Source organism: Phascolarctos cinereus, unplaced genomic scaffold (genome assembly GCF_003287225.1).
Source record: "Phascolarctos cinereus isolate Bilbo 61053 unplaced genomic scaffold, phaCin_HiC Scaffold_3;HRSCAF=262, whole genome shotgun sequence".
NCBI lineage: Eukaryota > Metazoa > Chordata > Mammalia > Diprotodontia > Phascolarctidae > Phascolarctos > Phascolarctos cinereus.
In genome coordinates this window covers 228,068,697-228,140,785 of record NW_027555736.1, presented here as the reverse complement: position 1 = coordinate 228,140,785, position 72,089 = coordinate 228,068,697, and the positions used below count along the sequence as shown (strand labels likewise).

The following is a 72,089-nucleotide window of genomic DNA, read 5'->3' as shown; positions in this document are numbered from 1 at the left end:
CTGGAATCATAGTATCTCAAAGTTGGAAGGGATGAATCGTAAAACGGGAGGACAGGGACTGTTTCCCATTTTTTTTTTGTCTTTGCATCGCTAGCTCCTAGCATAGTCCTTTGCATATGGTAGGTACTCAATGTATGTTCAATTGTATTGACAGGAAAGGTCAACTCATGAAACCTATATCTAAGAAGAAACTCCCCTCCGCAACATTTTTTTTTTTTTTAGGCAATTGGGGTTAAGCGACTTGCCCAGGGCCACACAGCTAGTAAGTGTTAAGTGTTTGGTCTGAGGCCGGATTTGAAACTCAGGTCCTCCTGACTTCAGGGCTGGTGCTCTATCCACTGCCCCCTCTGCAACATTCCTGACAAAGAGCTGAAATCGGCTGACAAGGTCAAATGTCCATTAGCCATCATGGTACAGCTGTACTACCTCTGGAGTGAGAAGGTCTCAGTTCGAATTCTACCCCTGATGCTTACTACAGATGTGACTTTGAACAAACCACTAAAACTCACTGGGCTGTATTTTCCTTTTCAGTCAACTGAGGGACGTAGCTTCTGAAGCCTTTTCTAGCTCAAAATCTCTTTGATTTTCAAAAAAGGAAGGAGTTTCCTAATTTTTGGCTGGTAAGCTCCAGTTACTAGAAAAATCTAAAAGACGTAATTTGTCACCCCTTAGAAAAGGAAGCCCCGATCCCTGAGAGCCCATATGGCTTTATCAAGATTAGTCTGGCCATTCCAGCCTCATCTCATTTCCTATTTCACAGGTTACTAGATTGGTGGACCAGGGGGATGTCATAGATACAGGCACTTAGATACAGGCAAGGCATTTGACAAAGTCTCTCCTGCCATCTTTGTGGACAAGATGGAGGGACACGCACCAGATCACCGTTCAGTTAGGGAATGTCTGAAGAGCTTGAATGTCTAGACCCCAGTAGTGATGAATAGTACAATGTCAAGTCACACAAGCTGTGAGACCTTGGGCAAATCACTTAACCTCTACCTGCCTCAGTTTCCTCAACTCTAAAATAGGATAATAACAATAGCTACTTCCCAGGATGTTGTTAGGATCAAACTAGATATTCGTAAAGTGCTTTGCACAGTACCTGGCACATAGTAGGTCCTATGTGCCTCCCTCTCCTTTTCCCTCCCCCATCCCTTCTACAATGTCAAGTTAGAGAGATTCCTCATGGAGTATCCCAGCAATCTTTCGTCGACCCTGTTTCATTCAATCTTTTTTTTTTTTTAATCAATGACATGAACATAAGCATAAGTGTCACCAGCTTTCCAGAGGATGCGAAGCTGGGAGGTATCGTTAACACAACAAATGGCTGTCAGGATCCAAAAAACTCCCAGTAGGCTGGAATGTTGGGCTTTGATCCAATAACACTGAATTTAAGAGGGCCCAACTGTAAGGTTCTGTGCTTGAGTTGAAAAGAAACCACCTACATGAGCACAGAATGGTGGCAGCACCTCAAGACAACAGAACAGGTGAAGAAGACCCTGGGATGTTGGTGGAGTACAAGGTCAATATGTAATATTGCATGGCAGAGAAAAAAAATTGAAAACAATCTACTACATTGAGGGTCCAGAATGGAAGAGGACAGTCCCAATGTACTTTTCCTTAACCACACTGCATTTGCACACCTCAGTTTGAGGCACCATATTGTAGGAAAGATATTGGCAAGCATTGTCAAGGACATGGACATTGAGGATGGGGCCAACATCTAGGACATGGACATCCAGGATGGGTCCACCAGAACTGTGAAGGGTCTTGCACTCATGCCATATAAGGATCTATTAAAAAGTATAGTAGAGTGGCAGCTGGGTGATGCAGTGGATAGAGCACTGGCCCTGGAGTCAGGAGGACCCAAGTTCAAATCCAGCCTCAGACACATAATACTCACTTTGGGCAAGTCACAACCCCAATTGCCTCACCAAAACCCCCCAATAAACAAGTACAGAGGAAAAAGCACTAGATTTGGAGTTAGGACCTGGGTTCAGATCCTGATTCTGCTACCTATACATACATTCCAGTCTAACCTCATTTCCTATTTTACAGGTTACTAGATTGGTGGACCAGAGGATAGCCTGGTAGCAGGCCATAGCAGGAGATAGCAAGGATGGCCTTGCACCAGTCATTAACCTCTCTGGGGCCTGGTTCCTCTGTAAAATAAGGGTGTTGGACTAGATGGCATCTGAAGATCTTGTCAAACTCTAAATCTGTTCCAGGGTATGCTGGAGTTGACTCAAACATATTCTCAGGATTATTAAACTTTCAGCGTGAGCATTGCCACCCCCAAAATCATGGCTGGATTTATTGTTTTGCTGATTGTCTAGACTTGGGAATTCGGTCATATTCAGTCATGTCTGACTCTTCTTGGCCCCATCTGGGGTTTTCTTGACGGAGATACTAGAGTGGTTTGCCATTTTCTTCTCCAGCTCATTTTACAGTTGAGGAAATTGAGGCCAACAGGGTTAAATGACACTGCCCAGGGTCACCCAGCTAGCAAGTGTCTGAGGCTGGATTTGAATTCAGGAAGAGGAGTCTTCTTGACTCCAGGCCTGGCATTCTATCCACTGTGCCACCTAGCTGCCCAGACTCAAGAAAGTGATGAATGAAACTTAAAAGGATGTCATGTGTACATTTATTTTTCCTGGAGAGCTGGTTGTTAAACATTTACTGGCATATCCCTCTCTATGATCCTATGAACTGAGAATGTTTAGCCTGGAGAAAAGGGTTGGGAGTGGGGTAAAGGAGTGAAGGCAAGATGGCAGGCTTCAAGTATTTGTAGTGCCATCCCATCAAAGAAGATTTAGACTTATTCTCCTTGACCCTAGAGGGAGAAGTACTAGGTTCAATGAGTAGAAGTTTCAGAGGCAGATTTCATCTTGATAGAAAGGTAGAATGGCCCGTCCTATGAGGTGCTGGGTTCCCTTTCCTTGAGGCAACTAGATGGAGCAATGGCTCCAGGGGCCTGGAGCTAGAAAGACCAGATTCAGGAACTTACAAGCTATGTGACCTTGGGCAAGTCATTTTACTTCTGTCTGCCTCACTTCCATCAACATTAAAATGGGGATCATAATAGTGCTGAGATAAAGAGCTTAGCACATAATGGATGCTTAATAAATCCTTCCATCCTTCCTTCCTTCCTTCCTTCCTTCTTCCTTCCTTCCTTCCTTCCTTCCTTCCTTCCTTCCTTCCTTCCTTCCTTCCTTCTCATGTAAAGTTTTCAGGTGGAGGCTAATTCCTTGTCAGGGATGTTTATAAAAGGGATTTCTGTTTAAGAACAGCTTGGAAATAGATGACCTCTAGGTTCCTTTCAGCTCTAAGATTCTGTGATACTGCAGTGGCCTTAATTTTATTATGGTTTCAACATGAAATGAAAAGACTTGAACTCATTGCCCCTAGACTGAAGACTAACAGAAGTTAGGTAAACCCCAATCACATAGAAGAGAGAGAAAACCAAGTGGATAAAAATGGAATGAAAGAGTACCCAAGGCACGCCCCAGACAAGGATAGTGGAAGCCTTCTCTATTGCATGCAATGGCATGTGTGTACCTGGATTGTGCCTGACGAGCTAGGGAGGAGATAAAGGGAGAAGCCATAGATTAGAGGACACAGTCCAACCTCTGAGGCTGTAATCGGTGAACTCAGGGCTGGATTATGGAATATAAAATTTGTTGTTCAGTTGTTTCAGTAGTGTTCAACTCTTTGTGACCCCATCTGGGGTTTTCTTGGCAAAGATATTGGAGTGGCTTACCATTTCCTTCTCCAGTTCATTTTGCAGATGAGGAAACTGAGGCAAACAGGATGAAGTGACTTGCCCAGGGTCACACAGCTAGTAAGTGTCTGAAGCCTGATTCGAACTTGGGTCTTCCTGACTCCAGGCCCAGCCCTCTATCCACTGCATCACCTGACTGCCCTTTATACATTTAGATACAGATTTTAATCATAAAATTTACAACATTCCTTTTTTCTGCTTACTTTCAAACTTCTTGAAGCATTACTATTATATTAATATTAACAATTATTTATTGTTAATCATCAAAATATTCTTTAAATTTCATTCTTAGTACCTAATAACTATATTAATAGCATTAGCATGAGAGTTTTAAGGTCTGCAAAGTATTTTATGGTTTCTCATTTGATCTACACATGAACCCTATCACCAATATTACAGATGAGGAGACTGAGGCTGAGAGAGGATGATTTACTCGGGCTCAGGCAGTTAATAAATAAGTGAGAGAGGATTCAAACTCAGGTCTTCCCAACCTCAAATCAAACAATCTATCTATTTCATCACTTAGCTATCTAATTATTATATATAAAGGTATAACAACTGACATATATGTTTGTGTATACGTGTACATACAAAGCTTGCAAAATACTTTACATACCATTATCTCATCGAAATCTCACACAAGATCATAAATTTAGAGTGAGAACAGACCTCATTGGTCATCTATCTACAAATAAACAAATGTTTCGAATGCGCAGGCACTGGCTAGGCAGTAGAGATACAACCACAAAAATGAGACGGTGCCTGCCTCAAGCAGTCTACATCCGCTCTGATCAGCAGACAGCTGATTTAACACATATAACGGGCAATGGGAGCCATGGAAGAGTTTTTATTTGTGAAGTCAAAGTGATTATGAGTGGTGCCATGTGGCACCTCTTTTCCAGGAGCAGTGGTAGAATTGATTCGATTACTGAGCAAGAGTTAGAGGTCCAAAGGAGGGGAACATGAACTGCATGGCTCACTGAGATGATAGATAGCAAGCTATGTATATTTTTGTACATGTGGGTCCTTTTCCCATTTGTTTGATCTCTTTGGGATACAGCCCTAGAAGTGCTATTGCTGCATCAAAGGGTATGCACATTTTTGTAGCCCTTTGGGCATAGTTCCAAATTGTTCTCCAAAGATAGCACCCATATAGGAGCTGTTTTCTGGTGGATGGCGAGATGGGATGTGAAACGCCTGATGATGCATAGTGAAGGGGAATCATGTATAAGGCTAGAAAGGTAGATTGGAGTCTAGTGGTAAAAAACTTGAAATGGCAAACCATGGAGTTTGTATTTCTTCCCAGAGAGAGAAAAAAAAAGAAACTAGTGGAATTTATTGAGCAGGTGAGTGATACAGTCAGGCCTGTGCTTTAAGAATATTATTTTGTGTGAAATGAGCACATTGTGTATAGTAATAACAACACTGTGCAATGATCAACTATGATTGACTTTGCTCTTCTCAGCAATGCAATGATCCAAGACAATTCCAAAGGACTCATGATGAAAATTGCTATCCACCTCCAGAGAGAAAGAACTATGGACGATGATTAATGAAGATCAAAGGATACTATTTTCACTTTTTTTGGGTGTTTTTTTCCTTTTGTTGTTTCTTTTTTCACATGACTAATATGGAAATATCTTTTTTTAAAAAGTTTTTTTAATGGCAGGTGCTTCTGCTACCTACATTTTTTCTTTTCCTTTTTTTTTCTTTTCAGGCAATTGGGGTTAAGTGACTTGCCCAGGGTCACACAGCTAGTGTCAAGTGTTTGGTCAGAGGACCGATTTGAACTCAGGTCCCCCTGACTTCAGGGCTGGTGCTCTATCCACTGTGCCACCTAGCTGCCATGGCAATATTTTTTTTACATGATTGTACCTATATAACCTGTGTCAAATTACTTACCCTCTTAGAGAAAAGGAAGGGAGAAAATTTAGAGCTCAAATTGTCTTTACATGTAACTGGAAAAAATAAAATATTATTTAAAAATAAATCATTTTCTGTGGAACCGGGTGGGGGGTAGATTAGAGAAAAGGGGACACTTGAGATTGGAGACCATTTGGGAAATTGTTGCAATAGTCCAGGCTACAGGTGATGAGGGCCTGAATGAGGGTGGTGGACAATGGGGTCAGGAAGAAGAGGTAGAAACAACAAGATCTGAAAACTCAGCGAATCTATAGTGTGATCGAAAGGGAGGAGTTGAAGGTGTTGGGAACCTGAGATTGAGAATCCTGTGACTAGAAGGATGGTGGTTGGTGCCTTTGGCAAAAATAGGGAAGTTCAGAAAGGAGAGAGGTTTCAGGGGAAATTACTGTGTTCTGTTTTGTACATGTCTAATTCAAAATGTCTAATAGGCAGGTGGTAATGTGTAGGACTGAAGCTCAGGAGAGAGACTAAGGCTAAATATGTAGGTGGGGGAGTCAACTAGATAGCGAAGATAACTAAACCTAAGGGAGCTAATGAGGTCACCGAGATAGAGAGTATAGTTAGAAGGGAAGAGAATCTAGGGCAGAACCTTGGGGTACACCCAGAATTTGAGGGCACAATGTGGAAGATGATAATCCAGCAGATGGAGACAGAGCTAGGAAGATGAGGAAGAAGAGGAGGGGGGGAAGGGGCAGAGGGGAAAAGGGGGAGAGAGGGAGGGAGAGAGGGAGAGAAGGAGAGGGAGAAGGGAGAGAGGGAGAGAGGGAAGGATAGAGAGGGAAAGAGGAGGAGGAGAGAGAAAGAGATATTAGGGGGGGAAAGAAATGAGAGGAAAAGGGGGAAAGGAGAGAGAGACAGAGAGCAGGAGAAGAAATATGAAAACCCAGGCAGAAGAGAGTATCCAGGATGAGTGTTTAACAAATTTAAATGCCATAAGGGAGCCAAGGATAATAACCATCTAGAAAAGACCAATGCATTTGGCAATTAAAAGATTATTGGTATGGAGAGAATGGTTTCTGCTGAGTATTGAGATCAGAAGCCAAATTGCAAGGGGTTGAGAAATGAAGGAGAGGAAAAGAAGTCCTTCCCCTGTCTATCTTTTTCATTTTTACATGAGGAAACAGATGAGTACCAGACAGATTATGTGATATACCCAGGGTTACAGGATAGTAAGTGGAAGGAAGGAGATTGAAATTCATACTTTCTATTAATCCTGTGAGGTAATATACATTTTACAGATGAAGACACTGGCTCAGAGGAGTTAAATGACTTGCTTACTGTCACACAGCTAATTAGTTGTCAGAGGCAGGATTCAAATCCAGGCACTCCTAGCTTCATGTTCCATAGCTTCAGTATGCCACACTGCCTCTCCAAGATATGCTATACCTGATGCCCTCAATACTCCTTCCTTAACCTCCTGACAACTGACTTCCACCCCCACCACTCCAAATGAAACTCTCCTTCCTTCCTTCCTTGGAGGCAATCGAGGTTAAGTGACTTGCCCAGGATCGCCAGCTCCTATCAGCCTGCATTTGAACTCAGCTCTACCTGACTATATGCTCTGCACTCTATGTACTGAGCCACCCACCTGCCCCTTGAAACTATACTTTCTAAGGTCACCAATAACTTCCTAATCACCAAATCTAATACTCTTTCTCAGTTTTTCATTCCCCTCGACCTTTAAACAACATTTGACATCATTCACCCATTCAGGGTCCTATAAACTGACCCCAGCTTAGCTTCCTCCCATTTATCATCCACTAGTTCCTTAAAGGAACTCTCTGCTCCAGCCAGACTGGTCTATTCACTGCCCAATATGGGAAGTTCATTCCTGCCTCTGTATCCCGTTTGCAATGGGCTCCCTTCTCTTTTCAGAGTATCCAACCCTAACTCATCTTTTCATCCTTCATGGGCCAGCTTAATTCCTACTTCTTCCCCTACGGTCTGACTCCCTGCTCATTCCAACTCAGTTTTTCTCTCCCTAACTCACTAGGTACTTTGCTGTTTGGTCATTTTTCAGTTGCGTTAGACTCTTTGTGACTCCATTTGGGATTTTCTTGGCAAAGATCCTGGAGCAGTGTGCCCTTTTCCTTCTCCAGCTCATTTTACAGATGAGGAAACTGAGGCAAACAGGGTTAAGTGACTTGGACACAGCTAGTATCTGAGGCTAGATTTGAACTTGTGTCTTCCTGACTCTACACTCTCTTCATTGTATCTCTTAGCTACTCATTTGATACTTAGTATAACATATATTACATTGCCTTCTTTTGGAAGTTGCTTTTTCCTGAAATTATGGCCAGCTTGTTGTACAATGAAACTGGAGCAATAAATAGGAATATTTTCACTGGGGCAAAAATAGTTTGGAGTGGAGGTGGTGGCACTTACACAGAGAAGAGTTTGACCAAAGGTGTAGTCATACCAGAAGAGGGGGCAGTCCAACCCCAGGGAGGTTGGGGAGAAGGTTGGCAGAGAGCATGAAGGGGGTGCCCTAGCAATGGGACCCATATGGGAACTAGGACCAACACAGGAGCTCACGAGGCAGGGATATTGGTTGTTTGGGGGAGAAATGACACTGCTTACCTTTCATCAAACCCCCATGTTGTTGCCTCAGGAAAAAGCCCCATTCATCCTATGAGAGTTATGGCTCTGAATGAAGTTAGTTTTCCTATGGACAGGTAGGTGGTGCAGTGGATGGAGCTCCAGCCCTGAAGTCAGGAGGACTTAAGTTCAAATTTGACTCATTCACTTACTAGCTTTGTGACCCTGGGCAAGTCACTTAACCCTGTTTGCTTCAGTTCCTTATCTGTAAAATAAACTGGAGAAGGAAATGGCAAACCCCTCCAGTATCTTTGCCAAGAAAACCCCAAACGGGGTCACAAAGAGTCAATATGACTGAATAACAACAATTTTCCTAAATGGCTTATGGAATTGTTTTCATTGCTTTCTTTCATTTCTCCAACTTGACTATGGACAAAGACAAGTGCCTTCTCCTTCTGGTGTCCTCAAAGAACTTACTATCCAGTTGTCAGTGAACAGATTGACGATGGGGATTAATGGGGAGGGGGGCAGGGCTAGTGAGGATAGCGAACTCTTCAGCTACATCTGGAAGAGAAGGGAAGGGAAATTTATTTATTTATTTATTAGGCAATTGAGGTTAAGTGACTTGCCCAGGGTCACATAGCTAGTATGTGTCAAGTGTTTGATCTGAGGCTGGATTTGAACTCAGGTCCTCCTGACTTCAGGGCCATTGCTCTATCCACTGCACCACCTAGCTGCCCCCTCCAAGGGAAATTTATTAAGCACCTACTATGTGCCAGGCACTATGCTAAGCATTTTACCAAAAAAAAAAAAGTCAGGTTTTGAGTACTCAACAAAAGTCCAGCCACCATCATCAACCACTTACTTATCCCTTTCCCCCTGGAATCCCGTGCTCCTACCAAGAGACTACCTTAAACTCTGGGGAACCGTCTCATCTTGCCCAGACCCAGACCTTCCACACTTCCCAGATCTATTCAAACCGTGTTGCTCCCCTACCCTCTTTCTAGCTCTTTTTTGCTATATTCCCCCATTAGAATATAAGCTCTTTGAGGGCAGGGCCTGTCTTGCTTTCTTGCAGCATTTAGTACAGTTCCTGGCACATAATATGCACTTAATACAGGCTCTATCATTCATTCATTCATTCATTCATTCATTCATTCATCATTCATTCATTCATTCCCCAACTCACTTATGAAGTAGATAGGCAGTAGGCGGGTGCATCTCAGCTTGCCCCAGGGACTCCATGGCGGGGCTCCCGAGTGGAATGGAGTAGCATTAAATTCGGTTTTCTAGCAGTGCGGGTGTCGAAATGATGGTCCTTAATTGGCTTCTCTGAGAGTATAAATCCTTTATCTCTAGCCCTCTAGGAGAACTGTCAGAGGCAGAATTGATTCCCCCTTCTAACTCCCCTTCAGGCTATGCTGTAAAAGGGCAGGAAGAAAGGAAGCTTGTGGTTCGGGAGAGGGAGTTGGGGGAGAAGGGAGGAGAGTGCGTGAAAGGGGAAAGAGGGCGTCAAAGTATGGAGGCAGAGCCGCACCTGAGCTCTTGGAGACGTTCCTGCTGGAATAATTAGACCAAGTTACTGCTATGATTTGGAAATCTCTGTTTGCCTCTTCTCTCACCTCTGCTGGGGTGAGGAGAGCCCTGGAGGTGATGCCTCACTACCCACACCTGGCTCCGAGAGGAACGGAACTTCTCTTCTAATTTAAAGGCAAAGTGGTACGGAGGAAAATATGCTTGTTTTGGAGTCAGAAAGTCTGGATTCAGATCCTGACTTTGTAATTTGCTGCCCAGCATGAACCTTGGGCAAGCCACTTAAACTCTGTGGGTCTCAGTTTACTCATCTGTAAAATGAATGGATTGGACTACATGATGTCTAGCATTCCTACCAGCTCTAAATCTATGCTTCTATAATTACTGACTCTGGGAAGCCAGCTGGTGCAATGGATAGAGCTCCGGTCCTGGAGTCAGGAAGACTTAAGTTCAAATCTAGCCTCAAATGCTTGACACTTAGTAGCTGTGTGACCCTGGGCAGGTCTCTTAACCCCAACTGCCTTAACAACAACAACAAAAACCAACCAACCCCAAATTTTTGGTTAATGAAACAAAAAATCCCTTCGTGCTACAATCCTATTCTATTTAATCATTTATTAATCACCTATTATGTACCAGGTGCTGTATTAGATGCTAGGTTTAAAAATAAAAAAATGAGGGGGCAGGGTTAGAGCACCGGCCCTGAGTTCAAATCTGGCCTCAGACCAAACACTTGACATTTGCTAGCTGTGTGAACCTGGGCAAATCCCTAAACCCCAATTGCCTAAAAATTAAAAAATAAAATATTCCATTCCATAAAATAGCTTATATTCCACTGAGGTGTGGGGAACTGGGCAGTGGACCAGTAATAACAGGGAGACATCAATAAAGGCCATCTTTGTGTGACCCTGGGGAAGTCACCTAACTCTGCCTCAAAAATAAAGGCCAACTTTTAGAAGGTGGTGCCTGAGTTGAATTTTGGAGATAGTGAGGGGTTCTGAGAGGCAGAGCATTCTGGGTAAAGGGGATAGCTTATGCAAAAGTAGGGACAGGTGGAAAATGGATTATAATTTACGGGCAAGCAGGCTAGTGACATGGTCAGACCTGTGCTTTAGGAATATCAGTTTGGTAAGTGTGTAGAAGATCCCATCTTCCTATGATCACACATGCCTCAGGCAGCAAAAGTGTTAGATCTGATGCAAACTGACCTAAATAAAAATAATAGCTAACATGTATATAATACTTTATGGTTCACAAAGTACTTTACAAACATCATGTCCTTTGATCCTCACAACAACCCTGAGAGGTTGTTATTATTAGCGCAACAATCCTGCAGATGGAGGTGTGATTTTACAGATATAGAAACTGAGGCAGACTTGCCCATGGCCACGCAGACAGTAAATGTGTGAGGCTGGATATGAACTCAGATCTTCTTGACTCTCAGGGCTCAGTGTGCCATCTAGCACCAACTTCCTCTTAGACGTTTAATTCTCTTCTTTTTGTGCTTTATTTCCTACTACAGTTATCCCTTCCACATCGAGATTTTCCCCATCAGAGTTTTGATATATCGATATATTGTGGGTCAGTATAAGAAATTAAATGGGAATTTCTCAGAAGCCACAGATGATATACAAAGGCCAGCAGACAGCAGAAAAAGTTTAGAAACTCAGAAATGCATAAAATATATGTATGGTATTATATAACACTTCATTTTTTAATACCATAATAATTCAGACTTCTCTGATACAAAGGGAGGGCCAAAAATTTTATACAGATTTTCTAGATTGTGGGGGCGCTGTACCCCTGACCCCCACGATATGGAAGGGATAACTGTACTCTGCACTTGACTTTCCCTTTTCAGCACCATAGAGCTGTTGGAATATGGTCCCTTTCCCTCCCCTCTACCATTAGCTAGTGCCTATGACTATTCCAGAATGGGAACATTTTTTCTTTCCCCAAGGCAGCCTGAGACCAAGGCTGGATTTTTCCAAAGATCTTTACTAGAATTTTAAGGGAAATAAGGTCACATGCAAATGTGCAGAGAACAGAACTGTAGTGTTTCAGAGCATAGGCATCTTAGTGCAGAGATAATTAGTTGGCTTTACTGATTTCACAGGACTGAGCTTAGCTCTCCATTTCCTCTTCAGTCTATCTTCCTTCCTCATATATGGTGAGATAAGTAATCTACACTCCTGGGGAGACTAGACTGGGGAGGGGTACCTGGGGTGCATGGGCTTGTGAACTGTCCTCCTGGTTACCAGAGGCATTCCTTTCTATATCACTACAGCATCTTTCACAGAAGCCAGGACCCAAGGAGCTAAGCTGTGAGCTGAGGCAGGTGAGACAAGCTTCTTTCCTTAGTCCCATGAAGCCAGAATTGTGCTGTTAAATATTTAACCACCAGCTCTATGGGGGGGATGGGAGGTTTACTGAAGGATACACTTTTATGTTTAATCTGCATTATTAATGTTTTCTCTATTACTCTATAGTTTTAAATTTTCCCATCAGCTCTGGAGCCAGAAGGAGCTGGTTGATCCCAGACCGTCCCTGCAGAGAACCAAGCCTTAGGATCATCTATCTAGAGCTGGGTAGTACCTTAGAGGTCATCTAGGCCAGCACACTCATTTTACAGATGAAGAAACTGAGGCTCAGAGAGTTTAAATAACTTGCCCAAGGTCACACTGAATACCGAGCCAGGATTTGAACTCAGGTCCTTTGATTCTGAATTAGCCCCCTTTCTACCTGGTAATCTTTTTTTAAAAATTAATTTATTTTGATTTATCAACAATCACTTCCATAAGCTTTTGAGTTTTAAATTTTTCTCCCCCTCCCTCTCCAAGATGGTGCACATCTGATATAGGCTATACATATACATTCCTATTAAACATATTTCCACATTAGTCATGTTGTAAGGAAGAATTAGAACCAATAGCAGGAACCACCAGAAAGAGGAAACAAAACAAAACAGAAGAAAAAAATAGCAAATAGTATGCTTCCATCTGCATTCAAACTCCATGGTTCTTTCTTTGGATGTGGATAGCGTTTTCCATCATGAGGCCTTTGGAGATGTCTTAGATCCTTGCATTGCTGAGAAGGGTTAAGTCTATTCAATATCAGTCATCAAACAATGTGGCTATTACTGTGTACAATGTTCTCCTGGTTCTGCTCACTTCACTCAGCATCAGACCATACAAGTTTTTCCAGGTTTTTCTGAAGTCAGCCTACTCATCATTTCTTATAGCACAATAGTATTCCGTTACATTCATATATCACAACTTGCTCAGCCATTTCCCAATTGATGGGCATCCTCTCAATTTCCAATTCTTTGCCACCACAAAAAGAGCTACTATAAATATTTTTGTACATGTGGGTCCTTTTCTACCTGGTAATCTTGGGGAGACCTGTAGGGTAGGAGGAGTGGGCAGTTATTTGGAGCTCATTTTCATGTTTTGTCCTACCTTCCCAAAGGACCCCAGGGATAGTCCAGAAGTTTCCTGGCCTAGATGAGCCTTTTTGGATATTCCAGACTGAGTTAGTGAATAGAAGTACAGGGATAACGAGTCCTCATGTAGATTACCATCATTTACATGTTGAGTGACTAGGCAATCTCTTTATCATCTTTGACCTCCCATTGATTCTTACCTCCATGATAGATTGGGCTGTTGTCAGGAGTGACCAATGCCCATCCTGTGATAAAGTCTTTCCCACCTAGAAAAACCTCACTTATAAGGGAAATAAGAATGGAAGCTAGAGTGACCATATCACTCCCTTATCCCCCAAACAAACTCCAGTAAAGGCTTCCTATCCCCTCCAGAATCAAATACAAAATCCTCTGGCATTCAAAGTTCTTCATAACCTAGCCCCTCCTACCTTTCCACATACTCTTTGAACCAGTGACATTGGCCTACTGGCTGTTCCACAGGAAAAGACATTGCACCTCTCAGCTCTAGATACTTTCTTTGGCTCTCCCAGATGCCTGGAAAGCTTTGCCTTCTCAATTCAAGCCTATTGACTTCCCTGGCTGCTTTTGAGTCTCAACTAAAATCCAGAAACCTTTCCCCATCCCTCTTAATTCTAGTGCCTTCCTTTTTTAAAATCATTTCCTATCTATTCTGTATATATTTGTTTGCATGTTGTCTCCTCCCATTAGACTGTGAGTTCCTGGAGGGCAGGGATTATCCTTTGCCTCCTTTTGTATTCCCATCTATTAGGACTGTGTCTAGCTCAGTGTTGTCCTTCAGTCAAGTCCAATTCTTCATAGCCCTATTTGGGGCAAAGATGCTGGAGTCATTTGCCATTTCCTTTTCCAGCTCATTTTATACATGAGGAAACTGAGGCAAACAGGTTAAGTGACTTGGACACAGCTAGTAAGTGTTTAAGACTGGATTTGCACTCAGGAAGCTGCATCTTCCTGGTTCCAAGCCCAGTGCCTTATCCACTATGCCACCTAACTGCTCATTTTGGTAGTTGCTGAGTTGTTTCACTCTCATCTGACTCTCCATGACTCCATTTTGGGATTTTCTTGGCAAGGATAACTGGAGTGGTTTGCCATTTCCTCTCCAACTCATTTTCCTGATAAGGAAACTGAGGCCAACTTGCCCAGGGTCACAAAGCTAGTAAGTATCCCAGGTCGGATTTGAACTCAGGTCTTCCTGATTCTAGGTCCTGTACTCTATCCACTGCACCACCTAGCTGCCCACAGTAGGCACTTAATAAATATTGATTGATTGATAAGAGGATCCATCACAAACCTTCAGCAGAAATTTGAGGAAAAAAGCTCTGTCTTTGTCCTTCTCTGTGGACCTAGGCAAGAGTCAATCCACTCTCCCCAGACTGAAACTCTCCCGTGTCCCCTGGGGGCTTTCTTTGTCCTAGGGCTGTGGTTGAAAGGTTTCTATTTGCCAGGAGTGGCTTTTATTGTCTCTTTCTCTAGAGGCTGGTAGTGGCTTTGAAGCCTCTCTACCTCTGTAGAGGGAAAAGAGCTAAAAGCAGTTCAAGGAATGTAGGTTGCTGAGTATTTAGAAATGCAGATGGGCTGCGCAGTCACCTTTTATTTTTATATGGAACATCTGAGTTTTCGCCTTTCTGGTCCCCATCCCTGAGCCTCACCCAGCCTAGACCCGGATGAGTACCTCCCCTGTCACCTAGAGCCAGGCTAGTGTGAAATGGCATCCAGGCATCAGATCAGCTATAGTTAAACACCTTGAACCTCTTTCACCTCCCCCTCAAAAAAAAATTATAGAAGGGATTAAAAACCGGCAGCCCAGGTGGGAGAGAGAAACCTTCAGGGCCCGTTTAAGGAATTGTTGAGGGAGGGGCTGAGTGAAGCAGTTTTTAAAGTGGTTTCCTACTTGCTTCATCAGTATTCACAGCGGCAGCAGCTGTGGCTCTCCCTAAATCCCTCTCTGTGTTTTTATGATAAACAGAAATGCCTCCTTCTGTCACGGCCAGGGCTCCCGTGGGGGAGGCAGCATGATATAATTGAAAGAGCCTTGGTCTTGGCATTAAATGATCTGGGGTTGAGCCTCAGTGTCCCAGATCAAACTCAGACACTTATTAGCTGTACGGTCCTGAGGAGTTATTTCTTTGCTTTGTGCCTCAGTTTCCCCATCCATAAATGGATAAAATAAATAAAATCTGTAGGGCTGTCAGGGGGAAAGCACTTTATAGCCCTTAGTGCCCTATAGAAATGTGAGTTAATCCAGACTGCCACTGAGTCACTGTAGGACTTGTGCATGTGGTTACTTCATGTTATTAGGCCTCAGTTTACTCCTCTGTTAAAATGGGGGGTTTGGACTGCTTTGGCAGTCAAAGATCTGATGATCTTTAGGGCTGGGACCATCACACAGTTGGTCCTATGACACACAACTGCAGCTCTGGCTGGGTCTTCGGGAGCCTATCTTTTGCCCATCCATTAGAAGGACCCAGATCTGACAGGCCCACCCAACACTTCAAACCCACTTCTCCAGAGTGGGATCTTAGATTGTAAAAAGCAGGGCTTTTTTTCTCCCAAGAGAGCAGTCTTTCTGAGGGGCTCAGAGGGAGGAGAGGTAGAGATAATAATCAGGGGGAGAGATCTGGCATGCAACAGGAAAAGCTGGGGGAGTGAGTATTCCCAGTGAGGTTTTCTAGCTGTTTCATCTTATTGAAAATTCTTGCTTTTAAATGGGAAAGCCTGCCACAGCTCGAGACAGGCAGAGTGACTCTGAACTTATCTCTCTCCCTCTTTACAGTCAAGACTCACTTACTTGCCACCCCCTCAAGTTTCTTTCCCTCCCTCACAGCTGGGTAAGAACTGCAGGAGAGAGTGGATTTCCTGAAGTGCAGGAGAAAACTGTTTTCCTTCACCCTGCTGTCTCTACTCTCAGCACGAATGACAGAGGCAGGGCTGAGACCAGGGCCTAGCATGCTGCCCTTAGAAAGGGGTTGCCAGCTCTCTCTCTCTCTCTCACTTTAATGATCAACAGCTCTAGCATTTAGCCAGCTCCTCCTTTCAGTCCCAGAAGGTGGTGATTAAAGCACCAATGTATCCTCTTTCTATCTCTCTCTCTTTTTTTTTTTATAGTCCCCTCCACCGGTAATCCCTGAGGAAAGAGCCATTTATGGGGTCATTCTTAATCTTTAGATGAAGAGACAGAGGGTCCGGGAGGGGACACTGCTAGCATCACAAACCAGGGGTTGAACAAGAACCCCAGAGTTCTGCAATTCCCCCCAGGTTCTAGTCTATTTGTTAACAGCCCTGTCTTCTCCCGTGTGGCAATATTAGTTTCTATTTTAAACGGTTCAGTTTGCTTTCCTCTCTGCCTTCCTGCTGGGTGTTTGTAGTGGCTAAAATAATTGGTAATATTTGCACAGATGTGGAGAGACTGAATCCTATTATTGGCTCCATTTGAGCCTTGTAATTTTGGGGGTGGCATCATCCTGCCCTCAAACTCTGCCTTTCTCAGGAGCTAAGCTGAGAAGTGGTAATTGTACAGACCCTCCTAGGCCCCCAGGGAGACTTGAGCTGCATGGAAAGGTCAGGAGCCTGGCTAGATGAGTCAAACATCCCAGGTCTGACTGGCAAAGACCTAGGGGGCATGCATTGGATGGTCAGGGTAAAAGGTGCTGGAGGATACCCTCCCCTGGGCCACCTCTGCCATGTTCCAAGACGATAAGGAATGTGATAAACCCTAGGGGCTTGGGTCATCAACCACTCTTCTGGTTGAGGGGGGAGAGGGATTTTAATAGTTGGGCAGCTAACAATTTACCATCCACCAGGCCCTGTGCTAAATGCTGGGGATACACAGAAAGGCAAAAACAATCCCTGTCCCCAAGGAACTTCCATTCTGAAAGGAGGCACAACATGTAAATAACTATTTACATATGGAGTGTGTACAGTGTGATAGGTGGGAATCTCAGAAGAATGAAGGGGGAAGGGGAGTGGAGGGAGAAAATGAGGAAGGGCCTCCTACAGAAGATGTAGGGTCTTGAAGAAAGCCAGGAAAGCCAAGAAGGGGAGGTGAGGTGGTGTTCAGTCATGTCCTGTTCTTCATTTCTCCACAAAGATACCAGAGCGGTTTGCCATATCCTTCTCCAGTTCATGTTATAGATGAGGAAACTGAGGCAAACAGGTTTACGTGACTTGCCCAGGGTCACACAGCAAGTAAGTGTCTGAGTCAGATTTGAACTCAGGTCCTCTTGACCCTAGGCCTGGTACTCTATCTAATTGCCCAACCCTTAAACCAGTAGAAAGGGACAAAGTAGGTAGATGGAGTTTTTCACATGAGGAACCCCCAAGGAGGCCAGTATAACAATCACGGAGTGTGTGAAGGGAACAGAAGTGTAAGAAAACCAGAAAGGTGAGAAGGGGCCAGATTAGAAAAGACTTTAAAGTACAAACAGAGGATTTTTTGTTCTATCCTGTTGTTCAGTCATGTTCAACTCTTTGTCACTCTGTGGACCAAACTGAACATGGGGGATTTTCTTGGCAAAGATACTGGAGTGGTTTGCTATTTCCTTCTGCAGTAGATTAAGGTGAAGAGAGGTTAAATGACTTGGCCAGGGTCACACAGCTAGTAAGTTGGCTGGTCAGGTTTTCCTGACTCCAGGCCCAACACCCTATCCCACTGAGCCACCTAGCTGCTTCTGGTTCCATAGGGAGCCACCGGACTTTATTGAGTCAGGGGGGTGGGATGGCAACACAGTCAGACCTATGGTTTAGAAACATCAGGCAGCTAGGCAGTGCAGTGGATAGAGCACCGGCCCTGGAGTCAGGAGAACCTGAGTTCAAATCCAGACACATAACACTTACTAGCTGTGTGACCTTGGACAAGTCACTTAACCCCCATTGCCCAACCAAAAAAAAAAAAATCAACTGAGAGGAGAATAGACTGGGGAGAGACTTGAGCAGGTATACCAATTAAAAGACTATTGCAATAATCCAGTCAGGTGGTAACGAGGGTCTGAAGCTTGGGGTGGTTGCTGAAGAGAAGGGAATATACAGGGGAGGAATTTTTGAAAGTAGACACAACAGGATTTGACAACAGACTGGATATTCTGGGTGAGTGTAAGGAGTCAAGGATGATGAAGAAATTAAATCGATTCTGTATCATTTCAGAACGGATTCTGTTCTGTAACAGATCCTGTTCCGTATTACTGCTCCATCTTGTGTGATTACTCAAGGCCCATATCTCTGTCTCTTTGCTTGTGAGCTAAGTTTAGCAGTTCAGTTCTGCCAATCACTGTTCTATTCTTGCCTCAAGGAAATGCGTTATCCTTGGGGGATACAGGTGGACACCAGGAAGTCTGGTCCAGTATCTTTACACCACCAAACCATTCTTCAGGGATGTCTGGTTTGTTATCCAGAAGTCTGGTCCACTATCTCTAACTTTGCAGGTGGACTCAAAACAATGAACATTCCTTAGTCACGGGAGGGAAGGAGGGGGCTGTTGCTAACCCGTCATTCCCAATTTTCAACCAATCGTGCTGTCCTCCCTCCTATGACGCTACCAGCCCTATAGCCAATTGCGTTGTTTTCCCCACCTATCAACTCTGTCCTTTCCACTCTTGTATTTCCTAAAACTCTATGGAGGCAAGCTAGCTAGTAAGCCCCACCTTGTGGTCTTTGGTGATCGAGAGAGGCCCTTGACTCAGTTTATTGGTTATTGAAGCCTAACTATGATCAGACCATTGTCTCTCAGTTTACCTTAATTTTCTTTGTTTTTTTAAGTTTACCTTAATTTTTTTTTTGGGGGGGCAAGGCAATTGGGGTTAAGTGACCTGCCCAGGGTCACACAGCTAGTAAGTGTCAAGTGTCTGAGGCTGGATTTGAACTCAGGTCCTCCTGACTCTAGAGCCGGTGCTGTATCCATTGCACCACACAGCTCCCCTAAAAGCCCATCTTTTTTTTTTTTTAAATTTGGAGGCAATTGGGGTTAAGTGACTTGCTTAGGGTCACACAGCTAGTAAATGTCTGAGGCCGTATTTGTACTCACATCCTCTTGACCCCAGCGCCAGTGCTCCATACTTTTCTAATGCAACAATGATATCTAGCTTTCAAGCCTCAAGCCTTGATGACTTGGAAGATGGTGCCACCCTTGACAGTAACAGCAAGGTTGGGAAGAGGCATGTGAGACAATGAGTTTTGTTTTAGACAGATTGAGTTTGATCCCCCCACTGAACATACAATTTGAGATGTCCAAAAGGTGAGGCCAAACTGGAACTCAGGAAGGAGATTACGGCTGGATCTGGAAATCACCCACAAGAGACGTGGTCACTGAATTTATGGGAACTGATGAGATCACCCAGTGAGACAGTATAGAAGAAAAAGAGAAGGCTCAGGACAGAACCTTGGGGCACTCTCCACAGTGAGCAGGCACAATGTGGATGAAGCTCTGTGACAGAGCCTGAGAAGGCACATCACATAGGTAAAAGGAGTCCCAGGAGAGATGTGCCATGAAACCTAGGGCTATGACTCTCTAGTTCTGCTTAAATTAACATCCTCTGCTTCTGAGTAGATATGGACAATTTAGAAGCACCCTACCACCCTCCTGGAACTCTAGAATGTTAGAATCAGAAAGGACCCTGGAGATGATAGAGTTTTAACTTCATTTTTTGTTATTTGTTTGTTTCATGACCCCATCTTGGAGTTTTCTTTTTTTCTTTTTCTTTCTTTCTTTTCTTTTCTTTTTTTTTTTTTTAGGTAATCAGGGTTGAGTGACTTGCCCAGGGTCACACAGCTAGTAAGTGTCTGAGGCTGGATTTGAACCCAGTTCCTCCTGACTCCTGGACTAGTGCTTTATCTACTGTACCACCTAGTTGCCCATTTTGGAGTTTTCTTGACAAAGATCCTGGAATGGTTTGCCATTTCCTTCTCCAGCTCATTTTTACAGATGAGGAAACTGAGGTAAACAGGGTTAAGTGACTTGCCCTGGGTTACACAGCTAGTAAGTGTCTGAGGCCAGATTTGAACTTGGGTCTTCCTGACTCCAGGCTCTTGCATTCTATCCACCATGCCACTAGCTGCCCCATTTTACATGTGAGGAAACTGAGACCCAGAGAAGCATGTCCAAAATCACACAGAAAATAGAATGGTAGCTAGAACCCAGGTCTCCTGATTCTCAGTCCAGTAGAATTCAGTGCTTCTTTCCCTGGCATGGCCAATCAAGTCTGAGACACACCATCCTCTCTCTTCTGATCAGCCTCTGTGCTCTTCTATGAAGCATGAGCCTCCCAATGGATTGGCTAATTTGCCTGGTCTCCCAACCCAGTTCTTCAGATGAGCAAGAGAGTTTAGAGGTTAAGACTGGGGTGCCTACTCACATCCCATTGCGTCTTCCATTCCCCTTTCCTTCATCCTCCTCCCTCTTTTCTTCTAAAACCGAAATTAGCAGATGCAGTTGGATATGATCTCTGGGTCCCTTTCACCTCTAACTTTGTATGAGTTGATACTTCCTCATCCTCCCTGCCCCGTCCTCTGCCCCACATTTTCCCATTTGAGCAACCAGAAAAATGAAATGTCCAACCCAAGTGCCATGCATGGCAATGGTCAAGGCTGGCATTCAGGGGAAGGATGGCACAGAAGAAAGAGGTGGAAGGCACTCGTGGTGAGAGAATGAAAAGTCGGAAGAGGATTTTGTTTTGTTTTGTTTTTGTTTCATCTCTATCTCACCTTGAAGAAGTAGCATAAAAGGATTGAAGGGCTTCACAAAGCCTCACTTGAAAAACGGGGGAACGATATGCCGTGGAGTCATGAAAACTGGCAGGAAGTTGGGGAGGGAGAGAAAGGGAAAGAGAGGAGGGAGGGAGGGAGAGGAAAATAGAGGGAACTTGGGGTCATAGCTCTAGAGCTGTCAGAGACCACAGAAGTCATTTAGCCTAAAATCCACCCCACCACCCCTTTAAGAAATGAGGAAATGGAGAAGTTATGTGACTTACCCAAGGTCACACAGGTAGTAAGTAGAAGATAGGAGATTTGAACTCTGGTTCTTATGCATCATACTGCTCCGCTTCACCCACCTTTAAAGGCCAAGAACAGGTGAGGCAGGAGCTCCACCTGAAGACCTTTGTACTTACCACTGTGAGTGAGGGGGGAAGGAAAGTTTGTTACATATAAGGGTTTGGCTCATGGTATAGGTGTTTTGTTTATTTTCAGTCATTTTCAGTTGTATCTGACTCTTGGTGACCCATTTGGGGTTTTCTTGGCAAAGATCCTGGAGTCTTTTGCCATTTCCTTCTCCAGTTCATTTTCTAGATGAGGAAACCGAGGCCAACAGGATTAAGTGACTAGCCTAGGATCACACAGCTAGTAAGTGGCCATGGCTGGATTTGAACTCGGGAAAATGTCTTTCTGACTCCAGGCCTGGTACTCTAGCCACTAATCCAAAAACATTCCAAGGATGAAGCATGTGTCTCTCAGCCACCAGGCCTATCTGAGCTGATCCAATAGAATACTTTAAAAAAATTAATTTCATTTTTTGAATGAACAAAAATCTATTTTCTGCCCCCTTCCATCTTCTTTCTCACTGGAAAAAAAAAGCTTTGTAAAAATACGCAAAGTCAAGAAGAACAAATTCCCACATTGGCCATGTTCAAAAAATACCCGGTGGCATCTTGACCAAGTGCCAGCCTTAAATTCTGCCTCAGGATAAGTGGAGGAGACAGTGAGTGACCCCCAAGAGGCCTGAGCATCAAGGTTACAAATATAATTTGCTGCTGTTAGCTGCCAACAGAGAACAATTTGGGCTTTCTTAAGTCTCAGCCCCAGAGCTGCTACATGCAGCCTAGATGCCTGGGAGAAGTACCTGGAAGTGAAGGGGTCCTAATTTCCTTAACCCCATACCCTCAGAGAGCAGGGGAAATAATGCAACCTCTTTTAGGCTGACTACCACTGGAAGAATTACCCACAGTGAAGGGAAGGAAGAATGTGGAAGTGACTGCAATAATGACAAAGAAAAATTCTGAGAGGCCCGAGGCAAAAGGTGAAGAAGGCAGTGTATAGGGGGTGGCCCCTCTGCCCAAGGCTCCCCTCTTGTCCAATTTCAATCGCTATGGTCAGACTGGTAGTGTGGCCTATCCAGGAAGGCAGCATTTGAGGGTGGGGAGAGCTGTGCAGCCCAAGGCCTCAGTGGGGGGAATGAGAGAGACTCTACCACAGGCTTTGTCTGGGATTAACTGAGGTGTAATCCTGGGACAACCTGACTGATGCAAGAGCAGCTGCCCTCATCCCCAGGGTGTCTGAGGAAGGTGAAATTTGCCCCTGGAAACCGGGTAGTCCTGTCTTCTCTCCATGGCCAAACACAGGTTACATTCCAGCTAGGCTTTCCTGTGTGACACTGGCCAAGTTTTAGTTTCTGCTGCCAAGCGTAGAATCTACCTGCGAAATATCTTTTAGAATCCCCCTAGACACGGTTGTGTTGTAGACAAGGCCCTGGACCTGGAGTCGGGAAGACCTGGGTTCACATCCCACCTCAGACACTTCCACCTATGTAACCCAGGGTAAGCCACTTAACCTCTCTATGCCTCAGTTTCCTCAACTGTAAAACGAGGGGGTAGGACTCTATGACCTTTAAGATCCTGTTCAGCTCTAAATCTTTGATCCTATTTTTTCCTCATTATCTGTTTTCTAGGTTATTGAAATAGCCTTCAAACTCATCTCACTAACTCCTATCTCTCTTCTACCTAGATGACAAAATCTTCTTAATGCATACATCTAACCACTTTACTCCCCTTCTCAAAAAACCCTCAGTGGCTCACCATTGCTTGTAGGATGAAATATAAAATCTTTAGCCTGGCACATAAGACCCTCCATGATATGGCTTCAGTCTACCTTTCAATCAATCAACACGCATTTATTAAGCCCCTACTATGTGCCAGAGACTGTGCTAAACCCAGGGGACACAAAGAAAGGTAAATGATGGTCCCTGCCCTCAAGGAACTTACAGTCTAGCAGGAGAGAGAACATGAAAGCATTTCTAGCATTATTTCACTCTTCACATATTTCATTCTCGAGCCAGACTGGCTGCTCTCCCATTTTTCATCTTACCTTTTCCCACTTGCATGAATTTATGCCTGGAATGCCCTTCCTCCCTATCTCTGCTTATTGAAATCCTTCTGTTCCTTCAAGGCCCAATTTTGGGGTCACCTCTTCCATGAAGCACTCTCCGACGGCTGCCACATACTATTTGAAAATGGTTCTCCCTACTTAGCAGCTAAGTGGCTCAATGGATAATAGAGCACTGGGCTTGGAGTAAGGAAGACTCATCTTCCTGAGCTCAAGTCTGGCCTCAGACTAGCTGTATGACCCTGGGCAAATCAATTAACCCTGTGTTTGCCTCAGTTTCCTCATCCATTAAATGAGCTGGAGAAGGACACGGCAAACCGCTGCAATATCTTTGCCAAGAAGACTCAAAATGGGGACACAAAGAGTCAGACGCGATGAAAACAACTCAACACCAATAACAACAAAAAGAGCTTGGGCAAGTCACATAATTTCTCTAAGCCTCAGTTTCCTCCTCTCTAAAATGAGGCAGTTGGAGAAGTTGGACTTCTAAGGTTCCTTCTGGCTCACAGTCACAGTCCTCTTCTAGAATGGACAAAGAACAACAACAATCTGTATGAGTAGGTGCCCCACTGGGGAACCAACGGGACAGTTCCAGTTGGCCAACACAGCTCCTGCCTTCCCTCCTCCTCTCCCTTCTTCCTCTCCCTCTGCCCACAAAGGGTGCTCTGCCCAAAGGAATATAAATTTTAATAGCTGAAACCTCGTAAGATCTCTTGGGGTTTACGGGCTAGATTTCTTTTTTCAAACCCAAATCACTCTGGCCAACAATTGTTAATTGGCCAACAATAGGTCCCAGACCAAGCCTCATTTGGTCATTATTTGGGCTCAGATGGTTCAGAGTAAGTATAAATAGCAATCATTTCTGTTTTGGCCAGAAACCCTGAGGGTCTTTCCCTCCTAGATTGATTTTTTTTTTTTGCCTGGGTAAAAGAGGCCCCATTCTTTGCCTCATTCTTAATTACTGCATATTGCCTCAGACAAATTGAGACCTGGGAAAGACCTTATTTAAAAAGGCCAAGGTCCCCCATTGCATCTGGGGCCATCTCCAGTCTTCCTGATCTATATCTTGCCACTGGACCTAGATGGCTCCTGAGGAGAGAGAGAGAGAGGCTGGTGACTTTGCACAGCCCTCCCTCACTTCAATCCCAATTCACTTGCAAGTCATGACATCACCTTCCCATGTCATGTTCCTTTGAGAATGAAGGATAAACAACAATAACAAGGATCCTGTGATCTTCTAGCTCTTCTGGGAGAGAAGGGACCTCATGACTTTGAGGTTTCAACAGCCAATCTGTTTGTTTTCTCCTCCATGTCTGCCCATGCATTGGTTGGGTTCTTGACACTGCTGCTTTAGAAAAAATGAAAGTAAACACATTTTTAAAGGTTTTTAATGATCTATCACTCATTTTGTGTTCACAGCTCAACCATGTCCACCAGGTGGCAAAAGGAAACATCTCATCGTATATCAAAGAAGATTACTAGAGTGTAAAATTCCATGAAGATGAAAGATATCCCTTCTTTAAATTTTGTATCTCCCTCAGTATCTAGCCCTGTGCAAAGTACAGGGTAGGCATTTAATAAATACTTGTCAAATTGAATTGAAATGGATATTTCCCATATTTGGTGAGAGAAAAGCAAATTGGAATCGATCCATTTCTGTCATAGCCAGAAGGTAAGTTCAAGGTCCATGTGTGTGTGTGTGTGTGTGGGGAACCAAGTCATTTCCCAGCTTGGTTGACTCTTCAGTGACTCTCATGTGGTTTTGATCAGGTCTCCTGCTTCTTCCTGCTTGTCCCTTTCTCCATCAGCAACCTGAATATCAAGCAGTCCCATCTTTCTTCCATGCTCCTCTCTCTTCCCTTGAGACTTGGGAGGGTGAAGGAGTTAGCTACTTGTAATGTATATGGAGCTGTCTCCAGGAAAGGGACAGAGCAGGGTGGAAATGAGGTGGGTCTGTGTCTTCGGCCTGTCTCAGGCTTGCTCTCATGCCAACTAGGCCTGGCATAACTTGGGGCACTGTGCCCCCTTCGACAGAGGGAATGAAACAGGTTGGAGAGAGTTGAGGGAGGACAGGAAAAGGAAACCAGTGAAACAAACTCCCTGTACCCCTTATTTGGGTGGGGCCTACAATGAGGGGAGAACCAAATACAAGGAGATGAGATCAAGAGTCTCTGAGGCTAGGCGGATGTGGGCCTAATAGCATTCTCTTTCCCAGCTCCTTTTTGGGGGACAGAAATGGGTTCATGTTGGAAAGTGAGAGTTCAGGGCTCTTGGGTCCAGCTTGTTTGCAAATGCCAGGATACCTAGGGTATTAGTACCCATGGATAGAGAGATTCAGGGCTCCCCTGAACCACTGGTGAGGGAAGGACTGAGGACTGCTTAAGGGACCCCACTAGCCTTGGCTGCTCTTGGACAAATAAGCCACTAGGGCCACTACCACTGCAATGTAGACACCAGTGCCAAGGGTAATGGAGAGGATGGCCAGGAAGAGGGCCCGTCGAGAAGTTGTGCTGGCCAGGTGAAAGTCCCCTTTGGCGATGGCCTTGCTGGTCTAGGAAAAGAGAAGCCACATAAGAAGGACCCCTATTCCTCTGGACCCATCCTTCATAGGCTTCTTGAGGATGGGGATGTGGGTGGGACAGGCCCACGAGGGAAAGAACGTCATTCCCCAGGGCTTCAATTTAACTTGATTCTTCCTTCTTTTTGGTCATTCTCTAAAAGTTCCTGACTTAAGCTAGCCAAAGGGACAGGAGCGGATCATTTCAATAAATGGGCGCTGCTAGAAAGGGGACGAAGCTGTCTTGGAGGAAAGGCAGGACAGGGCCATTCCTATTTGTCCCATAGGCATGACATCTTGGACAACTTATATGACACCCACCTCACCCCCAACAGTTACCCAAGTGAAATCATGTTTGAAAAGAAAAAAAAAACACCCTGAACTATCAAGGGTAGCTTGGATGGGAAGAGAATATCTTAAAGAGCAACTTTGTTGGGTGGTGGGGAGAAGACACAGAAAATGAAAAAGCATAGTCCCATGCGTCACAAAGCCAATATGGGGATTTTTGAAGGGTTGGTTGTATACATATACATATACATATACATATACATATACATATACATATACATATGCATATACATATACATATACATATACATATACATATACATATACATATACATATACATATACATATACATATACATATACATATACATATACATGTACATGTACATGTACATATACATATACATATACATATACATATACATATACACATACACATAACATACACATACACATACACATACACATATACATATACATATACATATTTATCCATATTTATATTTAGTTAGTTATTTCTTGGGTTTTTATTAGACTCAGCTGAGACAGCCACTTTCTAGGTCCATCCCAGGGCTAGGAGTTACTGCCCAATTCACAGTCCTCGGATTGCTTGTGGGTAGAAGGCACTAGGATTACAAACTAGGCTTCCCTTTATGGTGTAAAGCACAGCCAAGATGGCCCTTTCATCTGAAAGAAAATCACGCTTCATCCTGCATCCCACACCCCACCTACAGATGCTCCACAGTGAAACTTACCCTTTGTGAGAAGTAGAAGGCAGCAATGCCCAGAGGCCAGAAGCAGCAGAGCATGGAGAAGATGGCAAGGCCAAGGTGGTCCCTGGGTGGTAGAGTGAGAAACCCATCTTCACTCTCGCTGACACTGGAGGAGTCACTCTGGAAGATAGTGGGAGGGGGTTAAGCTATCTAAGACAGAGTTCCTGCCTTGGGAGGTGGGAAGGGAAGGGAGGGGTCCCAGAATCTAAACTAAGCCTGAGGCTGAGAACGTCTTTGATACTGGGTCTCAGATTTCAGATGTTTGGCTTTTAGTGTTTGCCCTGCCCTCCCTTTAGAGTAGGGGTTCTTAATTCTTGTGTGTCATGGACCACTCTGGCAGTTTGATAACGCTTATGGATCCCTTCTCTGAAACATTTATTCAATTTTATTTTTTCCCCAATTCCCAATTCCCTCCCTACATCCCTTCCCCCACCCATTGAGAAGGCAGGAAATAGAAACATATTTTTAAATGTATAAAATACATAGGACCCAATTATATTGAAACGCAGTTACTAAAATAATAACTAAAAAAACCCCAAAACAAACCAGGTTAGATATCTCCTGAGGTCTATCCACAGGATCCTTAGGAGTTAGAACTTCTGCCTTACAGCGTTCTCTTGAAGGACAGGAATTCCATCTTCTTCTTCTTCTCTCTCTCTCTCTCTCTTTTTTTTTTTGTGAGGCAGTCGGGATTAAGTGACTTGCCCTGGATCACCCAGCTAGTAAGTGTCAAGTGTCTGAGGTTGGACTTTAACTCAGGTCCTTCTGACTCCAAGGCTGGAGTGCTCTTCATTGCACCACCTGGCTGCCCCAGGAATCCCATTTTCTACATAAGGCCTAGTAGGAGTCAGTCTGGGGTATTAAAAGACCTGGGTTTAAGTCTCAGCTCTTGTTATTATTTATCCTTCATTCTGGAAGAGGACCAATGACATCAGTAGGGGGATGTCTTGACTTGCAAGTGAACTGGATTTAAGTGAGGCAGAGCTATGCAAAGTCACCAGCCTCACTCTCTCCACCAGAGTCATTGGAGTCCAGTGGCAAGACACCAGTAGGACAACTGGACCTCAGCTCTTCATATATGCTAATGGGGTGACCTTGTGTGGAATGCACTCCTTCCTTTTACCCCTCCCTCACAGAATCTCTTTCAGTTTAAGATGCAGCTCTGGCACCATCTTTTCCATGAAGCCTTTCCTGACTTCCCACGACTGCTAGTATCCTTTCCTCCTAAACAATGTTGCGCTTAACTGTTTTGTATCACTTATTTTACATCTATGCTGTACATATTTTCATATGGACTTGTCTCCTCCATTAGAATATAAGCTCATTGCAAGGAAGGATTGCTTCATTCTTTATACTTTTATTCTCTGTGCCTAGCATATAGTAGGTACTTAATAAATACTTGTCGATTGATTATGAGGAAATTGAGTTGTATAATCTTGAGTGATAATGCTGATGATAGTAGTGCAGGAAGAGGAGGACTCAGTGAATGAATATACATGAGGCTGCCCCTCGTTCTGGGGCTCTAGAGGAATGCTGGTCCAATGGCCCCCCTAACTGCTAACGAATATATCCCAAAGAGGAATGGCCTAAGAAAACAGCTTCCTATCCTAGATCTTTACCACATGAGATCCAAATAGCAACTATTTTAGAAATGAAAGGCTTAGAGAGTTTAAGTCACTTACCCAAGGTTACACAGTGATAGACAGAGGCAGAGACAGGAGAACTCGGAACAGTGATGCCACAGCTTTCTTCCCTCACCCCACTGCTTTCCGTCAAACTCACCTCATCATCTTCTTCCTCCACCTCCAGAAAGTCATCTTCTACTTCGAAGGATACTGTCTGAATCTTGTCATCCTCCTCAGCCTGGCTGGGTCTCTGGACTCCTTCAGGGGTGCTGACCTGGGGCTCCTTGCCTTCTGTGAAGGTAGTCTCACAACTATCCCCTTTCCACTCCTTAGCTTTGTCCTTCACGAGAAGAAAGTTGGACCCATACAGCGCCTCTACAGCCAGCTGCAGGGACCCTGCATCTAACAGTTGGTGGGTTCTGGCCTGGCCAGCACTGCCAAAAAAGTAGGAATAGAGCTTCTCCTGGCAGTCCCAAGTTGGAGAGTCCTCATGGAAGGGATATGTGCTGGGGAGGTGACCATTACTCTTGGCCAGCAATGGATTGTGCACATCATTCAGGCTCTCCATGTTTCCAGGGGTAGGATTAGAAGGGCTGGTGGTGCAGGTGTTTGAGCTACAGCTGGGGATGGGAGTGGCGCCTTCAAGGAGCCTGCTAGAAGGGGAAGACACAGACACAGTAGTGGGGTTGAAGGGTCATCCAATGATCAATAAAGAAGAAAGCCTGGCTTTAGGAATACAGTGAAGACCACACATGTTCTAGGCTTTATAACAAGGGTTTTTCAGAACTTTGGTTACTCATGCTCTTAGGGGCAGGTAGATGGCACAGTGGATCAAGCACTGGACCTAGAGTCAGGAAGACTCATCTTCCTGAGTTAAAATCTGGCCTCAGACATTTACTAGCTGTGTGACCCTGGGCAAGTCACTTAACCCTGTTTGCATCAGTTTCCTTTTCTGTAAAATGAGCTGGAGAAGGAAGTGGCAAAACACTCTAGTATCTCTGCCAAGAAAATCCTAAATGGGGTCACGGAGAGTCAGACATGACTGAAAAGACCGAACAACAGCAATCCTAGGATAGGACCCTGTTTGTTGACATGACATATGCTGATTTCTTCCTCATAACAAGTCTTATTAGAGAGGAGGCCAGGCTTCCTGAACTCAGGGTCCCAAGCTTGGTTAGGTGTGATAAGGTGATAGGTGGTGATAGGAGCAGGACAGAGTACATAGCAGGCATTCAGTAAATGCTTATAAAATCAAGGAGTGACTTTGGGCAGATTTCACACTGCTCTGACTTCAGGGATTCAGAAAGGGGATGGGATAGGGTAAGCCTTCCCTGATTCTAGGGACAAAGATGGCTGAGGGATAATTGCGGTATAATGGAATTCAACACCTTGGGTTCATAAGATCACTGATCTAGGTCCATAAGGGACTTAACAGCCCTCCTAATCCAACCAATTTCTAGAAAAGGATCCAAGGGGTTCAAAGATTTGCCCAGTATCATAGGTGGTGGTAAATGGCAGACCTGAGATGTGAACACAGGTCCCATGGCTCTAAGTTCACCAGGAACATTCAATACTCTTTATATTGCATCACACTGCTTCTGGCATGTATGACTTTGGGCAAACACCCTGACTTCCCTCAGCACCTCAGTTTCCTCATTTATATAAAAAAGGGAAGAGGCAGGGTAGAGCTGGACTAGGTGGCTTCTCAGGTAACATCCAGCTCCAGATACATGATCCTTTGTGGACAGAAAGACTTAGGGCAGAGCCAAGGTGGTATCAGTAATCTATGGGACATGGTTGGTTTCTATTCCTTTTGTCCTGAGCTTAGGAGACAACAGCAACAGCCATTGTGAGGTCCTCTGGAAAGAACAAATCTCTCTGTGCCTTTTTTCACTTGGCTTCAAGGCTGGCCCAAGTTCAATGTCACCTCCCCACTTCTTTTCCCTAACTAGGATCTCAGTAAGAGGGTTGGGGAGAGTAGAGAGGCAAAGAAAAAGACTAATTGGGAATGGAAATGGAAATTTCTAAGCCCAGTGCCATATCTGAGAGCTATCCCTTTCTCCTTCCTCTGTCCTACTACCACCCATATTTACACAATCAAAGTTTGGGAAAGTTCCTTATCCATTTTCTCCACCAAGAGCAGAGGAATGAGTCAAACTTCTAGTTAATCTACATTTTTGAACATCTACAATGTGCAAGGCACAAAGTGTAGGATAAAGGAGAAATAAACGAAATGAATCGGTTCCCACCTTGAGGGAGTTAGAGGATGGATGCAGGCAATGACGACCATGGATTTAAAGCTGGAAGACACCGTACAGGTAATCACTCTCTCCTCTTGGCCATCTCCATAGCTTTGCCATTCTCCTTCCCACTCAGTAGAAACTTCTGCCCTGTAGCCCCTGCTTTTCTAATTGGTAACTGCCTCTCCCAGACCACTACTCCAAGAAAAACTCCCAGGTGTGCTTCACTTCACTCCTGACTCTCCAGCCATCTCCTCTGTAACCTTAACAACTTCCTTGCCTCCTCACCCCAGCCCCAACAACCCAAGCAGGTACCGTTTCCTTGCTCTCTCTCCACTTCTACAGTTCTGAAACCATGAACCATGTTCAAATCAACTCTCCCATTATTCTTGGATGGGACAGGTCAGTCTATACCCCAGTCACCATCTCTGTAATTTCCTTGTCCAAAGCATGCATGCTTCCTTGGCCATCATTCTCTCTTGTATGGTGCCTTCCCTTTTAAAATGTAAGCTCTCTGGAGAACAATTTGGAACTATACACAAAGGGCTATAAAAATGTGCATACCCTTTGACCCAGCAATAGCACTTCTAGGGCTATATCCCAAAGAGATCATACAAATGGGGAAAGGACCTACATGTACAACAATATTCACAGCAGCTCTTTTTGTGGTGGCAAAGAATTGGAAATTGAGAGGATGCCCATCAGTTGTGGAATGGTTGTGGTACATGAATGTAGTGGAATACTATTGTGCTATAAGAAATGATAAACAGGTTGACTTCAGAAAAACCTGGAAAGACTTATACGGTCTGATGCTGAGTGAAGTGAGCAGAACCAGGAGAATGTTGTACACAATAACAGCCATATTGTGTGATGACTAATATTGATAAACTTAACCCTTCTCAGCAATGCAAGGATCTAAGACATCTGCAGAGGCCTCATGATGGAAAATGCTATCCACATCCAAAGAAAGAACTATGGAAGTTGAATTGCTATCCTTTTTTTTCTCTTCTGTTGAGTTTTGTTTCCTCTTTCTGATGGTTCCTCCTGTTGGTTTTAATTTTTACTCACAATGTCACTAATGTGAAAACATGTTTAATAGGAACATAAATGTATAGCCTATATCGGATTGTGTGCCATCTTGGGGAGGGTAGTGGGGAGGAAGGGGGAGAAAAATTTTAAACTCAAAAGTATATGGAAGTGATTGTTGATGAATCAATAAATTAATAAAGTAAATTTTAAAATTCAAAAAAATAAAATAGAAGCTCTCTATATTTTTTGTTTTTTCTTTCTCATGGTTTTCCCCTTTTGTTTTGATTCTTCTTTCACAACATGACTAATGTGGAAATATGTTTAACATGATTGTACATGTATAACCTGTATCAGATTGCTTGCTCTCTTGGGGAAGGGAGAGAGGAAGGGGGAAGGAAGGGAAGGAGGGAGAAAAATTTGGAACTCAAAATTTTACAAAATGAACGTTGAAAACTGTCTTTATGTGTAATTGGAAAAAAAATGCCATTAAGGAAAAATAATAAAAATTTAAAAATTAAAATAAAACATAAGCTCCTTGAAGGAGGAACTGTTTTTGCTTTTTATATTTGCATCCCCAATGCTTTGTACTTAGTAGGTGTTTAATATATGCTTTGTCATTCATTCATTCATTCATTGACTTGTTCAAATCACATAGCTAGGAATGAACAGACTGGGATTTAAATCCAGGTCCTTTGATTCCAACGCTGTCTCTCTTTCCTCTACACTAAGAGAGAAACCGTGTGACTTGTGGCTGTAAGGGCCTGAGTAGAGGAAGGTACTAGGGTGAGGGCATCCCTGATACAGGTACCTAGTTATGGCGTTGTGGACGAGATGAGGCCAAACTCTAGCATTGGTAGTCACTCTGGAGTGGCAGCGGCAGCCCCCAGATTGAGCCTGAAAGGCAGACCCAATCCAGTTTCATGTGGGTGACAATGCTGGGACCAGCCAGCATTTGGTGTGTTCGGCTCTTAGCTCAGGGAAGGATGCTATTGGGATCAGCGGAGGTAATGAATCATGGCCCCCCTGCATGGCTCCTGCTGGTGAGGGCCTGAGTTTCTTCTGTTATGAGAGGCAACAGATGGGGCTGGAAAAGAGCCGAGGTGGCAGCGACTGCCATAAACCAGCAGAACGTGTGGGGAATTAGCAGAGGTTTCACACCAGTTTTCAGAGAGCATTTTCCTCCCTGAACAAGGAGGGGTGGGCAGGCGCTCTGACTTGGTCTTAGGTGGGGATGGCACAGGAGTGTTTTCTAAAGGGGGATCACTGAGTCACTGTCCTGGGGTATTCAATCTGTGGAGTTCAGGGACTCTGGATGGAGAATCAGACAAACTCCACAAGGCAAGCTGGGCCAGCATCCATGCTGCCAGGATTTTCAGGAATGGCCAAGTTCCTTCCTCTTCCTCTTTAAAGGTCTAAATTGCCCTTTGAAAAAGTCTCCTTTGTCCTTTTTTTTTTTTAGGCAATTGGGGTTAAGCTAGTAAGTGTCTGAGGCTGGGTTTGAACTCAGGCCTTCCTCACTCCAGGGCTGGTGCTCTATCCACTGCGCCACCTAGCTGCCCCAAGTCTCCTCTTTCCCAGGCCTAGGACTTACAGGGTACCTGACACAGTTAAAAAAACACTACCATCCTCCCCGTCACCTAGGCTTACAAACTAGGCGCTGTCCCCAACTCCTCACTCTCTCACCCCTCCATGGTCCATTTGCATCTTCAGTAACATCTCTCATAGAAGTCCCCTTCTCTCTTTTGACACTGTAACCACCCTGGTGGAGACCCTCATCATCTCCACTTAGACTATTGAAGTAGCTCATTAAGTCTCCCTGCCTCAAAGCTCTCCCCTCGATCTCTCCTTAGCTGTCAGTGATCTTCCTAAAGTACAGTCTGACCATAAATTCCACCGGCGTCCTATCACCTCCAGAAGCAAAGATAAAACCTTCCCCTTTGCTTTCAAAAGCCCTTTATAACCTGGCCCCTCCTTCCCTTTCCAGGCTTTTTGTACCTTAACTCCCTTCCCCGTACTCCATGACACTGGTCTCCTTGCAGATCCCCACCCAGGACATCACGTCCTGACTCCAAGCATTTTCAGTGACTGTCCCCCATGCCAGGAAGGCTCTCTCTTCTCATCTCCCTCTCCTGGCTTCCCTGGACTCCTTCAGGTCTCAGCTAAAGTCTCACATTCTACAAAAAACCTTTCCCACATCTTCCTTAACCTTAATGCCTCCCCTCTGAGGCATTTGGCAGCGAGATGGCAATGGATAGAGTGCTAGGCCTGGAGTCAGGAAGATTCCTGAGTTCAAATCTGGCCTTCGCTGTGTGACCCTGAGCAAGTCACTAAACCTTGTTGGCCTCAGTTTTCCCATCTGTAAACTGAGCTGGAAGGAAATGGCAAACCACTCCAGTATTTCTGCCAAGAAAACCCCAAATGGGGGCACGAAGAGTTGGATATGACTGAAAAAGACTGAACAAGAGCAGTTTGAGGCATTTATCTTGAGTATATCTTACTTGTCCATAGTTGTTTGCCTGTTGTCTCCCCCGTTAGACTGTGACCTCCTTGAGAGCAGGCACTGTCTTTTGCCTTTCTCTGTATCCACATTGAGCTTAGTACCAACTGTCCCTGGTGGAAAGTTAGGGTGGCACCAAGAATCCCTCCTACAAAGACCTTGTCAAGTGGCCATCCAGCCTCTGAAATCCTCCAATGAGGGGGAAAACCTGCTACCTCTCAAGTCAGTCCTTTCCACTTTGAGACAATTCTAATTATTAAGAATTTTTTCCTTATACCAATCCTAAATTTTCCTCTCCACAATTTCTATCTACTCAGTGTTCCTAGTTCTGCCCTTTAAAGACAAATAGAACAAATATAATATCTCTTCCACATAACAGACTCTTCAAACATTAGCTGATTTCAGGGAGTGAAGATATATCTGCTCTGTGCTGGCTTTTGATCATGTTGCTTGGTCTGGAGGGTGGGAAAGGAGGAGGTGGCCAGACCAGGTTTCCTAGGGGAAAGAACTCTAGGACATATCCACTTGTAATACTCTCCTCTACCCCATCATCTCTCCCACCCTAACTCCAAACACATGATGGCATCTATCCAGCGCATGGCTTCAGGGAAAGGAACCACCAGCCCCTCATTAATCACCTGCTTCATTGAGATGGGTTATCTAAGGTCCTTTTCCCTTCTAAGTATCAATAATGATTTATTTTGAGTCATTCTTTCCCAGTCATGTTCAACTCTTTGTGACCCCATTTGGGGCTTTCTTGGCAGAGACACTGGAGTGGTTTGCCATTTCCTTCTCCAGTTCATTTCACAGATAAGGAAACTGAGGCCAACAAGGTTAAGTGACTTACCCAGGATCACACAGTTAGTAAGGGCCTGAGGCCAGATTTGAACTCAGGAAGATGAGTCTTCCTGATTCCAAGTCCAGTATTCTATCCACTGTGCCACCTAAAAAGTACTGTATATATCTCATTTAACATATCTACATCTATCTTTCTTTCTTTCCTTCTATCTATCTGTCACTTTATATCATCTCGTTTTATTCCTCCCAACAACCGTATTTTTCCGATGAGGAAACTGTACCTGAGAGAAGTTAAGTGATTTTCACAGAGGCCTGTGGCTAGAAAGCGTCTGATTAGAATTTGGATTCGAGTCTTCCTGGCTCCCCATCAGACACTCTATTACACAGCCTAGCTTTTTTTCTTGAGCTGCAGCCGCAGCAAACCTACACTGGATCTCTTTCCTATTCTATTGTTAGGGTGTGGAGTAGAGGGGCTCCATCTTGTTACTATTCCACAAAACCAGAGATTGGGCCATAATACCTTCCTCTGGACACTCACAGCTTTTAGAGTTATCACAGAGATGGGAACAAGAGGTAGGGCCCTTGAAATCCCCAAATTATAGGATTTAGTGCTAGAAGACATGTTATAGAACAAAATAATAGTTATCATTTATATGATGCTTTTAAGGTTGCAACTATTATCTATTTTTATACCTGAAGCAAACCTCTGGGAGGTAGGTGCTCTTGTTATTCCTAATTTTCAGATGAGGAAACTGAGGTAGATGGAAGTTAAGTGACTTGCCCAGGGTCATACAATGTTAGAAGCCTCAGGAACTCATGATTTCCAGATTTCAGACCCAGCATTCTATCTACTATGCCACCTAGGCGGCGTTTAGGTGCCTGCATCTAGGATAATGTGTTCATTTTTCAGATGAGAAAACTGAGAATGGCCTCATCAGTAAAATATTAAATTAGCAAGCCAAAGTCATAGGTGGCATAGTAGATAGTCCTGACTTTAAGGCAGGACTCTGACTATTGGGCCATCCTAACTTCTCTAGCAGCTAGAAGAGGCCTGAGAGATTACCTAATCCAACTTCATGGATATACTGTGGATATACTGGACCCTATACCTTCATTCATCATGTCTAGAGTCAGGAAAGTGCTGGTCCTGCTATACCTTGTCCTGGTAAAGCTTCAGCTAGAGGACCTTTGCTCAGTTCTAGGTGCCACATATTAGAAAAGATGGTGAAGAACACTCAGAGCATGCCATCCAGAATGCTGGGTAGAGTTTAGACAGCTCCAGGGTCAGGGAAAAGAAGGGGGATTGTTTAGCCTAGGAAAAAAAGGCTTAGGTAGAAATGAGAAAGATCTGGGGCAGCACCAGCCCTGAAGTCAGGAGGACCTGAGTTCAAATCTGGCCTCAGACCAAACACTTGATACTTATTAGCTGTGTGACCCTGGGCAAGTCTCTTAACCCCAATTGCCTTAAAAAAAAAGAAAAGAAAAAAAAAGAAATTAGAAAGATCTAAAAGTATTTGAAGGGCTGTAATGTGGAAGATTAGACTAATTCTATTTGGCCCTATTGGATAGAGAGAGGAGCAATGGGTAGAAATTACAGGGACTTAGATTTCAGCTGAAAATAACATAAAACTTCTAATAATTGAAATAAAATGAGATAGCATATGCAAGGTACTTTGCAAATCTTAGTGTCAATAGAAATATTGCTATTATTATTATTATTATTATTATTATTATCATTATTATTATAGCTGTCCAAAGGTGAAACAGGCTAGTTCTAGAGTTAGCGAGCTCTTCATTGGAGGTCTTCAGAGAGAACCAAGAAGACCAGTGACATCATGGATGATGTCTTGACTTTCCAGTGAATTAGATTTAAGTCAGGCAGAGTTGAACAGAGTCATCAGCCTCACTCTTTTCCTGAGTCATCAAAGTCCAGTGGCAGGACAAGAGTCAAGACAACCTGATATGGCCAGGGATGCAGTGGATGACCTTGTCATCTTTGATGTCCAACCAAGCTCCAAGTGCTCCATAGCACCTACTTCAGCTGCCTTTGGGGCTGTTGGAACAAATTGTTCTCATCTGCCCATTCCACCAGGAGAAGTCTTCACATGTTTGGGGTATATGTTATCTTAACTCACTGATAGGTTTGATACCTGTAGGTTACCCTTAACCTGTCCATCGAGACAGTTTCCCGCAGTGTGAACCCTGTTCATGCCACAGGTGAGAGTTGGGCAAAGGTGGACTCCAAATGCGGATGAGCAGCCCTGAAATGGGTTTAACAATCCTTCACACCTGAGGCACTAGTCTTCCCTGAGCACTCCATGAATCTCAATATAAACCTCTTGGGCTGGGTGGGGCAGGGCCTCCACTGTCAAACATATTGTACAAGGATATTCATTTTTAGGTGCAGGTTGGACGAGATGACCTCTGAGGTCCTTTCTGATTCGGCTCAGTGAAATGTCCTAACTTTAGAGAAGAGGTAACTGAGGCATAATATAAATGCAATGACTTGCCCAAGGCCATATAGTGGCTTCATGTCAAAGTGGGGACTGCAACCCAGCTCTCTTGGCAATGCCTTGTCCAGCATACCAGGCTGTTTCCTGAGGTCAAGGTTGCTATAGGTACAGTCATCATAGCAACTATCATGGGTTGTTGGGGATGTCTGGCAGCTTTAAAAATGAAGAGATTTGCTCATTTGCTCTAAGAGTGTGTGTGTGTGTGTGTGTGTGTGTGTGTGTGTGTGTGTGTGAGAGAGAGAGAGAGAGAGAGAGAGAGAGAGAGAGAGAGAGAGAGATGATCGAGCTTCAGCCAGCCCAGGCATCCAGGCCAGCCACAAACTCAGGCTGCCTTTTGTGGAAGAAACAAGCTTCTCTCTCTGCTTGTTGACTAAAGTCTCGTCAGGAATGCTCTTATGCACACTCCAAGCAATTACAGGGAGAGAGACTGAATGACACAGTTTACTCTGTCTGCTAGGGAAACCTTGCTTAGAACAATTTCCAATTAACCTTTATTATAATATCAGAAATGATGAGAAAACATGGTCAATGAAAAGTTGATTTTCAGTGATATTTTTATAATATTTAACGAGAGGAAACAGTGATAATATGACTTAATGGAAAGCATTTGTATAGCTCTTTAAGAGGCAAGAAAGATATTCTGATGTTCTTAGTTGGGGGAGGGGGATGGGGGAGACAGGTCCCAGGACAACAGTACAAGGTAGCAGGTGGAAAAGCTCTCACGGATCATCCCAGAGCTTCCAATCCAACAAATATTTATATCATCTATCTATCTATCTATCTATCTATCTATCTATCTATCTATCTATCTATCCATCTATATGGCACTGGGAATATGAAAGCAACATGAAAAACAGCTTCTCTCCTTAAGGAGTTTGCATTCTATTGAGGGATAAAACATGTGGAAAGATATGTATATACTGGTGATTTGAGATGAAGAGAGTACCAGTAACTGAAGGCAACAGGAAAGGCTTCCCTTAGGAAGTAATATGTAGGCGGTACCTTGAAGGAAGACAGGGCCTTTAACAGGTGAAGGTGAGGATGGAGTACACTGCAGCTTTAAATGCCAAGCTAAAGGGCTTATATTTTAGCCTAGAAACAACAGGGAGCCACTGAAGGTTCTGGAACAGAGTTGCGACATGGTAAGACATGCTTTAGGAAAACTGTTTTGGATACTGTGTGGAAAATGGATTAATGAAGGGGAAAGCTGGAGGCAGGGAGACCAATGAGGAGGCTACTGCAGTACTAATGACAGGTGATGAGGGTCTGAATTGGGGTAGTGGCTATATGAGTGAAAAGAAGGGGACAGGTATGTGAGGTGTGGAGACAGAATTGATAATGCTTGGCAAATGATTGGATCTAGCAGGTGAAGGGAGAAGTTACAAAGCTCAGTGACTGGAAGGATGGTGGTACTCTCAACAGAAACATAAACACCGGGAGACTGGGCAGATTAGCTGGTGCATTGGGAGGCTCAGGCTTTATAGAAGAGCACAGAGGCTGATCAGAAGAGAGAGGACGGTGTGTCCCAGACTTGATAGGCCATGCCAGGGAAAGAAGCACTGAATTCTACTGGACTGAGAATCAGGAGACCTGGGTTCTTGCTTCCATTCTATTTTCTGTGTGATTTTGGACATGCTTTTCTGGGCCTCAGTTTCCTCACATGTAAAATGGGGCAGCTAGTGGCATGGTGGATAGAATGCAAGAGCCTGGAGTCAGGAAGGCCCAAGTTCAAATCTGGCCTCAGACACTTACTAGCTGTGTGACCCAGGGCAAGTCACTTAACCCTGTTTACCTCAGTTTCCTCATCTATAAAAATGAGCTGGAGAAGGAAATGGCAAACCATTCCAGGATCTTTGTCACGAAAACTCCAAAATGGGGCAGCTAGGTGGCACAGCCCTGAAATCAGGAGGACCTGAGTTCAAATCTGGTCTCAGACCAAACATTTGACACTTATTAGCTGTGTGACCCTGGGCAAGTCACTTACTCCCAATTGCCTAACTGCCCCCCCAAAAAAGGGGCATATCTGTCTAATAACTCAGCAATTAGCGATTTGAAGGTGCCATCTCCACAGCAACCTGCCAGGGAACATTTTGACAGAGTGGTGGAAAGAGTGTTGAATCTGGAACCAGAGAACCTGGGTTCAAATCCTAGCTTTGCCATATATTAGTCTTGTGACCTTGGAGAAAGACAACTTATCTTTCTGAGCTTCAATTTTCTCATCTGTATAAAAAGGGGTTATGCTAGACCAGGGGTGCTTAGCCTATTTTTCTGTCATGTGCCCCTTTGGCATTATGATGAAGCATATGGACCTCTTCTCAAAATAATGTTTTTAAATAATTGAAGGAAATTCTTACTTCCAATTGAAGATTAGCGACTTTTCCAGTGTTCTGGTATTTTACTCCCTCCCACATTTGCTACTCTTTGGTGATACTGGCCTACTTGTTATTCCTCAAAAAGGACACTGCATCTCCCAACTAAACATTTCACTGGCTGCCCTCTTCCTCTTCATCTCCGACTCCTGGCTTCCCTGTAGTCTTTCCAATCTTAACTAGTTCCACCTTCTGCAAGAAGCCTTTTCCAGTCATCCTGAATCTTAGAACCTTCACTCTGAACTCCCCTTCCTACTGCTTTATTTGTACATAATTGTTTGGATGTTATTTCTTCCATTAGACTGTGAGCTTTTAGAGAATAGGGGCTGCTTTTATTTTGGGGGGAAGGGAGGTGTTTTTCTTTGTATCTCCAGCACTTAGCACTTGTGCCCAGCCTGTGGTAGAGCCTTCTGAGGTCATATTGATATGTCAGCCACAGCCGGACACACTGTATATTGACCCTGACATCATGATGTCATCTTGGCCTCTTCAAACATGAAGGACAAATAACAACAACTTAGCATAGTGCCTGGTACTTAGGCGTTTAATAAATACTTGTTGATTTTACGTGTGATTCCTCCCCCCATTCATGTTCATGGAATCTTTGAAATCTATTTACAGACCCCTTGGGGGGGGGGCTATGGATACTAAGTTAAGAACCCCTTTGCTAGATGATCTTTTAAATCCCCTTTAACAGAAATTCATATGTTCCTATCCCTATAATCAATGCTGGAGAATGGGCATAGGTATGCCCCCCCCTCCAAGATGGGGGGGGGCCTTCCCAGGCGAGCCCTGGAATTGACAGGGGTGAAGTTGCTTGGAGCTTGGGAAAAGTGGCGCCATGTACACTCACTAGTCAAATTGATCAATTTCCAAGCAGTCACCAAATCTTTATTCTCACTGATAAAAACCTTGTTTTTCCACTGAAGCAGTTCCTTCCCAAACACTTAAAGGCAGAGTGGCGCATCTAATGGTGGGAAATAGCACATCAGGCCCATAGGGTAAGAGAGAGGATGTGACAGAGGGAGAAATGGGAGGAGGGGAGGAAAAGAGATAAAGGAAAACAGAAAGAGGGATAAGGAGAACCCCAGTGGCTATACTAGGGTCAGGAAAACAATTTTCTGTGAGGCCAGAGGCCTATGTCCTAGGTGGGATAATAACTAAGTTCCTTGCAGAGGAAGGAAAATGGAAAGAGCAGCAGGGTTGGGGAATTCAGCAACCTTCTTTCACCCAGAGACAGAGGCAGTGTCTTTTTCCTAACAATGATCCTTTCCCTCTGAAAGAGGACATGGTCTGTCCCTCCAATAAGATACATATATCAGCTCTTTATCTCAGCATTGTTTAAGGGAAAGAGTACTGGGCTAAGAATCAGAAGGTTTAAGATCTGATATCATTCTGGGTGACTTTGGGCACATCATTAAAAAAACACCTCTAAGCCTCAGTTTTTTCATCTGTAAAATGGGGAGGATAGCATCTGCCCTGCCTATCTCACAAGGATCAAATTATAAAAGGAGTGTGAAAACACTTTGTAAAATGTAAAATGTTATACAAACGTAAGGCCTTAGTAATGTGCAGTTGTCCTTAGATGATCTCTGCCACTGTCTTTTTCTCTCTATAGAAATGCTAAGCTTTTCATTGTTGATGGTTAGGAAATGAGCAGGTTTGGATCTGGGGCAGTTATTACAGGTGCCCCTCATCCTGCCAGTTCCAACCGGTGCTCTCTCTGCCTTGCCTGCAGAAGAAAGACAGCAATAGCCCGCTCCCTTATTGCCAGCTAGCTACAGGCAATCTCTCTAAAGACTGACCATGTGGAAAATAAGGCCCAGCACCTTTGACTTTCTCTTGCTGCTGCTTTGTTGCAAAGGGTTAGTGACTCTCCATTAACTGAGGGAAATCTTATTCTCAACAGCTCTACATGGAAAGCTGTAAATCAGAAAGGGCTGATAGTGGGAAAGCATGGGGGAGTCTGGTTCCCTGACATTGGACATGTTCTGGCAGGACAACTGGGGAGGTCAACCGTATGGCTTACTCAGCACTACCCCAGCACCAATTAATGACAGTTTGAGTGACTGGCAAGGCCTGCCACTCTCTTATGGAATTATTATTGAAGAAATTTATTTTTTTTTTCTGAGGAGAGCTCCCTAGGGAGTAATCGCTTCTTTCTCCTTCCCCATTCTTCATGCCCTCTCTGACTGGAAAAATGGACCCCATCCAGCCTGAGATTGAGATGAGGTCCTTATGAAAATGAAGCTAATTGCTTCGAGGCCAGCCTTTGGCTCCCAGATGTGCTGAGGTTGGGGGGTTTATTTGGCTTCTACTTGCATCACCATAGCTTTAAGAGCAAGGTAACGAGACCACATCTAAGTACAAGGTCCTCCTTCCCTCTAATTTCTCCAAGTCAAGACCCATCGTTTATCTCTGAGCTTCATTCAAGATATTGATGGTTTTCTTGGTAAGTTACTCCAAGGAAGTAGCGGAAAACAGTAGGAATGTAATTTACTTTTCTATAGCCTATAATTCCTTTCTGTTCTTTTTTAGACAACCCAATTACTCAATGAAATAACATCAACTGACTCTTAAGACTGAGTTTAAAAAGCTACTCTTAATCTATGTTTAATTTGTATAGGCAGGGTAGGCTTGGGAATCTATAGAATCAGAGGAACTTCAAAGAGACTCTTGAGGAATGCTACAGTTCACAGGCACCTGATGTATCATCTAATCCAACTCCTCCACTTCACAAATGAAGAAACTGAGGTGCAGAGAAGCCTGCTATTGTGACTTGCCCAAGGTTACATGTGTAGTTAGTGGTAGAGAACAGATCCAGGGACTAGGCCTCATCAATGCCTTAACACAGGGTTTCCAGAGCAAATTTTTCCCTATGATACCCTACCCCACTTGAAATTTTGGTTTTACAGATTCTTGCTAAACCAGAAGGATCAATAGTAATTTAAGTGAGGAGAAGGCAAGGTTGGCACTGACCAGAACACCTTGCCTGGAAATTGTCCATGTTATTATTGATCCAATGTTTAAAGTATGTCTGATATTTCAAAATTTTAAGGTAAGGCTTCAGATGGACAATTTTCTTGGGAACTCTAGTGTCAACCTGCAAATAATTTATCCCTTAGTGAACAAATCAAAGTGAGTGGAGCTGATAACTGGGACAGGGGAGATGGTCAAGAGAGATAAAGTAACTTGCCCACAGTCACACAAGTAAATGGTAGGGCTAGTAATTGAACCCCATCTTCTGCATCTTATAGCTTCAGTACTCTTCCCACTACACTAATGTTTCTTTCCCTTAAATTTAGCTAAACTTAAGCTGCTGACCTGGTCATATAAATGTGTCAGAGCAATACAGTGATCCTAGACAGTGTTAAGCTAAAAGAATATCATCATGTTTCAATACACAGAATGTGAACTGGGGCCACATTTTCTGGGACCACAGTTAAAACAAATCCCTCTGGTCCTCTAAGGTTGTCTAGGAAGTGAAATTCTACATTGGACTAATAGAGATTTTCTGTTTCAGGACCACAAATTTAATCCCAGACAGTACTCCCCCCCACCCCAAGTTCCAAATATCCTACTTGGACCATGCTTTCCCCTTGGATTCAGTTGTAGAACTAAAAAGAGCATGCTATGAGAGGAAGAGCAGAAACACAGGAGGAGGGGCTGTTCAATCCTTGGGGTAAAGGAAGTAAGCTTGATTTGTGTTGGAGGAGGGTGAGGAGTTCTAAAAGAGTTACCAAACCAAAGCAGGGGTGCCACTGTTCTATGAGAGGGGTAATTAACATTCTGACAATCCACCTTTTGTCTACATAGTGAGCCTGTCTGAAGAACTCAAAGATTTTGTAGGCATATGTTCATTCAATTTTACCACACCTAAAGGAAAGAGGAAGAATTAGATAGTCCTTCTTTATTACTTAAAGGGAAAAACTGTGGCACAGAGAGGTTGAGTGATTTGCCCAGCATCACACAGCAAATAGATGTCTAATCGTTAACAGTTACCTTATTCACCCGTCGCTTCGCTTCCCAGTTTACTAGAAGAGCTAGTGTGAAGTTAGTTTTCTTGAAAGAAAGGACAATTTTGGAGTGTTGAAGAGAAAGCGTTAAGATTAGATCTGTCCATGTCTTAGCTCTCCTGCTGAGAAATGGGTAAATCTTAATAGGACTGGCCTCCTGCGTTGCTCCTGCAGGTGACATTTGGGGATATATAGGAATCACACTCCAGGAGAAAAGCACCAAGCCCTAACCATTTTCCTGACCAGCTGGGTCAGGTTGGGGTGAAAGGTGACATGACTGGGGAGCACTTAGCTATTCCGGGTTTGGGAGGGCAAAAGAGGGGACAGCGGTCTCAGAGGGCTCTAAGGGAGCTAGAGACTCTACGACTCTGAAGGCAGGCACTGGGAGATCAGAAAAGGGGAAAGGATTCAGAGTGTGGGAAGCTCTCTCCTTTCTCTTTCTCTGTATGTCGTTGTCTCTCTTGTCTCTCCCTCCTGTCTTCCACCACCTACTCCGAAATGATAGAAAAGGGGGAGGTGGGAAGGAGCGACAAGGGCTAGGGTCTACATCTGACCTGTCTAAATGGCTGCCAGTGAGCCTAGCCGGGTCTGGGTCTGGGTCAGGAGGTATCCTACCCGGGTCACTCGGTGAGTCCTGGACTGAGGACGGGGTGCCAGATCTTGGCTCTATGTGTGTCTCCGCTCCCCCCTCGACCGCTCCCTGGCCAGACTATCTTACTCCCAAGGGTTTGGGGGTGGGTGGGGGATCCAGAAAGGAAAGAGGACCCGCAAGAGTCTCCTCTGGTCCGGAGCGCTGTCCCGCCCTGCCGCGCCGCCGCCCCCAAGCGAAGCCGCTCACCTCATGCGTGTCTCCCAGTCCAGCTAGCCGCCCCGCCCCAGGACAGTCCCTTACCTGGCGATTGGCGTAGGTTCCCGCCTCCGCGGGACCCAGGAGCCGCAATCCAGGCATGGTCCTCTCGTCTCCGGGTGCCCCCGCCTCTCCCCAGTGGGCTAGAGCTCTGTGGCTTCCAGCTCAGCTCGGCGCCGCCGCCGCACGCTCCAGCACCGCGGACAGCTCCCCCCAGCAGGCTGCCAGGAGCTCCCCTGGCCCAGTCACCCGCCTTAATCGACGCCGGCTCTTCCCAGCCGGGTCCCGAGAGTCCCGCATTACTGCCCCCGGGGCCGCTGCCTTACCAGTTCTCTCCCCAGCGACTCGCCCTCAGGGCCCGGGCTGGGAGACTGTTCAGCTCACAGCCCGCGCTCTCTCCGACTTATAGGCGCAGCCGAGAAGGGTCCCTCCTCCTCCTCCCCTGCTTCCTCCCTCCCCATCTCGACTGCGCTGTCTCTCCTATGTTTTCCCCAAACCACCCCGCCCCGCCCCCCAGGTTGTAATCCTGAGGGAATCACAGGGAAAGGCGCAATTCTGAGTATAGGAAGTCACTGAAGAGCCCTCCCCCACAGGAGGGGATTGGGGGTGCAGGCTGTCAGGGTTAGAGTTGGCCTGACCCTTTTCCAGAGAAGAGGGAGATAGCAAAACTCCCCATGGGACCACGGAGCAAATGCTTGTGTGTGTGTGTGTGTGTGTGTGTGTGTGTGTGTGTGTGTGTGTTTCCTTCTAATACATCAAGCTTGTAGGGAGGGAGCAGGGGGACCCAGGAAGAGAGTGACTAGTTGCCTCTGATAAATTCAAGTCACTTGGCTTAAATAAACTACCACCTTGGGTCCTGAAAGAACTGGCAGATATTATTACCGAGCTTCTGTCAGGAATATCTGAAAGGTCATGGGCAAAGTACTGCAGGACTGGAAAAAATGTCCAAATTTGAGGGAAAAAAAGGGGGGGGGGAAGCTAATAAAGTCCGCAAACTGTAAGCCAGTGAGCTTGACTCAATTCCTGGGAAAATTTGAGAATGGATCATTAAAGAGATGATTATAGAGACAGTTATTGAGCCAAAGGAAAGTGATGATTACAAAGAGACAGCCTGGTTTCATCCAAACCAAGTCATGCCAGACTAACCTCATTTTCTTTTCTGACAGGGTTACTAAATGAGTAGATCAAGGAATGCTGTAGATGTAGTTTACTTTGATTTCAACAAAGAATTTCGTGTAATGTCTTAAATTGTTCTTGTAGAAAAGACAGAGATGTGGCCTACATGATGGATTCAGAAATGGATGAATTGTCTGACTCAAAGAGTAAAATTTTTAATGGTTCAATGTTTACTTGGCAGGAAGCCTCTAGCTGTGTGCCCCAGGTATCTGTGTTTGGCCCTGTGCTACTTAATTTATATTTTTTTTAATCAATGACTTGGATAAAGGTATGGATGTCATCATTATCATATTTGCAGATGACACAAAGCTGGGAGGGATAGCTAACACACTGAATGGCAGTCAGAATCTGGAGAGATCATCACAGTCTAGAATATTGGCCTGAATCTAATAAGATGAAATTCAGTAAATGTAAAGTCTTAGTCTCGGGTTCAAAAATCAACTTTAGAAGTACAGGATGGGGGGGCCAAGCATGTTTAGAAAGTAGTTTGTCTGAAAAAGATCTGGTTTGGTAGGGGGAGGTTGGTAGACTCCAAGCTTAATTATGAGTCAGCAGTATGATGCCATAGCCAAATAAAGCTAATGTGACCTTGGGCTATATTAAGAAAGGCATAGCTTCCAGAATAAGAAGATGATAATATCTTCTCTGGTCAGATCATATGTGGAATAGCATGTTCAGTTCTGGGCTCTGAGTGAAAGGACACTGACAAACTGGATAGCTTCCAGAGGAGGGTAAGCAGGATGGTGAAGGGCCTTGAGGATCAATTGAAGGAAATGAAGAAGAGAAGACAAAGAACAAAAAACCTGACAGCTTTGTTCAAATGTTTGAAGGGTTGTGATATGAAAAAGAGATTAGATTTGTTTTGCTGGATATGAGAGAGCAGAACCTGGGGCGGTGAGGCAGAAATTGTAAAGAGTTTTGATGTCAAGAAACAATTCCTAACAATTAAAGAGGTGTGCTAAAGCCAGCTTGAACCTGTGAGCCAATTGTTAAGTTTTTAGTGTGAGCATTCTTACCTTGGAAATTGGCTAATTCTATATATCAGGGCTTGATTTACAGTTTTGTTTATCATATAGACTTAAAGTGATGGAGAAAATGTTAATGGTACAGATTAAAATTTTAAAGTGCATCACGGGCGCATTTCCCCTCAGTTAAATGGTTGTTTAACATTTACCAGCACAGGGCAGCTAGGTGGCACAGCGGATAGAGCGCCAGTGCTGGAGTCAGGAGGACTTGAGTTCAAATCCAGTCTCAGATACATAGTAACTGTGTGGCCCTGGGCAAGTCACTTAACCCTGATTACCTTAAAAAAATTTTTTTTTACCAGCACACTCCTGATCAGAGGTATCCAAAAGGGGAATGGGCTGCCTCTGGAGGTGTGTGGACTAGCATACCATTTATCAGGTATGTGATGGTTCATATTCCTTACCAATAAGTGTTGAGTTAGATAGTTGCTGAGGTCCCACCCAGCTCTAAAATGCTGTGATTCTGTGCCTCAGAGTGCTGAAGACCAGGTAGCAGTCCTGCTTCTAATCTTGCCTCTGTCTTTGCCCACTGAGGCACCTCCTTTTTTGCCTCAGCTTCTTCATCTGTACTATGGGGATACAATTACAAATAATACCTTATAAATATTTATTCATTGCTTTATAGTTTGAAGAGCACTGAAGAGAAAGAAAATGCTTTAGATAGTAGGGCCTTCTTTTTTTCTCCAAATCTACTAAACCTTCCAAAAAGTGGTAAGGTAGGATTACTTCTTTGATGAGGTGCTGTAGTGTAATAGAAGAAGTACTAAATTAACCTTTTAGAGGACCTAGGTATCCCATTACTGCCACTTATTACTTCTTTGGCCTTGGCCTTGGACTCGGACTCTAATCCTCTCTGGGCCTCAGTTTCCTCATCTATAACATGGGGGCATTGAACTAGAATATAGTCACTAGATGCTCTCTAAGGCACCCTTTTCAACTCTCAATCTGTGACCTTGGGATAGGGATTCAAATCCCTATTTGATACCTTGGTGACCTTGGACAAGTCAGCTAACCTCTATGGGCCTCAGTTGCCTCATCTATTAAATGAGAAAGTTGGTTGAAATACTCCCTAAAGTCCCTTCCAGTTCTCAATTTGTGACAGAAATGGAAATACCATGACCCAGAACAGGATCTAGAGCAAGCTCAAGAGGAATTATCAGGTAGTAAGTTAAGAACCACAGCTAATGGACCTAGTCCCCCTTTCCCATTAGGCCAGGTTTCTGCCCTCCTATCTTTCTGATCCCTTGGTCTGTGACCAATGATTCTGGAAATTTTTGTAGGAGTAGCTTTCCTAGCTCTGGACACTGTTCTCCAACTACAAGAATAAGAGCATTTTAAAGTGTTCTCAGCTCAATAATTGATCCCTAGGGATACATCATTGAGGAGACCTTAGATGTCCACACTATTGAGCCTAGCCACCCTCTAGCTCCTTCCTCTCCATATCAGAGACTTGATCCATGACTGTGACATGTAAACCATACTCAATGCCCTGTAATTCTTTCTCCCTTTCTCCTACCCCCAACCATGTCCATCATACTCATTCAGCACATATGTACAGTAGCTCTCCATATACATTTCAGTATCTCTGTGGTTGGCTGTGTCTTTATTCCTTGTATTACTGCTAAAGGCCCATCTCTTGAACTCTAATTTGTACCAGGTTATGCTGTATGGCTGAGATGATCTGAGAAAACTCAAAACTGTAACTGACCCAAGGGGGCAACAGAAGGATGCAGGGTGAGTGAAAGCTGGCTACATATTGGCCAATGATTACTGGAGCATGAGTAGTGGTATAAAAGGTGTCTTTGATGACATGCAAAATAGGAAAAGGAGGTCACAGTAGGAACTAGAGATAAGAGATTGGCAGCTTAAAAGCTGTACTGGTATCCCAGAGATATTAAAGGAACGAGAAGACAGCCTTCAGTCTATTGGATAGATCTTCCATGAAGATTCTATGGAAAGACATTGACAACAATTACATAGATGAGAAAGTGAAGGTGAATGATGGCTTAGAATCCCCCACACTGGAGATAACCCAATTTCAACAAACATTTCTTAAGTGCCCACTATGTAGAAGGAACTGTGCTAAGTTGTGGATACAAAGGATAACAGATCCATTCAAATAGCATGTGGGTAAAATGTGCATGTTTTTCTCATCCCTCCATCAGACTATAGCTCCTCAAGGACAGGAAGGTTGTCTTTTAGTCTTAGAGACTCTTTCCAAGGCCACTGCAGAGCTGAAATCAATACTCATTGAGTATCCAATTGATGAATACTGTTGTAGTAGGACAAGGCTTTTCTTCCCTTCCCCATCTCCCAATCTAACCAATGTCACAAGAAGACTTGGTTCTCCAGGTAATCTACTACTTCTGTATTGTCCACTTTGGCATCTATCTTCATAGCTAGACCATGCTTTGAGTTATATTTTTTAAATCTGGAACTTCAATTTCATCAGTATACAGAGCTTCTTGTGGAAAAACTCCCTCTACCGATACAGATTGGCAATTCATCTTTACCTTTATCTTCTTAGAGAGTTACTAATAGAAATAATTATACAGATTATAAGAAATTTAGTGAAGTAAAAACCAGATAAAATTTCAAATGCTAATGATGATAATTACATGTTATTGCCTGGAGGCAAAAAACAGAGACAGCGTGGAGCAGTGGAAAGAACTATCTGGGAGTTCAGGTTTTGCCACTAACTGGTCTGACCTTAAAACAGTTGGCTTCATTTTTCTCCTCTATAAAATGAGTAGATTGGTACTAGACAATCTCTAAAGTTCCATCTAGGGCTAAAATTTTAGTTCCAAGCCCTCCTTCTTGCTTTATCTTTCAGACATAAGGGGTATGCCATATAGAATATAATCTCCACACCAATTCAGGGCTCAGGGTGCAGGTTCAGGACTCTTTCACAGCCCCACATGGCAAATCTTGTTGAGTTTATGTGGAGCCAGAAAGAGAATCAGAGACAACTTCAAGGAGTTCTGGTTCCTGTACTTCTTCTACCTTCTGGTAGGCCCCCACCATGGGCTGACTAGTGCCTAAGGATTCTTGAGCTTGTAACAAGACTGTGTGTTTTTAGCTGTCTACTTACACTTCTTGGCCACTCTTCCAGCCTCAACCATTGCAGCAAACCATCCACCTCCAAGCCAGTAACACTTCTTCCCTCCCCTTCCAGGGCATCTAACCCATGGCCAATCTAAATTCAGCACATTCTCTGCACAATTTGAGATATGGTGAATGGGGAGGGCCAAGTAAGAATAGAAGGGGAACTGCAGACTGATTTGTATAGAGTTGAATGGAGGTATGACTGTTCTTGTGGGCTAAAAACCAAAATTCCAGCTACCCCCTACGTGAATCCTATGCCCTAGGGAGTAGTCAGTCAGAACTCCATGGAACTAGTAAAGACATAGCCTTGGGAGAGAAAACATGTTTCGTAAATGAAACTGGGAACCTAGAAGGGGAACTGGAACATAGTAGGATAACCAGCACCTAGGGAAAATAGTGACTGTGCTCCCAGAGTTCTCTTCTACTACATAGCAGACAGGGACACAGTGGATAGAGCACAGGACTTAGGATCAGAAAAAACCTTAGTTCAAGGAAGACATGCACTAGCTGTGTGACTCTGGGCAAGTTACTTCATCAGTGTCTGCCTCAGTTTCCTCAACTGTAAAATGGGAATGATAATAATAGCACCTACCTCCCACGATCATTGTGAAGATCAAATGAGATAATATTTGTAAAGCATTTAATACATTACCTGGTCAATAGTATACACTTAATAAATGCTTCTTCTCTTCCTTTCCTCTCCCCTACTCCATCCCCTGAGTTGAAATCTTTCAGCTATAGGGCAGACCCCAAAATCCCCAAAAGCGATTCATTGTTTGTCTCTCTATCCCTGTCCATCTCTCTAAATCCCCAGGATAGGGGAATAGGGCAGCAAGACTCAAAAAAATCAATACAGTTTAACTTTCTTCCCTCTAAGGGACTGAAAAGCCCAAGAAAGAAGCTTCTTTAGGAATACACTTATTTGTGGTAGGGGATGGATAAGGAGTGGTATAAAAATTGTGAATGACAGCATGGTGAACAAGTATGCTACCACTGGGACAACACATCACATCACGTCAAAATCTTTTCACCCAGGAAGCTCTCTCCACTCCTGGACTTCACACATTGGAAGTACTTTCTACCCTCTGGTCTCTCCCAATGGCTGATTCCTTCCATTTTAAAGAAGACACGCAAGCCAACCTTGGCTTCATTGTCTCCAAGATGTACTTTTGACTCTTCCCACTCGACCACCCCTGCCTCAGTCTCCTTTTATGTATTGTCTGCCTTCATTAAAATTTAAGCTTCTTAAGGGCAGGGGCTGTCTTTTTGCTTATGTTTGCATTCCCAGCAATTAACATAGTAGCAGGCATATGGTAAGCACTTAATAAATGCTTGTTGATAAGTCTCATTCTACTGAGGTAAGACAACACATAAAGGGAGTTAGAAAGGGAATGGAGAAGAGATAAAAGAAAGAGGAAAAGACCCCAGATGTGCAAAAGTATTTATAGTAGCTCTTTTTGTGGTGGCAAAGAATCAGGAACTGAAAGAGTGCCTAGCAATAATGGAATGGCTGAACAAGTTATGGTGTATGAATGTGACAGAATACTATTATGCTGTAAGGAATGATGAAGGGGATGGTTTCAGGGAGAAGTGATCAAACATAGGAGAACAATTTATGTATGATGTTATTGTAAAGACAAACAGCTCTGAGAGACTTTAGAACGCTGATCAACACCATGACCAATCACAATTTCAGAGGACATGCTGCCCACCTCCTGACAAAGAGGTGATAGACTCATAGAGCAGATTGAGACATATTTTAGGGGGAACTTGACCAATGGTGGATTATGTTGCTTGACTATGCTTGTTTCTAACAGGGATTTTTCTTTCTTTCTCAATGCGAAGGAGGAGAGGGGGAGAGATGAGATGAAGAGATGGCAGATTGGAATTGATTGAAGAAAATAAAATTTTAATTAAAAATAAAAATTAATAAAAAGTAAAGTACGAGCAGCTTGATAAATAGATGGCCAGGGAATAGCATGGAGGCCTGGTTCTGGGAAAGACAAGACACCTCTCAATGCCGGGGGACCCAGGGACAGAATCCAAGGTTGCAGTTGAGGATAGAACATGATGTTACTGTAGTACAAAGGTCTTAGTGAGGAGATAGCTAGGAAGCATTTCCTTAGAGCACAGAACTGGTTATTCTACAGGTCTATTATCTAGACTAGGGGTTTCCAAACTTTTCTGATTGTGTGCCCTATCAATAAAAACATTTGAGAATGTAGCTACAATGTATGTATATTTATTTACAAAGTATATACATGTACAAATAATAATTATGTACATTACTATGTACCAATAATTATGTACATTGTACAGCTTATACAAAAAAGAAATTTAAAAGGGATAAGATACAGATAAAAATGTTATTTGATTAGAGGCAATATGATATAGGGGGCAGCTACGTGGCCTAGTGGAAAGAGTACTGGGCTTGGAGTCAGGAAGACTCATCTTCCTGAGTTCAAATCTGGCCTCAGACACTCAGACACTAGATGGGTGATCCTGGGCAAGCCATTTAACCCTGTTTGTCTCAGTTTCCTCATCTGTAAAATCATCTGGAGAAGAAAATGGCAAGCCACTCCAATATCTTTGCCAAGAAAACTCCCAATGGAGTCACAAAGACTTGAACATGACTGAAACAACTAAACAACAACAATGCGACATAGTGAATTCAGAGCTGGCCTCTAGGACAGGAAGACCTGAATTTGAGTCCTGCCTTTGACATAAACTGTGACCTTGGACAGGTCACTTAACTTTCCCATTTTCTAGGCAACTCTCCTATAAATTGCAGAATAGATATTGACCTGCATTAGTAAGGGGAAGTACCTAGCCCAGTGGTCTCCTATACCAGTGAAATCACAGGTATAGTTCTTGTCCCTAATCTGGGATGCTAAAGTCAATAGGAAGCCACTGCAGTCTACAACATAGATTTGGTTAGATTGTCTGCTTTAGGAATATAGGTTTGATTGGGGTGTCAAGGATTTATTGGAAAGAGGGAAAAGAGGTTTGAGGCAGGGATTTCAATTAGAAGACTATTGCAATAATAAAGGTAAGAGGTAATAAGAAATTGGGTGGTGACTATAAATGGAGAAGAGATGTATTTGAGAGAACATTATGGAAGTAGAAACCACCAGATTTGGCATCTGAATGTGGAGTGAGGTCTAGAGTGAGGAATTGAAGATGACCCTGAGGTTGAGAGCCTAGATGACTGGAATGATGATGTAGCCTTACACAAAAGAAAGGAGGTTCAGAAGAGACAGATCTGTGATACAGGTTGCAACCCATCCATGCTAGTTTAGCTGGTGGGACTCCTTCTTCCCACCCAAAATGAAAAGAGGAGATTGGCTGTTACTCTCTGGATGCTGCCCCAGAGCATAGAGCCCTTCCACTGAAGGGAGAGTATAGAGACACCATAGAGGAAAGTAAGGTGGGAGGTGGGAAATTTTAACTATAACTGCTGGAGATGTTTGGTTAACGGTTAATTTACAACTACCATGAGAGGCTAACACCTTTTCAAAGTCATAGAATGCCAGGTGGGGGATGGAATGGAGTGGGAGCATGTTGGGTGAGGATTGTTAAAGGGGTAATGTTGGAGATGAGTCAAAAATTGGCTATTGGGACTTCAGGTGGTATGTATCACATCTGTGTTTGTTTGAGCATATACCCCTTAGGATGATGCCACATCTCCCTCAAGGTTATGCCATGATCCCTGGAGCACTGATATAGACATCTCCCATGTGCATAAATCATGAGGCATCTCCCTTATTGTTCTCAATTTGGTGGTCTTGATGTCACCATAATGGGGCTCTGCTATATTAGATGAGGATGACTATAAAGTTGAAAGTTAAGGGGCTGGCTGCAGTACCATTTTGCTCTCTTGCTCTTCTTTTTCCTTGGGATGTTTTTTGTTGCTGTCTGCTATATAATATTGTGAACCTCTGTCCACAAGTCTTCAGGTACTCTAATCCCTTAAATTTATTCATCATTTCCACTTCATATTCATAAGGGATATTATTTAGGTCATACTATATGGTCTGATGCTTTTTCCCTACTTTCTTCAATTTAAGTCTGAATTCTGTGATAAAAAGCTCATGATCTAAGCCATAGTCAGCTCCAGGTCTTGTTTTAACTGACTGTATAGCGCTTCTCCACCTTTGGCTACAAAGTATGTAATCAATCTGATTTTGATACTGACCATCTGTTGATGTCTAGAAATTATCAGAACAATCTGGTACTGGCTAAGTGGAATAGATTAGGTATACAATACATTGTAGTAAACAGCCATGGTAATCTAGTAATGATAAACCCAAAGATCTAAGCTTTTGGGACAAAACCTCATTATTTGACAAAAAGTGCTGGGGAAACTGGAAAATAGTACGGTAGAAACTAGGTACAGACCAACATTTTACACTGCATACCAAGATAAGATCAAAAAGGGTACATGATTTACACATAAAGTGTGATACCATGAGCAAATTAGGAGAGCATGGAATAGTTTACCTGTCAGATCTACGGATAAGGGAAAAATATAGGACCAAACAAGATACAGAGAGCATTACCAGATGTAAAATGGATAATTTTGATTATATAAAATTAAAAAGGTTTTGTACAAATAAAACCAATGCGACCAAAATTAGAAGAAAAGTAGAAAACTGGTGAGGGGGGAATTTTACAGCAAGTATCTCTGATAAAGGCCTAATTTCTCAAATATATAGAGAACAGTCTAATTTATAAGAATATAAGTCATTCCCCAATTGATAAATGGTCAAAAGATATGAATAGATGGTTTTCAGACAAAGAAATCAAAGCTATCTATAATCATATGATAAAAAGTTCTAAATCACTATTGATTAGAGAAATGCACATTAAAACAACTCTGAGGTACCACCTCATACCTATCATATTGGCTAATATAAAAAAAGAAAATGACGGCAAATGTTGGACGGGATGTGGGAAAACTAGGACAATAATGTGCTGTTGTGGAGTTGTGAACTGATCCAACCACTCTGGAGAGTAATTTGGAACTATGCCCAAAGGGCTATAAAACTGGGCATACCTTTTGGTCCACCAAACCATTGCTAGGTCTATATCCCAAAAGATTTTTTTAAAACAAAAGAAAAGGGCCTAGTTGTACAAAATATTTATAGCAGCTCTTTTTGTGGTGGTTAAGAATTGGACATTGAGTGGATGCCCATCAATTGGGGAATGGCTGAACAAGTTGTGGTATAGATTATAATGGAATACTATTATGCTATAAGAAATGATGAGCAGGAAGACTTCAGAAAAACCTGGAAAGACTTACATGAACCAATGCAAAGTGAAGTGAGCAGAACCAGAAGAATGCTGTACATAGTAACAGCAATATTGTATGATGAATTGTGAATGACTCAGCTATTCTCAGCAATACAATGATCCAAGACAATCCCAAAGGACTCATGATGAAACATGCTATCCACCTCCAGAGATAAAACTGATATTGTCTGAATACAGACTGAAGCATACTATTTTCACTTTCTTTTTTTTTTTTTGTTCAAGTCCTCTTGTATGAAAAGACTATTATGGAAATGTTTTATATGATTGCACACGTATAACCTATATCAGATTGCTTGCCATCTCAGGGAGGGGAGAAAGGAGAGAAGGAGGAAGGGAAGGATAGAACAAAAAGTTAATAATTCTTAACATATAATTGGGGAAAAATAAAATATTATCTTTTTTAAATCCTAAAAGATGATGCTATTAAAGTGCTGCATTCAATATGCCAGCAAACTTGGAAAACTCAACAGTGGCCAATGGATTGGAAAAGATTAGATTATGTCCCAATCCTAAAGAAGAGGAATGCCAAAGAATGTTCAAATTACTGAACAATTACACTCATTTCATATACCAGCAAGGTTATGCTCAAGATTCTGCAAGCTAGTCTTTAGTAACATGTGAACCATAAATTACCAGAAGCGCAGCCTGGTTTTCGAAGGTGCGATGAACTAGAGACCAAATTGCCAACATTCACTAGATTATGGAGAAAGCAAGGGAGTTCCAGAAAAACATCTACTTCTGCTTCATTGACTACACTAAAGCCTTTGATTGTGTGGATCAGAACAAAATATGGTGAGTCTTTAAATTGATGGGAGTACCAGGTCATCTTATTTATCTCCTGGAAAACCTACACGCAGATCAAGAAGCAACAGTTGGAACCAAACTAACTGATTGGTTCAAGATTGGGAAAGGAGTATAACAAGGTTGCATATTGTTGCCTTATTTATTTAACTTATATATAGAGTACATCATGCTAAATGCCAGGCAGGATGAGTCAAAAGTCAGAATTGAGGTTGCCAGGAGAAATATCAACAATCTTAGATATTCAGATGATATTGCTCTGATGGCAGAAAGTGAAGAATTAAGAAACCTCTTAATGAGAGTGAAAGATAAGAATGTAAAAACTAGCTTGAGGCTTAATGTTAAAAAACTAAGATTAAGGCAACTGGTCCCATCATTTCCTGGTAAATAGAGGGAGAAGAAATGGAAACAATGTCAAGTTTCATATTCTTGGGTTCAAAGATCACTGCAGATGGCAACTGCAGCCATGAAATTAAAAGACTCTTGGGCAACTGCAGCCGTGAAATTAAAAAATGCTTGCTCCTTGGATGGAAAGCTGTGGCAAATCTGGACAGCATACTAAAATGCAGAGCCATCACCTTGCCGACCAAGGTCCACATAGTCAAAGCTATGTTTTTTCCAGTAGCAATGTATAGCTGTGAGAGTAGGACTACAAAGAAAATCGAGCAATGCAGAATTACTGTTTTCAAATTGTGGTGCTGGAGATGACTTTTGAGAGTCCCATGGACAGTAAGGTGGTCGAATAGTCACCACTTAAAGAAATTAATTCAGACTATTCACTGGAAGGACAAATACCGAAGCTGAAACTTAAATGCTTTGGGCGCATAATGAGGAGATGAGACTCATTGGAAAAGACCTTGATATTGGGAAAGATTGAAGGCAAAAGGAAAAGGAGATGGCAGAGGATGACGTGAATAGTGTCATGGAAGCAACAAGCAAGAGCTTGGACAGACTTCAAGAAATAGTGGAGGATGGAAGGGCCTGGTGTGCTATGGTCAATGGGGTCATGAAGAGTTGGACACAACTGAACAAATGAATGAGAACAACCTTTGGCTCAATAGTGCCCACCATCAGCTCTCCGGGAACATGGTCTCTGACATATGGAATTGTAACAGTTTGAGGAAAAGGCAGTTGTGATGTGTTTAAACTCTCCAGAATGGTGTGCATTGTAAACCCAGCTGACAATTTGAACATCTTAAGACATTTTTGTGGGGATGGCAATGGGAGGAGGAAAAAAAAGAGGGGCAATTAGTGATGCAGAGGGAAGTAAGCAGAACCAGGAGAAGCATTTCTACAATAACACTAACATTATGCAAACAACTCCAAAACATTTAAGAACCTTGATCAATATAATGATCAAGTGTGATTCCAGAGAATCCAAGATGAACCTTGCTACCCTCCTCCTGACAGAGAAGTGATAGGCTCATAGTGCAAAATAAGACAGATTTTTGGACATGAACAAAATGGAAATTTATTTTACTTAACTATTCATATTTCTTACAGCAGTTTTCTTTTTTCTTTTCTTTTTTTCCCAATAAGAAGGGAAGTAGGAGGGAGAGAACATTAATACTTATTATTTAAAAAAAAAAATATATATATATATGTGTGTGTGTGTGTGTGTGTGTGTGTATATACACACTTGTGTGTTTGTGGATTGTTAAAAGGAAAGTTCTATGTACATGTCTTCACCCTGATTAAAGAGGCAACACTCAGGAAGAGAAAATGAGTTTATTAACACACCAAGGCATCAAGAGTTGGTGGACTGATGCTGGGACTCAAAGAGCTACTTTTATAGACAGGAGTAAGTCTACCATAGAAAGGTAAAGGTATTCTGATTGGTTCACACAATCATGAGGAGGTGGGATTAGTGCCTCTCTCAGCTCCTCCCTCAGTGTTTTGATTGGCCCACATTTCAAATGAGGAGGTGGGGGTAAGTGAGTGTGTGAGACAGCTGCTGCCATGTACTCATCCTGCAAGGGAGGGCAATCCAATGAGGAGATGAGATTGATTAATGCACTTGGATTGCCCTCCCTTGCAGGCCAGTTGCATATAACCAGAGTCAAGCAAGTTTAAAATATGAGGTCACTTCGGAATGACTCTGCATTAGTGAGAGGGGCAGCTGGAAGAGTCAGAGTACTCCCACAAGTTTTTATCATTATAGGCCAAGAGGCAGAAAGCTACTTCCACCTTTCCCCCATTTCCAAGAAAATAGCAAAAGGCCAGACTAAACATAAGTGCCCAGTGGTTCTCAGGAAGAGTCCTATCCTAGGGCATCTTCCCTTTGGTCGCTGCACTTTTCCAGATGTGGGTAGGAGAGAGAAAAACACTTTTTTTTTTTCCAATCATGTAAAACATTTCCATACTAATCATTTTGCACAAGAAGACTCAAATAAAAGAAAGAAAAATGGAAGAAAGTGAAAAATGGCATGCTTCAGTTTGTAGTTCAGACAATATCACTTCCTTCTCTGGAGGTGGATCATGAGTCCTTTGGGATTGTCTTGGATCATTGTATTACTGAGAACACCTAAGTCATTCACAATTCATCATACAATATTGCTGTTACTATGTACAGCATTCTTCTGGTTCTGCTCACTTTACTGTGCATTGGTTCATGTAAGTCTTTCCGGGATTTTCTGAAATCATGATGCTTGTCATCTCTTATAGCACAATAATATGCCATTACAATTATATACCACAGTTTATTTAACCATTCTCCAATTGATGGGCATCCTTTTGATTTCCGATTCTTAGCCATCACAAAAAGAACTGCTAGAAATATTTTTGTACAAATAGGTCCTTCCCCTCACCCTTTTTTTTGATGTTTTTGGGATATAGACCTAATGGTGGTATTGCTGGATCAAAGGGTATATACAGTTTTATAGCCCTTTGGGCATAGTTCCAAATGGCTCTCCAGAATGGCTGGATCAGTTCACAACTCCACCAACAGTACATTAGTGTCCCAGTTTTCCTACATCCCCTTTCCTTTTTTGTCATATTAACCACTCTGATAGGTGTGAGGTGGTACCTCAGAGTTGTTTTAATTTGTATGTCTCTGATCAAGAGTGATTTAGAACATTTTTTCATATGACGATAGATAGCCTTGATTTCTTTGTCTGAAAACTGCCTGTTCATATCTTTTGAGCATTTATCAATTGGTGAATGACTTGCATTCTTTTAAATTTGACTCTGTTCTCTATATATTTGAAAAATGAGGGCTTTATCAGAGATACTTGTTGCAAATTCTCCCCCCATCCCAGTTTTCTGCTTTCCTTGTAATTCTGGTTGCATTGGTTTTGGTTGTGCAAAAACTTTTAAATTTTACATAATCAAAATTATCTATCTTACATTTTGTAATGCTTTCTATAACTTCTTTGGTTCTAAATTCTTCCCTTATCCATAATTCTGACAGATAAATTATTTCATGTTCTCTTAATTTTATTATGGTATCACACTTTATGTATAAATCACATACCCATTTTGACTTTATCTTGGTATGCGGTGAAATGTTGGTCTATACCAAGTTTCTGCCATACTGTGAAAAAAACACTCTTTAACCACAATCCGTCCTGCTTCCTATCGTGATCTTTAAAGTTGGTCTTGCAATTCCAAAAGACTCATGATAGAAAATGCTATCCACATTCAGAGAAAGAACTATGGAGTCAGGGGCAGCTAGGTGGTGCAGTGGATAGAGCACCGGCCCTGGATTCAGGAGGGCTTGAGTTCAAATTTGGCCTCAGACATATAACACTTACTAGCTGTGTGACCCTGGGCAAGTCACTTAACCCCATTGCCTAGCCAAAAAAAAAGTAATAATGATAAGGACTATGGAGCCTGCATGCAGATTAAAGCACACTATTTTCTCTCTCTCTCCTTTTTTTTCTTTCTTGTGGTTTTTCCCTTTTGTTCTGATTCTTCTTTCACAAAGTGACTAATGTGGAAATATATTTAAAAAAATAAAGTTGGTCTTCTTGCCCAACCAGATTGTAAACTCCTTGAAGGCAAGTAATAAGCCATGTAATTTTAGAACTGGAAGGAGCCTAATCTAATTCCCTCGTTTTAAGATCATAGGAACTTGGGACTGGAAGGGACCTTAGAGATCGTGTAACATTTTCTCATTTTACAGATGAGGAAACTGAGGCCCAGAGTGGCCCAATGTCACAGAGCTAGTTAGAGGCTAGCACAAAAATGTGATGAGTTGGGACTTGTGAGTTTGGTTGTCAAGGATTTTCTGTGCTACCCAGTAGTATTACTAGTTCAGGTAGGTGGTAGAAGGGATAGAGCCTTGGGCTTAGATTCAGGAAGACCGGAGTTCAACATATTTAAAGTTCTTTGCAAAAGTCAAGCCCACACTGCACTGCTCCTGATTTCCTGTGGACCAGGAACAGACAGAGCTCAAAAGGGCTCCACCGCTTCACTTTCATTTTTAAATCATTTTGTACTCTGGCTAGATGGGGATGAAAGAGTGATGGGGAGAGGGAGGGAGGCCAAATGGAATGAAGAGTGTTCATCTGACCCTGCCCTGCCCTGGAATCTGGCTCACCTCACGCTGTTCCATTCTGTCAGCTTGGTCACCAAGCTGAATTAGAAATGAAAAAAAAAAAGCCATTTCCTTCCTCCCTTCTCTCCTTCCCAGGGGCCTTCTCTCCCCATTCCCTTCAGGCTATTGCTTCTCTCCTCCCTTCTGAATCTTCTCTTCTTCCCACTGCCACTTCTTTTTTGCTTTCCTTCCCTCCACATCTCTTCTTAGCCTCTCCCTGTGGCTTTGCCCCCTCACAAAGGTCTGGGTGGCCCCCATCTGATAGGAAATCAGATTAAGGGAAGTAGTGTGGTTCAGGGAAAAGAACGCTGATTTTTAGAGTCAGAGAACATAGGTTTAAATCCTGCCTCTGACCGCTTACTATCTAGATGACTTTGTTTTGTGTTTTTTTTTTCATTTTGTTTTTAAGCAATTGGGGTTAAATGACCTGCCCAGGGTCACACAGCTAGTAAGTGTCAAGTATTTGGTTGGAGTCTGGATTTGAACTCAGGTCCTCCTGACTTCAGGGCCGGTGCTCTTTCCACTGTGCCCCCTAGCTGCCCCTGCTACCTGGATGACTTTGGGTAAATCTCTTCTCCTCCCTGGGCCTCAGTTTCCTCAGCTGTAGAATAAGGAAATTGGACTAGGTGGCCTTTTAGGTCCCTTTCCAGGTCTAAGTCTGTGATCTAGCACCTCAAACTCGTTCCTTGAAAATGACTCACGTCATACCAAGAAAGGGGCAGCTGGGTGCCGCAGTGAATAGAGCACCAGGCCTGGAGTCAGGAAGACTCATCTTACTGCGTTCAAATCCAGCCTCAGACACTTGCTAGCTGTGTGACCCTGGGCAAGTCACCTAACCCTGTTGGCCTCAGTTTCCTGATCCATAAAATGAGCCAGAGAAGGAAATGGGAAACCACACCAGTGTCTTTGCCAAGAAAATCCAAAATGGCGTCATGAAGAGTCAGACATGACTGAAACAACTGAATAGCAGCAGTAACAACAACACACCAAGAAAACAACCATCTCCTTCCAGGAGTAGGGTGCTACTCCCTTAACCCCAGCGGGAGGAAGGGGCTCACTTTCATGGCCAAGTGAGGAGCCTTCAGAGGATCAGACATCACCATCCTGATCAGGGAGGAGTCTCCTATCCTGGACAACTTCACTCACACTAAGTCTTTGAGGCAGCAGAGTGGGACGCTCCAGAGCTCTTGGGCTCCTGCCGAGGAAAGGACTGAGCATTCTGACTCCACCCTACGACAGTATTTTTCAGCACTTCAGACCTGGCTTGGTCCCTGGGTACCACCCTTGGCAGGAGGTTCCCATTTTACAAATGGAGATAACTGAGAAACAGAAAAGCCACATGACTAAAACAGATCATTGGTCTAGGAGGAATCTCAGAGGCCAGAGAGGGGCCAACCTCCTCATTTTATAGAGGTGTAAACCAAGGCCAAGGAGATTAAGTGATTTACTCAAGGTCACACAGGCAGTAAGAGATTGAGGTGGGATATGAATCCAGTTCCTCAGACTCTAAGCTTTCTATTGGAGTGGGCTGCCTTCCTCCATCAGGTACCTTCTGTTAGAAGCCTTGCAGGCCTAGGTGACGGGGTAGAAAATCTCAGGGTTAGATGTACTCGACAAAGCAGTTTGTGATGGAGGCCAAAGGGCAGTTATCCAGGGGATCTCAGTAGTATTCCCCTCTTTTCCTTTAGAAAAGATGAAGACCTTTTGAAATGAAGAAAATTGTAAGGCAGATAAGCACGGACAGAGCTGGAGAGACCCTGAAGAGCCCGTGGCAATGAAGCCTCCTAGTGTGTCTTATGTTTCCCCAGAGCAGTATTGAGAGAGATCTTATCAGGAGGCATATTTAATGGATTTTGGAAATTGGCTAATTTCACAACAGTTTGTATGTTGTCTAATGCATACTAAGCACCCGGGACATTGCCAGGGCTCAGAAGGTTTCTAGAGTCAGGAAGGAAGTACCTTTAGGAACAATGCAGTTGTGTGTGTGTGTGTGTGTGTGTGTGTGCGTGTGTGTGTGTGTGTGTGCGCGCGTGCCAGGGGAGCCAATCTGAACTGGTACCCCTTTTCCCTCCTCAAGTCAGCTGGGTGGAACAAATGAATCCCCTTCATCATCCCCATATGCCCCCATCTTCTCCCTTCTCTCCTCTCCCACCACCTTCCTCCTCTTCCTCCTTCTCTACCTTCCCACCCCTCTCCTTGACACCCACTCTTACCTCCCAACCCCACCTCTCCTCTACCATTTCTCCCCATCCCCACTCCCAGCTCTTCCTCTTCTCCCAGCTCCATCCCTTTTTTCCTCTCCCCTTCCCCCACTCTTTGACACCCACCTCCCCTCTGTGGCAGTCCAAAGGCAGCAAACAGCTTCTCCAATCTGCCTGATTTCATTTCCTTGGTCAATATGCCATCAATAATCCTGCACTGAAGTGGAGCAAGCAGCTGCCTGGCATGGCTGAGTCACTGAGAGTTTCTCCCTCCACCTCACTGGACCTCTCCCTCACCCTCCCACTTTCCATTTCACTCAGGCTCCCTCCTCATTTTCCTCCTCCAGAAGAGCCACTATCCATTACTTCTTTCTCTTCCCATCACTCTCAGCATTTATTTCTGACTTCTCTTGTCTTTTTCTACTTGTTCTTGTCGATAGGTGATGGGGCAGGGACCATTTTGCAGAATAGGAAAAAGAGGGGTTCAAAGGCCTTTCCAGGGGGGCAGCTAGGTGGTGCAATGGATAGAGCACCGGCCCTGGAGTCAGAAAGACCTGAGTTCAAATCTAGCCTCAGACACTTACTAGCTGGGTGACCCTGGGCAAGTCACTTAATCCTGTTGGCCTCAGTTTCCTCGTCTATAAAATGAGCTGGAGAGGAAAATGGCAAACCATTCCAGTATCTTTGCCAAGAAAACTCCAAATGGAGTTGCAAAGAGTCTGACACAAAAACTACTAAACAATAAAGTACATATATGGTGAACACAGTGCTAAGTGCTGGTGATTTGAATACAAAATAGAGACAGTCCCTACCCTCAAGGAACTTATCTTTTATTTTATTTATTTAGTTTTTGATTAGGCAATGGGGTTAAGTGACTTGCCCAGGGTCACACAGCTAGTAAGTGCTATGTGTCTGAGGTCACATTTGATCTCAGGTCCTCCTGAATCCAGGGCCAGTGCTCTATCCACTGCGCCACCTAGCTGCCCCTCAGGAACTGACATTTTAACGAGAAGGATGTATAAAGGAGGACACAGGGGTGAGGAAGATGGTAAAGTGTGGGGGGCAATTAATGTAACATAACACAAAAGGACATAGCAGCACAACCTACCATTCAGATGTTACTTTATGGTCATACAGCTTTTCCCCTACGTGTTAGCTCATCTGAGTTTTGAATTGCCTGAGGTCACACAGTAAGTGACATAGAAGGCATGGGGCAATGGGAAGAGTGCTTGGATTCAAAGTTGGAAGACATGGATTCATATCATGACTCTTTCATTTACCATTAAGCAAGTCTACTTCACCTCTCTGGGCCTCAGTTTCCTCATCTGTAAAATGAAGAGGATGGATTGGATGACTTCTAGGCCACCTAGGAGTAGATGGCTCTTTCCAACTCTGCATCTATCATCATCTAGATAAAATCCACGAGACTCAACCTCAGGTCAAAAGATCTGAGGTTGCCCCAACAGTCCTGTTACATAACGTCTGATACCACAATGTCTCTTCCCAGGGAAGCTGGGCTAAATCTACCAGTAAATGTTGTTCAGTCGTTTTTCAGTGGTGTCCAACTCTTGGTGACCCCATTTAGGGCTTTCTTGGCAAAGATACTGGAGTGGTTTGCCATTTCCTTCTCCAGTTCATTTTACAGATGAGGAAACTGAGGAAAACAGGCATTAAGTGACTTGGCCAAGGTCACCCAGCTAGTAAGTGTCTGAGGCCAGATTTGAACTCAGGAAGAGTCATTTTTCCTGACTCCAGGCCCGGTGCTCTATCCACTGTGCCACCTAGCTGCCCAAATCTACCAAGTTGGGCTCAAAACTGGAGGAAAACTACCTTGTCAGACTCTCTGGGACCCCCATGGTCATTGAGATCTGCTGATGCTTCTCTCACTTGTCCCCTCTTTTTGATCTATTTTTCACTGAATTCACTTAGTCCTTCATTGCAGGTGGGTTGGGGGAATTGCAAAGAAGCAGTAATCTAGTCCTGCTTTGGATGAGTTCTGTTCCCTTACCTTAAACAAAAGCAAACAGTCCCAGTGCGCTGCCTCCCCTCCGTTTCCTGGCTCCATCTCTTCCTCTTTACCACAATACCATGGGAACAACTAAGCAGTAGGTCTCAATCCAGGTTTCTTCTGTCCTGTGGGCTCAACCTGTTTGGGATTAGTGTGGTAAAGTAGCAGGTATTCCTGGGAATTGCAGCTGGAAAGCTACTAGAAAAAAAGTGTCTGACAGCCCAGCCAGGGCTCATGGCAGCATCTACCTTAGGAAAGAGAGGTAGACAGTGCCAAGACGTGGAGAAGAAAACCAAAAGGAATGTGATCTGGAGACACACTCCCAAATAAGTGTTCTTAACCTGGAGTCTAGGAACCCACAGATCTCAAGGAGTTCGTGAACTTGGATTGGAAAAAACTACACTTTAATTTTCCACTAAGCTTTGATTTCCCTTGTATTCCCTATGTATTTTGGGCATTAAAAATATTTTTCTGAGATGGGGTCTAACAGGCTTTACCAGACTGCCAAAAGGGTCCATGACCCAAAAAGGGCTAAGAATGAACCCATGCTCTAAAGAGATGCTCCATTCCCTACCTATAGCAGGAATAGTAGCCTAGTCTACCCACCTCTCTTCTATGCGAGTTAGGCTTGTTTTTTCTTAAAAGGTATTATGTCCATCTGTGAGACTTGGTTGTCTAAGAATATAAAAGGCTTGGACTGTTGATATCATTTCTTCGTTATCTAAATACAAAACAGCATGAAGGAGCCCCAAGTTCTGGTTCTTGATTGACAGACCATAATGGGCAACTCAGGCAAGGGAGATGCACTCAGCTAAAAGAACTTGGGGTGTCTTCAATGGCTGTCCTTGTTTAATATCCTGCTCTGGCTGTGGCCCAGTAAATCTCCTTTTGTTAATTGCTGAATGACCTACAGGTGTCTCATTTTGTTCTGGTATGGAACATAAACTACCAGGAGACTGCCCTGAGGTAGGCCCAGCCTATAACATCACTTCTGTGAACCCTTCTGCAGAGGAGAGAAATTTTCTTCACTGAGGAAACAGGGATCCGAAAAATAGTATCACAGAATCTGAGCGGGGAGGGACTCCGCAGGCTAACTAGTCAATTCATGGCAGTACAGATCTCTTTCACAACATCCCTGACAAAGGGCTGCCCAGCCTCCTTCTGGCTGTTGACATCACCGTCTGGTTACCTGAGTACCAAACTGTTTCAGAGGTTCTCTGAAGTTTGGCTCGTAGAGAACAACGGGCAGAACAAGCAAGGAAGCTGAAGCAATCTGGAGGTCTCAGTCACGGCAGACCCACTTGAGAAGCGGCCCATTCCACTTCAGACAGTTATAATTGATAGGAAGTTTTCCTTCATGTCAAGCTTATCTGCCTCATTTTAGCTTCTCTTCCCTGTTCTGAGTTCTTCCCTCCCATGCCAAGAAGATGTCAAATCCCCCTTTTTTATGACAAAGATAACTGTCACATCCCACCTAAGTGTTTTCTTCTCTAGGTTAAATATTCCCAGTTCCTTCACCTGACTCTCCTGTGGACTTCTGGGCTAGGTCTGACTCAAATCAGCTGAGTGGTACAGTCTCAGGATTGGAATGAAATGAGACTTTTCCGACACAACAAAATGACATTTATAATAGCATGGAAAGAATACTCAGAAAGGGTACAGCAGTGGTTCAGGTAGACACAGCTCTCCCGGTCTCTATATGTAAAATAGGAGAATCATTATAATTAATAATAATTATTGCATTAAGATAAGCTTCTGAAACATACAATGAGGGCACAGAATCTCCCTGGGACCTTGCTCTAATCTCTAGGAAGGTTCAGATTCACTTCTCACTATGTGGTCAGAAGGGTATATTGGATAAGAAAGGTATGTTGATATAGAGCAGTGGGACGTACATTAAATGTAAGGGGCACTGACTGTTCGTGGTTGAGTTTTTTATGTCGTTGGTGACCAGGAAGCCTCGTCAGTGGCGCTATCCCTAATTCCCTAGACCAATCAGTTATTAGAAATAGCTTCCTTGCTTTTCAGCCTAGCCTGTTTGGCAGGGAGTTTAGTAGACATGGCTCATACCCTACATGGAATGGTTACCAATCCCTATTGCCCTCTTCAGTTTGTCAATATCCTTCCTGAAATGCGGCATCCTTAATTAAACCTAATGCTCTTGATGTGATTTGACCAGGGAAAAATATGGTAGATCTATTGCCTCCATCATTCTGGATGCCATGCTAGAATCATATCATATGAAGACTCCACATTCAGCGCAGCCAGGACAAACTGAAGTTGCAATGGGGTCAGTGAGGCAATTTAGGAAGGAAAGGGCATGAACCTGAAATTACAGAATTGTAGGATTTGGAGTTTAGAGGCTGTCTAATCCAATCCTCTCATTTTCGAGGGGAGGAAATTAAAGATCAGAAAGGTTAAGATAGTTTTCTGTTACCTTGCTTCCAATCCTATGCCCTATTAGAGGCAGCTAAGTGGGACAGTGAATAGAATGCTAGACTTGGGGTAAGGAAGACCTCATTTCCAATTGTGCCTTGGGTATTTATTAGCTGAAAGACCCTAGGCAATTCACTTAACCTCCAAGTGCCTCAGTTTCCTCATCTGCAAATGGGCATAACAATAGCCTCTACCTCACATGGTTATTGGAAGGATCCAGTGAAATTACATATACACACATATTTGTAACTATATACATACACATATGTATATGTATATATAGATATCTTTACAAACCTCAAAGTGCTGTATAAATATTAGCTGTTATTATTACCACTCATGAATCTGAATCAGGGCAGACCATTCCCGTGGAGGTAAGATGTCTACTGACTTTGGGCAGGACCCTCAGTTTCCTCTTTGGTTAAGTGAAAGAATTGGACTCAATGTCCTCTGAGGTCCCTTATGGTTCTAAAATGTATGCTTCCACGATCGACACACCAGTGGCCCAGAAGTTGCAGTGGGGGCAGGGGCTGAGGACAGCCTGGAGTTCTGATCCAGGATAGATATCTGTCATGAACATCCTGAAATGTGAGAGAAAAGAGTAGAAGTAATGGTTCAGAGTGACTTCTGGAGACTCCAGAGATCCCAAGAATTTATCCTGGCTGCTTTATGGAAGTAGCTCGACCCTGCTTAGGATTCCTCCTCCTCAGTACATCGGCTGACCGGGCTGTTTGCTGCTGATCTACAGTCCTGCCCTCAATTCTATCTTTAGCTCTGTCTGCTAGGTGCCTGAGTAAGAGATATTACAGGAGGGGGGTGCAGCTGGGGAAAATGGGAAGAATTTTGTGGTTATTGGCCTATTGAGAAGTCGGTTCTTGCTGAGATAATAACAGCTCACATTTATATGGCGCTTTAAGATACATAACTCCATTTGATCTTCAGAACAGCTCTGTGAGGTAGGTGCTATTACTCTCATTTTACAGATGGGGAAACTGAGACTTATTAAACTTAACTGGCTCGCCCAAGATGACCAAGTAACTGTCTCAAACAAGATTTAATTTGTCTTCCTGACTTTAAGTCCAAAGTCTGACCCCAGAATGGATGGCAGGACTTCCCAGGACAGAGTGAAATGTCCCTTTTCGTTTGGAGGTCTGGGGAAACACATTGGACCTAAACCATCATTCCCTACCTCAGTCTCCCCATCTGTAAAGTGGAAGTGGCAGGGAGGGGAGTGCCTAATATCATGTGTCAACAGATCATTGCAAAATGTTTCCCTCCCCTCAGGTTATCATTAAATAGATGTTTTCTCCCTCTCTAGTTTGAAGTAAGTTGTTGTTAGTAAAAGCTCATGTTTACATAGCACCTTATGGTTATTAAGCATTTTTTTTTACATCATTTGATCCTCAGAACAACCTTTTGTGAGAGAGGGAGCTGACTTGACCAAGCTCACATAGCTAGCAAGGTCCCTGGTCTGCCCACTCAGAGTCTATTTCCCTTCGAGACTTGGGAGGCACCTTATTATGAATCTTTCTCACTCCAAGATCTCTTCAACCCTTTACCACACTCAAAGAGCTGGAAAGGATCTCAGCAGTCATCTGGTTCAACCCAGATGAGGAAACTGAAGGCCAGAGAGATTACAAGTAACCTGGGTTTTAAGTCAAACTGGAGACGTTTCTTTCTTATACTGTGTAACCACGACTCTGGATTTGGGTAAAGAACACTAAACATGACTTCCCATATAAGGGGCCAAATTAATGCTCCAGATTTGAAGAGGAGAGACATTCTCTTTTTCTTCTTAGAGAGGATATATGACCCCCTCTAAAGAACTCATTCACTCTGTATATTTCCTGGTATATTCTAACAGGTAGAACCTTTCCAATTTCTATTTGCACTATTTGTGATAATTCTTTACGCAATTAGCATTTGGTGGGGAGGAGTTAATCCTGTGGATATAAGTATGGAATATCCCTCCCCAGTTAAGGGATAGCAGCCAGGAAAGTAGTTGTGTTCTGAATCCATTGTACCCCTAGATTAGCAGTATTTATTTATTTTTATTTTTTAGCAGTTAATTTTTTGCTTATTTATTTATTTTTAACATTCATTTAAAATTCTTTTGAGTTCCAAATTCTCTCCTTCCTTCCCACCTCTACCCTACCCATTGAGAAAGCAAGCAATATAATATTAATTATACGTGTGAAGTTATATAAAAATGTATTTCCACATAAGCCATGTTGCAAAACAAATAATAAAAAGCAAGAAATATAAAGTGAAAAAAGTATGCTTTAATCTGCACTCTAGTTCTCTCTGGAGGAGGATAGCATTTTTTTCATCACGAGACTAGCAATATTTAGGAGAGCAGATAGATATAATTCTAATCCAGGACTTTTTTCTCAGAGAATAGAATGGCCAGTCTCATGGGTCCTTCTATTTCCCTTAAGGCAGGAATGCCAGTCTCCCTTGGAGAAGGGTAGACAAAATTCTAGAAATATCAATGCCTCTCCACCAGCCACATTTAGACAACCCACATGGATATACGTATCTTACATAGGCAGCCCACCACCTTACGTCAGTGACTTGTCCAAAGTCATTCCTGAGATCACAAGTTTAGAACTACAAGTACCCATCTCATCAAACCCCATTATTTTATAGATGAGGAAGTTGAAACCCAAGGAGACTCAATAATTTTGCTCAGATTCACAGGCATTATTAGAAGAAAGATTTGAACCCAGATCCTCTTTCTCCAGAGTGGCTCTTTCCACCGGACCCATCACATTCTAATGATACTAGCAAACTCCTCATTTCAGGAAGCACTAGAATAAAGGTAGCTTTGTTAAAAACAAAACAAGCCTATGCTGTCCCTGCCCCCTTTCCTCCAAAGAGAATAGGGCAGAGCCGGGTCTCCGCTGAGCAGAGCCGGGCAAAAGGCTCTATTATTAATTACAACACCTGACAGTGAAGCTCATTCAGTCTACCAAGTTGGTACATCAGAAGCCAAAGGAAGTTGTCTCTTGCTTCTGGATATCCTTGTAAGTGGACTGCTTCTAATCAGGGCGGATAAGGAATTTCATATCTGTTACATAAAATGCCTGCATGCTCCCATCTAGCCAATTATTTTTTTTCCAATAAGAGAGAATGAAGCGTCCTGTTGAGAGGGGGAGGAAGGCACTGAGCGGAGGCAGCCAGCAGTGGGGATGGAGACCTGATTAAAGCAGGAGCTACACCTGACCTAGCTGGCAGCTGCCTCAGCTAGGGACACATGGACACTAGCCTGGCCTGTGAAAGCTAGGCAGGAGACGATTAGGGGACGGCACAGGAAGAGCTGGCGTCCTCTGCAGTGATCAGACCCCAAGGGCAGGACAACCCAGCCTCAGAGGGGATTCTTCCAGAGCCGCGATTTAGGTTTTTTGGCTGTCGTTTATCTTTTATTCCATGACATCAGGACGGTGATGCCACGACTTGCAAGTGGATTGGATTTAAGCGAGGCAGGGCTGTGCCGAGTCACCAGCCTCACTCTCTCCTCTGGAGCCTGCCAGGTCCAGTGGCCAGACATGGATCAGGACACCTGGAGATGGCTCCAGATGCCAGGAGGGAGTAGCATCTCCAGTGAGGGGGCAAGGGTTCTGGTCTTGGAGTCAGAAGACCAAGTTTTGAACGCCATACTTCCCACCTCTGTGGGCCTAAGCAAATCACTTCATCTTTCTGTTTCTTCATCTATAGTTTTATTGTTATAAGAAATTCCCAGATAGAGCAACGGCCCTGAAGTCAGGAGGACCTCAGTTCAAATCCGGCCTCAAACCAAATGCTTGACACTTATTAGCTGTGTGACCCTGGGCAAGTCACTTAAACCCCAATTGTCTAAAAAGAAAAAAAACTGGAAAAAAAAGAAACTCCCAGTGTGGAGACTCCTTCTACCAAAGCTGATCAGCCCCTATTCTGCCATTTACAATCCAAGAGAGCAACCTGAAGCACTGAGTGGTTAAATGACTTACCCAGGGTCACACAGTCAGAGTGACCAGATCAGAGGCAGGGTTTGACTCAGCAGCTGGCTCTCCACGCACTATGCCACACTGTCTACCCTGTACCATCGTAATTGCTGACACTTTTGTAGCACTTTAAAGCGTTCAAATAGTTCTTCCCACAACTTCATGAAGTAGGGTAGTAAAACTATCGTCACCATCATTCCCATCTTACAGTGTCATAGAAGTGACCTGGACAGTGTCCAGAGGAGGGCAAGCAGGAAGGTGCAGGGCCCTAAGGAAAAGAAGATGGTGGAGCCTGGAGGAGAGAAGACTGGGAATGGGGGTGGGGGCTGAGGAGCAAAAGAGCTATTTTCAAACAGTATAAGGGCTATTATAGAGCAGAAGGAATAGGCTTATTCTATTTGGACTCACGGAAAAGGCAAGACCATTAGGGGAAAATTTGAATGAAACACACTAAGGCTTAAGGTAAGGACAGATTTCCTAATAATTAGGATGAGCCCAAATTGGAATGGGCCTCCTTGGGAAGTACTGAGTTCCTCTTCAGTGGAAGACTTCCTGTTGGATGAGTTTTGGAGGGGATTCTTATTTGGGTAAGGTTGGACTACATGGCTTTTGAGATCCTTTCCAAACTCCGAGGTTC

At 43.6% G+C, this 72,089-nt stretch overlaps 1 protein-coding gene across 1 annotated transcript; it reads right to left on the bottom strand.

The window, feature by feature from the left end:
• Positions 1-24,685: 24,685 nt before the first annotated feature.
• SYNDIG1L (synapse differentiation inducing 1 like) lies at positions 24,686-45,301 on the bottom strand. The gene is made up of 4 exons (XM_020986523.1): positions 44,913-45,301; positions 28,716-29,211; positions 26,916-27,053; positions 24,686-25,866 (listed from the first exon to the last, which is right to left on the bottom strand). Exons 2-4 carry the CDS (start codon positions 29,124-29,126, stop codon positions 25,708-25,710), a joined length of 708 nt encoding a protein of 235 aa, XP_020842182.1. The 5' UTR covers positions 29,127-29,211; positions 44,913-45,301; the 3' UTR covers positions 24,686-25,707.
• Between the last annotated feature and the right edge of the window lie 26,788 nt (positions 45,302-72,089).

Excerpts from the sequence above, each read along its gene's own strand:
- SYNDIG1L (XM_020986523.1), bottom strand. The coding sequence starts at position 29,126 with ATGGAGAGCCTGAATGATGTGCACAATCCATTGCTGGCCAAGAGTAAT. Across the intron at positions 27,054-28,715 it reads TGGAGGAAGAAGATGATGAG|AGTGACTCCTCCAGTGTCAG; the intron begins GTGAGTTTGACG and ends ACTATCTTCCAG. Across the intron at positions 25,867-26,915 it reads CCTTCTACTTCTCACAAAGG|ACCAGCAAGGCCATCGCCAA; the intron begins GTAAGTTTCACT and ends CTCTTTTCCTAG.